This window comes from Muntiacus reevesi, chromosome X, assembly GCF_963930625.1.
Source record: "Muntiacus reevesi chromosome X, mMunRee1.1, whole genome shotgun sequence".
Classification (NCBI taxonomy): domain Eukaryota; kingdom Metazoa; phylum Chordata; class Mammalia; order Artiodactyla; family Cervidae; genus Muntiacus; species Muntiacus reevesi.
The window spans coordinates 21,990,087-22,062,175 of record NC_089271.1 but is presented as its reverse complement, the minus strand read 5'-3'; the positions used below and the strand labels follow the sequence as shown (position 1 = coordinate 22,062,175).

Below are 72,089 nucleotides of genomic sequence, written 5' to 3'. Positions count from 1 at the left end.
GAAATTAAAATTATTAACAGTAGATGTAGCATACAGAAAATAACTTAAAATTAGGTATTAATATCTGGAGAAAGATGAGAGAGGTTATCACATTCATAAAACAAGAGTTGACTGTTAAAAAACAAACCAATTAAAGACTGGAAAAAACTCCAGCTGAAGAATAAGTTTTCCTGAGTGATTTTCTTAGAACACAGTGCATTAAAAAAAAAAAAAAAAAAAGAACACAGTGCAAACAGGGAACAAAAGAGATTACAATATTAAAGAAAAGTTAAAAGAACAAGGACAGATTCAGAAGTATCAGCTTTGATCAAATGAAAGTTCTAGAGTAGCTGAAGAGAATAGAGAGGAGACTATAATAAAATAAATGAGACGGAAAATCTCAGAGGTGAAAAAAGACACAGTTTTCATATTTAAAGAGTGAAGCAAATGCTAAGGTATGACAAACTTTTAAATATTTATCTGGACCTATTGTAGTGAAATCTCAAAACACCAAGAATGAAGAAAAAAATTCTTTAAATTCCCAAAGAGGAAAAACATTGCCTTCAAAGGAACTAGAATAATATCATTTTCAGAATTCTCATCACTGCCTCAGTGTGCTATGAAAAAGGAAATAATATAGCTTCAAGTACCAAGAGTGAAAACAGAATGAAGACATAGTCAAACATGCAAAGACTCAAAAGTTTACGTTCCCAAACTATTTTCAGGAATTTAGAGCATGTGACTGTGTAATTTTTAAGCCTAGAAAGAGAAAGACATAATATTAAAGAAAGAGTACATACAACCAGGAAAATAATAAGTAGAAATAATTTGAGGATAGCAGCTGTACAGATAGACCTGGAAAGAAACCAAGCCAGCTGAAACAGGGAAAGGAGGCTTCCAGAGAAAAACTTTTGGGAATAAAATCCAAGCAACCTAATGCTGAAAAAAATAAAGAGCTCAAAAATGGCCTGCAATGGTGAAATGACTGGTGATGAATATTCTATGTATGTAAATTTAGAACTTACACTAAACAAATGGGAACTGTAATTATAAAATACAAAGAAAATTTCAGACACCTCGATGAAGGAAAGTAACCAACAAAAAAACAAAAGGTAGCTTTTCTATTTCTGGCAATAGTGGACTAACTTGTTGCATACCAACTCTCTCATCAAGTACAACTGGAAAAACTAGGTAAAATATTTTTAAAAATCTGTTTGAAGGTATCAGAGCCAATGCAATGAGGTCTTGTGAGCCAAGATAAAAGATGAGAAACACACAAAGATGAGACCAACATTCATTGCTGGCTGCTTTTCCTTCAAGGCATTTACTGATTTTTTAAAAAGCAGCTGAAAAGCTGAGAAGCTTAGCAGAAGCAATGACTCATAGTCCGAGGAGCTGAGCAGTGCTTCCAATATTCCCAAAGGGATGGGGGGAAATTAAGAGTTTAGGGTCCACCAAGGAAAAGGGACCCTGATAAATACTCCATGTTTTCAGCTAGAATCTCTGAAGGGCCGTATCTTAGGAATAAGGATGAATCAGAAATGAATAAACACTCAAAAAGACTTACTCTCTGCTTCAAATCAGTTTAATCCTTGATTACATTAAGGAGAACTGCCTCTTTCAGATGCCAGCCTGAAACTAAAGTAAAACAATTCTATAAGAAAACAAAACTTTACAGAGAATCAAATTATCTCTATAATTTTTCATATATATGTCAAACAATCCATCAAAAATTATTAGCAGAATTCTGGCCAAGATGGAATAAGAAGATTGAATTTACCCTCCCATCGGAAACAACCAAAAGATGAAAATATATATGAAACACTGGGTTACAAGACACTGGACATTAGGCGACAAATGACAGTGATGGAGAGAGCTGGAAAACGAACAAGGTGAACACTAGGAACACCCCACATTATGGCCTTGGGTGCCCAGGTCATGGGGCAGGGAAGGGGAACTCAGAAATAGCCCAGTGACCTCCCCAAGCTGAAGAGACAGAGCTGAAAATCGGAGGAGATCAAAATGGCTAGAATCTTCAGGAATGAGTTTCAGAGAGAAGAGAACTGCAGAGAGTGAAGTCCAGCTTCACTACAGAGGGCCTCCCTTGCGTATTCAGCAGAGTACTAATCAACACAGGCATGTCAGGAAACTGCCCAAGGCCAGGGAAAGGATCAAATGAAGAGATTAGAGGGAACAGGACTCAGAGTTAACACAGGGCCAAGAATACTGCGTGTTCCCACTAACCAGACTGGACAACCTCAAAATTCACAGGGAATTTGGCAGGGTACTCAGAAGAATCTGAGGTCAGTTGAGGGGATAATTAACCCTAGACTAAACACTGCTCTGATCCTGTCTAACAAATCTTAAAAACAAGACCTGAAAGGATCAAATTTTTTCCAAGGAACTATGCCACAGAATAAAGCTTAAGAATGTTTATAGGAATACAAAGTTATCCATCACTCAACAAGGTAAAATGCACAATGTCTGATGTTCAATTAAAAAAATTACTAGGCATGCAAAGGAGGAGGAAAATACAACCCAAAATGAGGGGGGGGAGATCAATCAATCAAACAAACCCCAAAATGACACAGATGTTAGAATTAGTAGACAAGACCATTAAAAAGGGTTAAAAGGTATTTCATGCCCTCAGAAGTTAAGACATGGAAGATGTGTATTTTTTTTTAATGACTCAAATTGAGCTTTAAGAAATAAAAATTATAATGTCAGACATGAAATTACACCGGACAGGATTAATAGTAATCAGTAATAGCCATAAGTTTTCCAAATATAATGGAAACTATAAACTCACAGATCTAAGAAGCTCAGTGAATCCCAAACACAAGAAACATGAAGAAAACTATACCAAGGCACATCATAATCATATCGCTCTAAGCTAGTGATAAAGAGAAAATCTTAAAAGCAGCCAGACAATTTAAAAAAATGTTACCTAACAGAAGAACATCATATTTCTCTTTGGAACAATGCAAATAGTGAAGATACATCTTTAGAATATTAAAAGAAAAAAAGTAAACTGAGAATTCTATACCAAGTGAAAATATCTCTCAAAAATGAAGGGAAATAAAGACTTTTTCAGATTTACAAAACCTGAAAGAAGTCATCACACAATGGGGAAATAACAGTCTTTTCCAATACCAATAAGTAGTATTTGGAAAACTGAATATCCACATGCAAAAGAATGAAATTGGACCTGTATCTTATACCATACACAAAAATTAACTTGAAGTGGATTAAAGATTTAAATATAAGGCCTGAAATCATGAAACTCCAAGAAGAAAACATCGGGGGAAATCTCTTTGTCATTGGTCTTTGGAATGATTTTTTGACTATAATACCAAAAGCATGGCAAAAATAAACAAGTGAGACAATGTTAAACCAAAAAGGTCCTGTACAGTAAAGAGTATCATCAACAAAATGCTGCTGCCTATGGAATAGGAGAAAATATTTGCAAATCCTGCCATATAACTGATGAGTTAATATCTAGAAATATTTCTTAATATATAAGAAATCCATACAACTCAATAGCAAAATAGCCAATAACCCAATTTAAAAGTGGATAAAAATCTGAACAGACATTTTTTTCAAAGACGACACAAATGACTAATGGATTCATGAAAAAGTGCTCAACATCACAAATCATCAGGGCAATGCAAGTCAAAGCCACAGTGAAATATCACTCACACGTTAGAATGGCTGTTACCAAAAAGATAAAATATAATAAGTGTTGGCAAGGAGAAAAGGAAGAAATGGGAACCTTTGTACTTCCCTGGTGGGAATATAAATTGGTGCAGACATTATGGAAAACAGTATAAATGTTTCTCAAAAAATGAAAGCTAGAACTACCGTATGACCCAGCTTCTGGGTATAAAACTAAAGGAAACAAAATGGATAAATGGATAAAGAATATATGTGATATGTATACATATAAAGGAATATTACTGACTTTAAAAAGAAGGAAATCCTGCCATTTACAACAATATGGGTCAACTTGGAGGACATTATGCTAAGTGAAATAAGCCAGCCACAAAAAAACAAATACTGCAAAATCTCACTTATATGTAGAATCTAAAAAACTCAAATTCATAAAAGCAGAAACCAGAATGGTAGTTGCCAAGAGCTAAGGGTAGGAGAAATAGATGTTAGTCATAGGGTAGAAAGTTTCAGTTATGCAAGACGAATAAGCTCTGAAGGTCTAATGTGTAGCATGGTGACTAAAAGTAGAGCAACCATATAATATAGCAATCCCACTCCTATCCAGAAAAGATGAAAATTATAATTAAAAAAGATACATGCACTCTATGGTCATCGCAGCACTATTTACAATAGTCAGGACATGAAAGCAACCTAAATGGTGATTGAGAGTAGAATGGATAAGAAGATGTGGTACATACATATATACAATGAAATGTTACTCAGTCATAAAAAGAATGGTATTTGCAGCAACATGGATAAACCTAGAGATTGTCATACTAAGTGAAGTAAGTCAGACAGAGTAAGAAAAATCGTTTGACATCACTCATATGTAGAATCTAAAATATGATACAAAAAAGAAACAGGCTCACAAATTTAGAAAACAAATTTATGGTTACCAACAGGGAAACTGGGGGAGGGAAGGGAAGAATTGGGTGTTTGGGATTAGCAGAGGCAAGCTAGTATAGATAGGATGGATAAATAACAAGGTCCTATTGTATTGCATGGGCTTCCCTAGTGACCCAGAGGGCAAAGTGTCTGCCTGCAATGCGGGAGACCTGGGTTTGATCCCTGGGTCGGGAAGATCCCCTGGAGAAGGAAATGGCATCCTACTCCAGTATTCTTGCCTGGAGAATCCCATGGACAGAGGAGCTTGGTAGTCTATAGTCCACGGGGTCGCAAAGAGTCGGACACGACTGAGCGACTTCACTTCACTATTGTATAGCACAGAGAACTATATTCAATATCTTGTAATAAACTACAATGGAAAAGAATCTGAAAAAGAATATATATCTGAATCACTCTGTTGTACACCAGAAACTAGCACAACAATGAACATCAATTATACTTCAATTTTTTAAAATTAGAAGAAAAAAGATATTTTAAAAATTTAATGGGCAAACTGCATTAATAGACACTAAAACAAAGAAGATATATGGATGGTAAATGAGCATATGAAAAGATGGCCAAAGTTACTAGTCATTAGGGAACTGTACATTAAAATCTCAATGAGATAGCATTACAAACTTAATAGAATGACTAAAACAAAAAAATTAAACTTACAATACCAAGTACTGACAAACTTGCAGAACAAATGGAAGTCTCACACATTGCTGATAGTTATACAAAATGGTACAGCCACTCCAGGAAATGTTTTGACAGTTTCTTATAAAGTAAAACATACACTTACCACATTACCCAGGTATCCCACTCCTAGAAAACCACCTTACATAAATGAAAACTTATGTTCACAAAAACGTGAATGTCTATAGCAACTCAAATCATAATTGCAACCCAAATGATCTTCAATGGGTGAATGAATAAACAATTGTGGTACAGCCTTATAATAGAATGCTACTGAGCAATAAGAAGGAACAAACTATTACATGGATGAGTTCCAACAGCACTATGCTGTGTGAAAGAAGGCACTTTCAAAAGTTATATATTGCATGATACCTTTTCTATGAAATTTTGGAAAAGAGATTATAAAAGATTGTTGGTTGCCATGGATTAGGGGTGTGATGAGGGTAGGATTACAAAGGGGCAGGTTGAGGGAGACTTTTAGGATGAAGGAATTTTTCTGCAGTCAGTTTGTGGCAGGGATTATAGAAACATATATATTTGTTAAAACTCATGGACTGTACACCAAAAACAAAAAAGGAATCATTTTTATTTTATGTTAATTTCTAAAGCTTATAAACTTTTATACCAGAAAGCCAATTGCACTGTGTTATTTTAAAATAAAATGAAATTTCAAAAAAGAAAAAAAATTAATATCAATACATAAGCACTAAAATGGGGACAATTTTTAAAAGAATGATCTTAAGTCTTGGTGAGGATGTGAGGCAACCAGAACTCTTAATATTGCTAGTAGAGTTTAAAATGATACAACTACATTGGAAAAAAAGTTTGTGTCTAAAATGTTAAACATAGACCATACAAACCACTCACTCCATTTACCCAAAAGAAATGAAAACTTATATCCACACAAATACATAAATGTTCATGGCAGTTTAATTTGTAACAGCCTAAAACTGCAAACAATCCAAATATCCAGCAATAGGTGAATGTATAAAAATATTGTGGTATATCAACACAATGGAATAACACTCAGCAATGAAAAGGAATGAACTATTAGTATACGTGCAATATGGAGAAAATTAAAAATAATCATGCTGAGTGAAAGAAACAAAAGAAATCAAAGAAAGAAAAGAAAAAAAAAATAGCAGGGTTAAGAGCAGACTATATGCAGCCATTGATCACTTAGGAAGGCTTTCTTATCTCTCCACGCTATTCTTTGGAACTCTACAATTCAGATGGGTATATCTTTCCTTTTCCCCTTTGCCTTTAGCTTCCCTTCTTTTCTCAGCTATTTGTAAGGGCTCCTCAAACAACCATTTTGCCTTTTTGCAATTCTTTTTCTTAGGGATGGTCTTGATCCCTGCCTCCTGTACAATGTCACCAACCTCTGTCCATAGCTCTTCAGGCACTCTGTCTATCAGATCTAATCCCTTGAATCTATTTGTCACTTCCACTGTAAGGGATTTGATTTAGGTCATACCTGAATGGTCTAGTGGTTTTCCCTACTTTCTTCAATTACTTTGCTGATAAAGATCTGTCTAGTCGAAGCTATGGTTTTTCTAATAGTCATGTATGGATGTGAGAGTTGGGCCATAAAGAAAGTTGAGTGCCAAAGAATTGATGCTTTTGAACTGTGGTGTTGGAGAAGACTCTTGAGAGTCCCTTGGACTGCAAGGAGATCAAATCAGTCGATCCTAAAGGAAATCAGTCCTGAATATTCATTGGAAGGACTGATGCTGAAGCTGAAGCTCCAGTACTTTTGCCACCTGATGGGAAGAACTGACTCATTGGAAAAGACCCTGATGCTGGGAAAGATTGAAGGCAGGAGGAGAAGGGGACGACAGAGGATGAGATGGTTGGATGACATCACTGACTCGATGGACATGAGTTTGAGTAATCTCCGGGAGTTGGTGATGGAAAGGGAGGCCTGGCGTGCTGCAGTCCGTGGGGTCGCAAAGTCGGACATGACTGAGCGACTGAACTGAACTGATATGCAGCCAATGATAGAATTACTGAACTGGAAGATAGATCAAAAGAAACTACCCAAAAATGGAGCATGGAGAGATTTAACGGATGAAAAATGCATTTTGAAAAGTATGAGACACAGGATACAGTATAGAGACCTAAAATAGATCTCACTGGACTCCCAGAAAGAGAGGAGAGACAGAATGAAGAAGCTACATTGAAAGAGAGAACAGAAGTTATTAATTTCTGGTTTCAAGAAACTCAACAAATCCTAAGCAGGAAAAATCAAAAGAAATTCACACCCAGACATATCACAGCAGATTTACAGGGGTGGGGAAAGCACACACAAGGGAAAAAACTAGTCGCTTACCAAAGATCTATAATTAGATCAATAGCTGACTTCTCAATGGGAACAATGGAATCCAGAAAACACTATAGTGAAAATAACTGCCAACATAGTATTCTAATCTAGAGTTTACAACACACCGGGAATTAAAATATATGACAACAGTCATGGGGCAACTAAGCCCATGTGCCTTAACTACTGAGTCTGTGCCCTAGAGGCCAGGAGCCACAACTACTGAGTCCACGTTCTGCAACTACTGAAAGCCATGGGCCTAGAGCCCATGATCTAGAACAAGAGAAGCCACCTCAGTGAGAAGCCCATGCACCTCAACTAGGAGTAGCCCCTGCTTGCCACAACTAGAGAAAACCTGTGCAGCAACGAAGACCCAGCACAGCCAAATAAATAAAATTATAATAAATAAATAAATGATACAAATGAACTTATTTACAAGACAGAAATTGAGTCACAGATCTAGAAAACAGACTTATGGTTACTAAGGAGGTAGGGGAGATAAACTGGGAGGCTGGAATTGACATATACAGACTTCTATATAGAAAAGATAACTAATAAGAACCTACTGTACAGCACAGGGAACTCTATTTGGTACAAAAAGCCTCTTGATGAAAGTGAAAGAGGAGAGTGAAAAAGTTGGCTTAAAGCTCAACATTCAGAAAACTAAAATCATGGCATCTGGTTCCATCACTTCATGGCAAATAGATGGGGAAACAGTGGAAACAGTGACGGACTTTATTTTTGGGGGCTCCAAGATCACTGCAGATGGTGACTGCTGCCATGAAATTAGAAGACTCCTTGGAAGGAAAGTTATGACCAACCTAGACAGCATATTAAAAAGCAGAGACATTACTTTGTCAACAAAGGTCCATCTAGTCAAAGCTATGGTTTTTCCAGTGGTCATGTATGGATGTGAGTTGGACTATAAAGAAAGCTGAGCGCCGAAGAATTGATGCTTTTGAACTGTGGTGTTGGAGAAGACTCTTGAGAGTCCCTTGGACTGCAAGGAGATCCAACCAGTCCATCCTAAAGGAGATCAGTCCTGGGTGTTCATTGGAAGGACTAATGCTGAAGCTGAAACTCCAATACTTTGGCCATCTCATGCAAAGAGTTGACTCATTGGAAAAGACCTTGATGCTGGGAGGGATTGGGGGCAGGAGAAGGGGACGACAGAGGATGAGATGGCTGGATGGCATCACTGACTCGATGGACATGAGTTTGGGTAAACTCCGGGAGTTGGTGATGGACAGGGAGGCCTGGCACGCTGCAATTCATGGGGTCGCAAAGAGTCGGACACGACTGAGCAACTGGACTGAACTGAATGATCTATATTGAAACGGAGTCTAGAAAAGAGTAGATACATGTATATGTATGGGTGATTCACTTTGCTGTACAGCAGAAACACAACACTGTAAATCAACTATAATAAAAAACCAGTTTTAAAAGAGTAAATCAAAAGTCCTCATCACAAGAAAAAAAACTGTTCTTGTAACTATATATGGTGACAGATGTTGTTAACTAGACTTGTGGTGATCATTTCACAGTAAATACAAATACTGACTCATTATGTCAAATGCCTGAAACTCATATCATATTATATGTCAACTGCATCTCAATAAAATATTTAAAAAATTTTTTCCAAAAAAACATATATATAACAACAGTAGCATTTCAGTTAGGAAGACTAATCAATAGTCCTTACATTTCCTCAGAGAAGTATAAAAGTACCAACTAACATTTGACTTTGATAAGTTAAGAAGCAATATTATAATGTACAGGGTAACAATTATTAAAACAGCAAAAGAAATTTCTTTTATTTGCAGAACAACAGAAGGAAAAAAGTGAAGCAGGAAAAAACAATAAATCCAAAATAAAGCAATTAAATAGATAAAAGGTAAATATGCATCTAAATTTACTCAACAATCACTAAAAGTGCGAAAACCAGGTCTTCTGTGTCCAAGCATGTGATGCAATATGAAGCACCAGTTATTAAGTATTCCTGCCAAAAACCTGAATATGAATCTAATCAAGGCTTCAGATCTAACTACTCATTTGCAAGAAATAAGAGCAACAGAAGAACAAGTTAAATGACATCAAGAGGAAGCAACCAGCCAAATGCAGTCTGTGAGACATTCCATAAAACAAATGACCTGATTTCTCTGAAAAATTAATTCTGTAAAAATGGGTGGCTGAGTGGGTGAAGAACTCTTAAAGAATAAAAGAGTCAATTAGTGAAATTTGGATATGGATTGGGTAATGTAAGATAAGCAATTATTGTAAATGGTGATGGCATAGTAGTTACATTTTTTAAATGCCATCTGTTTGAGAAGCATACTTGAGTATTTATCAGTGAAGCTACATGATATCTAGAATTTGCTTTAAAATACTGCAGCATAAAATGGGATGGGAGGAATAGATGAAGGAGATTGGCAAAATGTTGATAATTGTTGAATATGGATAATGGGTAAATGGGGGTCCATTATCCTATCCTGACTGCTTTTGTTTATACTTGAATTTTTATAATAAAAATATAAAAAATTTACAGGTTAGACAAATAGGAAATATTTATCACTGATTACATTAAAACAATTACAGTTAACAAGACTAAAACTGTACTGAATATTTTAAAATTTTCTTATGTACTGCTTACAAGAGATTAATTTTAAAGCATGATGACACCATAAGGCTATAAGTAAAAATATTTTTTTTAAAAGGAAAATGTTAAGAATGATACATTTGTAAGCATATAGTAAGCTCCCCAAATTTATATTATATGGTCATTGCAAAGAACCAAGAAACTCAAGACATCCTTGAAGAACAACAAAATAGGTAGACTTTCCCTAAGAAATATAAGAATTATTCTTGGTACTCCCCTGGTGGTCCAGTGGCTAAGAATCATGCTCACAATGCAGGTGGCCCAGGTTCCATCCCTGGTCAGGGAACTAGATCCCACATGCTACAACTAAGATCCCGAATGCCATTACTAAGATGTGGTACAGTCAAATAAATAATTTTTAAAAAAGAAATATAAGAATTATTCTTAAACTATAGTTAGTCATGGGACTAGTATCCAGAGTACATAAAAAACTCTTTCAACTCAATAATAGAAAGACAGACAACCCAATTTTAAATGAGCAAAGGATTTAATAGACACTTCTCCAAAGAAGGCATATGCATGACCAGTAAGCATATGAAAAAGTGTTCAACATCCTCAGTCATTAAGTGAAAGTCTCTCAGTCGTGTCCGACTCTTTGCGACCCCATGGACTATACAGTCCATAGAATTCTCCAGGCCAGAATACTGGAGTGGGTAGCCTTTCCCTTCTCCAGGGGATCTTCCCAACCCAGGGATCGAACCCAGGTCTCCCGCATTGCAGGTGGATTCTTTACCATCTGAGCCACAAGGAAGCCCAAGAATACTAGAGTGGGTAGCCTACCCCTTCTCCAGGGGCTCTTCCCAACCCAAGGATTGAATCCAGGTCTCCTGCATTGCAGGCGGATTCTTCACCAGGTGAACCACAAGAGAAGCCCAATAATGTATTAAATAAGTATGCTATTTACCCCATTAAATTTTAATAAAGTAGAATTAACCCACTGAAATAATGTTCTAACAATGAAATAATGTTCTAATGTCACAGTAAGTTAGGAATTGCATTCCTTAGTCATTAGGGAAACACAAATCAAAACCACAATGAGATAAAACTTCACATCCACTAATATAACTATAATCAAAACAACAGCCAATAACAAGTGTTGGCAAGAATGTAGAGAAATAGGCACCCTCATAATGCTACTGATGGGAATGTAAAATCATGCAACTGCTTTGGAAAATAGTCTGGCAGTTGGTCAAAATATTAAACATAGAATTATTATATGACCTAGCAATTCCACTCCTAAGTATACGTACCCAAGAGAAATGAAAATACACGTATGTGCAAAAACTTGTGCACAAAAGCTTATTGCAGCATTATTCGTAATAGCCAAAATGTAGTAAGCCAGAAAGAGAAAGAAAAATACCATATGATATACCAATACTTACATGTAGAATCTAAAATATAACGTGAATGAACAAAACAGACTCACAGACATAGAGGACAGAATTCTGGTTGCCCAGGGGGAGGCAGGGTGAGGAACAGATGGATTGAGAGTTTGGGATTAGCAGATGGAAACTGTTATATATAAGATGGATAAACAACAAGATACCACAGTATAGCACAGGGAACTATATTTAATATCCTGTGATAAATCATAATGGAAAAGAATATTAAAAAGAATATATATATGTATGTATAACTGAATCACTTTGCTATATAGCAGAAATTAACATAACATTGTAAATCAACTATACTTCAATAAAAAAAAAATAGCTAAAAAGTGGAAGAACTCAATTGTCCATTAACTGATTAATGGATAAACAGGATGTGGTATAGCCATACAATGGAATATTATTCTATCATAAAAAGAATGAATTACTGATAAATACCACAATATGGGGGGCTTCCCAGGTGACTCAGTGGGTAAAGAATCTGCCTGCAATACAGGAGACACAGGAGATATGGGTTCAATCCCTGGGTCAGGAAGATCCTCTGGAGGAGGGCATGGCAACCCACTCCAGTATTTCTGCCTGGAGAATGCCATGGACAGAGGAGTCTGGTGAGCTACAGTTCATGGGGTCACAAAGAATCAAACATGACTGAAGTGACTGAGCACACTCACATGTACTACAATATGGATGACCTTTGAAAACACTACGCTAAGTGAAAGATGCCAGTCAAAAAGAGCACATATCATATGATTCCATTTATTTGAAATTACCAGAGTAGCAAATCTATAGAGACTGAAAGTAGACCAATGGTTGCCAGAGGCTGGGAGGAGAGGGGGGACCAGGGAGTAACTGCTAGTGGGTACAAGATTCCTTTTGGGGTGATGAAATATTCTAAACTTAGATCATGGCGATGGTTGCAAAACTCTTTCATTGTACTAAAAGCACGGAATTGTGTATTTTAAATGGATGGATTTTATAGTATGCGAATTACATCTTAATAAAGATGCTTTTTAAAAAGTATAGTAATTCAAATAGGGTGGCATAATTGCAGAAAAAGACAAGTGACACATGGAACAAAACAGAACACCTAGAAACAAACTCATACACATAGGAATATTTTCAGCTGGCTCTGAAAATCAGTGAAGACAGTACTGGCTTTTCAATAAAGAGTTGAACTTGTATCCATTTGAATTTGAAAAAATTTAAATTGGATGCCTAATTCTTAGGCATATATATTCTAGAACTGACTCTGTGGATTAAAGACTTAGTTGCGATAAGTCAAAATACAAAGCTTTTGAAGAAAACATCAGAGAGTATCTTCATTAGAGTAGGGAAGGGAAGGCTTTTCTAAGACACATGAAGCACTAAACATAATGAAAATATTTCAATTTTAGTTCTTTAAAATGAAGATTTATGTTCATTAAACAAAGCAATAGGAAGAGTAAAATGGCAAGCCATAGAGGAAGAGAAGATACATGCAGAGACTGCTAAATTACATTTACCTGGCAAAGGACTAATATCAACAAAGAAAAGGTAAACAATCCAACAGAAATGGGCAAAAGAAAAAAAAAATCTATACAGGCTTTCACAGAAGAAGAAACACAAATGATCAGTAAGCGTGTGAAAAGATGCTCAGTATTATTCATATTTAGGGATATGTTAAAGCCTCAATGTAAATTTCTTTTTTTTTTTTTTACACGTACAAAGTTGGCAAGACTTAAAAGTCTGAGAATATGCTTTGGTGAGAATGGGTAGCAGTGGGACTTCTCATACACTGCTGCACTGGTCAGAGTGTAAATGGGTTCATTTTGAAACAAAGCTTGGCATTCCATGTTAAATTTAAATAATGTGAGAAAACACATTCAGAAATAACAGCTATAAATGCTCTCCTTGCTAGCTTAACAAGATTTATAATATACTAAGAAGGACATGGAGAATTCTTATCTAGCACTATCTATAGGTTAAGCATTAAGTTAAGACCTTTTCACATGCTTCTTAAAGTTGAAGCAAAAGGGGTACCCAGACTGCTGTTATTCTGACCGGAAACTTCTGGCTGAAGTTCCTTCTACCACATAAAAATAACTCAGAAGCACTGTTAGTCCATGAGGACAAGCTACACATTTACAAATATCACCACTCTCTTGCTTTGCTCTTCAAGCGACATAGGTTTCAAACATTTAAATTTTTCAGTACAATAACAATCACATGCTGGGATGTGAAATTAAAGAAATTCTTTCTTCAACTGAAGACAGACTTGACCCATCACCAAGAAAGTGTTCAACAAATAACTTACAGACATGATTAAAACAGCACATACACACACAATGTATCTTAATGAGATTTCTGAATTCCAAAGATATTTTAAAAATCATATGGACTTTAGAAAACAAAGGAAACATATAGAAAAGAGAACCAGTGAAATAACACCTACCAACGGTGAAAGGTTTATAACCTCCCAACTAAGGGACTGTGACCAAAAGTTTATACCTCCCAACTAAGACAGCATTTGTCTTAATTGGGAAGGCAAAAGTAGATATTTTGGGGTAGGCAAGGCCTCAGAAAGAATATAAGACACCCACATATCAGACATGAGGGAATAAACATTTGGTATGCATCAATCAAACGACAATTTATTCAGCACAGAGATGTCAAATGGGGAGAGATAAAATGAATAAGAAACAACAGTAGCAATAAATCTTGCAATATATGCTTACATATAAATAGAGCATGATAACATGACTGAGGATTTATAATATAAGTAAAAGAAAGGATTGCTGAAATAGAAAACACATATCGGACAAAGCAGAATTCAAGATCAAACATTAAAAAGGACAAAAACTAAAGCTCTGTACAATCATAAAGAAGATATGTCATACATCTATGTAATAGAAATGTACAGATGCCAAATACATAATGCAAAACTTGAAATACAAGGAAACTGAATAAAACACCAATATGATGGGAGATTTTAATACTTTCTCAAAAATTTAAAAATCAGGTAGTTAAAACAGTAGTAATATATATTTGAAATTATAATCAAGTCCAACTTTATCTATAAATTTATATCAGAAATGAAAAAATATACATTGTACTAATTTTCCTGTACTGTATGTTCCCTACAAAAAAATGCATTATGCCTTGCCCAAAAAGAAAACTATAAAATTCCAAAAAATGTAGAGGATATTTGGGCCACAGTATGAACCCAAACCAATAAAACTAGTGATCAACACTAGAAAGGAGATATTACCAGAAATGCAAGAGAATAAAATAACAGAATATTATGTGCATCTTTATGGCAATAAATAGAAAAATCTAGAAAAGTGGTCCTTAACCATGGCTACACATTGTCATCAATTGAGAAACTCAGAAAATTACTGATGCCTAAGTCCCTCCCAGAGAATCCAGCTTAATTGGTCTGGGGTGTTGCCCGGGCACTGGGTGGGACAAAGCCTGCCTCACGTGATTCTGATGTTTGACCAAAATTGAGAACCACTGAATTCTTAGTGGGCTTGCACCATATGGTACATGAACCAGCGTCACTATCTCCAGGGAGCATACAAGAAATGCAGACTCTTGAACCCCACATCAGGCCCACAGAATTAGAATAAGCATTTTCACAACCTCCCTCAGGTGATGTTGGATGCACATTAATGTTTGCAGAGCACTGATCTAGAAGAAATGGATGATTTCCCATGGAAATACAGATACCAAAATTCATTTAAGAAGAAAAGTTGGTGGACCAATTAAAGTAGAAGAGATCATTAAAGTAAAAACCTACCATTTTACAAAGAGGCAGCAGACCCAAATGCTTTCACGACTGAGTTCTATCGAGATTATAGAAAAGTTTCCAAGTTTATCTTATGGACTTAGCTTTACATTAACATTTAAACCTGATGACAACATTACAAAACAAGGAAACACCAAAATTATGAACACAGATACAAAAATTCTTTTAAAAAATACTAGCCAATTTTAAGTAACAATATGTTTAAAGAACAATAAAAATTTCATAAGTAGGGTACTTTTATCTTAGAAATGCAAATATGGTTTAACTTTAGGAAACCTATCAATGTAATTCAGTATACTTCATTACATCAACAAATAAAGAGAAAATCAAGTAACTGTATCAATATGTGGCTAAAAGACATTTGATAACATTAGTCATTCCTAATAAAGTCTAAGTAAAATAATAGTGGAAGGAAACTAACTTTGATAAATATGTTTTCCAAAACCAGCATTATACTAAGTGGTTAAATGCTGGACTGTTGTCATTAAAAGCAGGAGTAACACAGAAATGCCTGCTGTCATATATATATTATTCAGCATTGTTTTAGAAGTTCTAGCTAACATAAAATAGAAAATAGAAATTGACATCTTTTTGCAATATGACTGCAAACATAGAAATTCAAGACTACCAAAGCAAATTAGAATTGGGATGTCATGTGGTAAAGTAGCTAGGTCTATGAAAAATATATAAAGACCAATAGATGCTTTAATAGTATCTAACTTGACTAAACTATGGTGGGTACAATCTCCGGCAAGTTTTTCAGCTGTTAAAGAGAATGAGATAGAGCTCAGTCTATTTCCCCAAAGGGATAGATATATTATGTGACTTATAGAGATGCATAGTCTTATTTTGGTAAAAAAAAAATTTACCTTCCTCCAAATGTCCTCTTGCTCTGTTTACATATTTATCTTTGTACAGTTTCGTATGAGCATGAAGGGAAGGCATACAGTCTATTAACTGTGATTACCTCAAGAAAATTGGCTTGAAGGAAGTGTAGAGATGGCATCATTAAGCTGCCTTTATACTTATTTTGTACTGTACGGCATGTTACAATAACATGCATTTTATAACTTAAAAATGTAACAAAATTAAAGCTCAGTAAAGATTTTCTTTTCTCTGTGCTGTGTCTTCGTTGTGGCGCACAGGTTCCAGAGTGTGCAGGCTCAGTAGTTGCGCTGCACCGGCCCTAGTGCACTTCCATGGTGGCTCAGAGTAAAGAATCCGCCCGCAATGCGGGAGACCTGGGTTCGATCCCTGGGTCAGGAAGATCCCCTGGAGGAGAGCATGGCAACCCACTTGAGTATTCTTGCCTGGAGAACCCCCATGGACAGAGGAACCTGGTGGGCTACAGTCCATGGGGTTGCAGAGTCCGATGCGACTGAGAACTGGCCCTAGAGCACGCAGGTTCAGTTGCCCCCAGGACATGTGGGTGTTAGTTCCCTGACCAGGGACTGAGCCTTCATCCCCTGCATTGAACATAGATTCTTAAACACTGGACCACCAGGGAAATCTCACAGTAAAGATTGATTTAAAAGATGTTCTGGGTGGGATTTCCCAGGTGGATCAGTGTAAAGAATCTGCCTGCCAATGCAGGAGACACAGGTTCAATCCCTGTGTGGAGAAGATTCCCTGGAGAAGGATATGGCAACCCACTCCAGCATTCTTGCCTGGGAAATCCCATGGACAGAGCAGCCCGGCAGGCTACAGTCCATGGGGGTCGCAAGAGTCGGACACAATTGAAGCAACTAAACCACCACCACCAATGTTCTGGGTAATAGGATAAGAGGGAAAGGCATTTTACTTTCTTCTCTGTACCATTCTGAATTTTCCATATTCTCTCCAAAAGAATGTGCATTAAAAAAAATCTTTTAAGTCAAACAATAGTTACAGAAATACTTGATGTTTGAAAAGAAAATCACTAAACATAAAACAGAATCAATGCTGTGGTTACAAAACACAAGATTTACGCGTTATCAACTGAGATTGGAAGAAAACAAAGAACAGCCCTTTAATAAAGCAAGTGTATTGAGGGTCACATACAGTAAAAATAACTTGCAAGATATCCCTCTTTGTATAGTTTAATAAATGTTCCCCTTAAAAGCTTTTTTTTTTTTCCTGAAGAAAAATTGAAGCATACCGCCCTGGGAGAAATAGGAACTAAATCTTTGAAAGTCTGTCACAACTACCTCAAGAGCGGAAAAACCAACAGGAACATGCAAGGCCAAAAGTAAAGATCTCTGCTAGTGGGCTAATGCCAGAGGGCAACCCAGAATTGGACTAACCCTTGCTTTATGAGAATGGCTTAAGGGAACTCTTCTTTGCTTCCCCTGAGAGGGTGGGGGAAGATGGTTATTCCATTTCTCTGGTAGAGGACCAAGCCATCTCTCTATAGCTCACAGAGGGTAGGTGAACCCCACACCTTCAAGTGACTGGCTGCATTATTCAAGGCCTAGACTGGATGGAGGAAGATTCGGCCTCTGGGTCTCTCAATCCAGCTTTACAATATGAAGCCACATACCCAGTGTGGGTGGTTTCTTATGTCTATTCTCAATGTGATTAGAACCTCCCAAACTCCATCAGATAGCTTTGAAATACCTCCCCTCATTTCAGAGTTCAGGCAAAGGGAAATGGGTTCTGCATTCAAAGTCAAACACAAGCATGAAGGAAAAGCAGAAATTGGCCTCTCTTGACATCACTACAATGCCAAATCCTTTGTGTTCACCAGTATCAGCAACACAAGTAACTCGAGACCAAGGGAATAGGAAAAATCAAGGAAAGTAATTCTTGATTTTTTTTTTAATATTATTTTATTAGTTGGAGGCCAATCACTTTAATTCTTGATTTTTTTTTTACTTTGACCTCAGACTTGGTTGACTAAGAGTTTCCATCAGAGGCCATGAAAAAGATTCTGAAGTCTGAGCAGGTGCAGATGCTATATCTAGGTATAACAGTGATACTTTCATTGGGCCTAGAAGTGCTGAACTACTGAAGGAGTCACATTACTTTCAGCTTGTACTGTATTGGGGATTTATTAACTGTGTGATTTAAGCCTCGTGTCCATGTATGTGTGTGTGTAGGCCTTGTCTACAGGCAACACTCCACTAGAGTAACTTAAAAATAGGAATTTATTTACAATAGCAAAGGTGTCAAAAATAACAGGAACAATATATAACAAATCCAAGAGTTATTTTATGAAAAAGGCAAACAATACATACACAAAAGATAAAACAAAATCCAAAAGGGCAAACTTAATGTGACCTTAACAGCTGCATATGTGGCAAATGAATTACTTAAGTACTGCTGGGCCAATTCAACACATACTTTTTTCAACCTTTCTTTTTTACTTGAACCTTCCTCTGAATTCTATTTACTTTTGAGGAATGTTAACTTTGGGGAGGCCATACAAGATTTATGAAGTACATACAGGATATTTACATGTGTACTAAAAGACAGACTTACTGACAGGCTCACATTTCAAAAGGGGTATAAAGTGGTATGAAAGTGAACATATAATCTGAGTCCCATTTCACCATCACTGCTTCCTTCTAGGGCATGTGTGTGTGTTGTCTACTACACAAAATTAATGCACCAGTAATCTTTAAAGTTCCTTAAGTGCTCTAAAGCAGTGCTTCCCAAACTTGAACATGCATCAGAGTCATATGTTAAGACATGTTAAGACACAGGTCACTGACTGGATCCCACACCCAGTTTCTGATTCAGTGAATCTAGGGTGGGGCTGAGAATTTGCATCTTTAACAAAGTCCAGGTGATTATAATGCCACCACTGCTACCAGGCCACACTTTGAAAACCACTGCCCTGAACTAACACCCTTTTAAGATTTCAACTACTCATAAAGCTTTTCCTTACATGAATCCTAGAATTTGTGAGAAATAAAGGAAATTGTTAATACCGAGATTCCCAGAGAGAGCAGTACATTGTCTGTGATTGGGATCAGACGAGTAAGATGTTATCCATTAGGGGTTCTATTGTGATTAAGTTTTTCAGCAAGGCATAGTTTTGTCTTTTTTATGGCTCTAGACAGTGACATTCACCATATTTCCTTAATCATTTGCCTCAAATTTTGATTAGTGTTTCAACTATTAGAGAAACACTTGTTCCAACAGTTAAATAACTGTAAGATCTCGTCTTTAAAAATCAAAGATGACTCAAATCTGTTTTACTATTTTCTTCTGACTCCTGATAACTTTTACCTGACTTCTGATTTTTATTATAACAATGACCATTCTCTAGGATGTTAGTGTCTACTAAAGCCTTCCAACTGTGTACAAAGGGGTAACTCTAGGGCGGGGCTTCTACTGTGGAGGTGGGGACAACCCCACTGATTAAATGTGCTATCAGACTGATGCTGAAGTAAACTTTAAGTGCTCTCAAAAACCATTTTATGCGTGGGGATATTCATCTTAGGGGAATTAGAGATGCTAATAAAACAAATCCTTTATGAAGATAAAAGAAAAAAAGAATTTCAAGGACATGCTCATCAAAGGACTTCCCAATCACCTCTTAACTTCTCTGAAATGTTACTTGCAAATTTGCAGAACTGAAATATTAGTAATATTTAAATCCAAGTCACAAAATTCAAAGCGATCAAGCATTGTGCATTCTGCTGCGGCATGTAAGGAATTAAGAAATGGGGAAAGGAAAATAATCCACTGCTTTTGATGTTTATTAGGTTTACAAAAACTGTACATTTTTTTTTAAGAAAAAGCATTAACTTAGTACTGGTATCAAATAGACTAAACATTAACAGGAAAATATTCTGATTTTTATTTTTGCACGTTATTCTCAAGTACACAATTACAATAATGTCACACATCCCTATATGATTTTCTTTTTATGTATTTTGCTTTTTTTACAAAGTGTACAGAGGGAGGGACATACAATATTTAATAGGATATTTCTACAGAACAATAACTTATATTATGTCCTTGTAAAAATCTGTACCTCTTTAAAACATTTAACTGAAACATCCTTTTTTTTAGCTTTGCTAATCAAAATTGTTTTAAGAATTAAAACTAGGTTGTAACTAATGTCAGTACAGAACAGTGACTACGATTTCAGTTTCTCTTTATACAGACAAATACACTTTATCATATTCACTTGACCAAACCCTTAAATACTTTTTAAAGGTTTCAATATTGTGCTTTAAAAAGAAAAGAACGGTGTATGATTCCAGACCATGTAAGAGAAATATAAAGTGTGTAAATTGTTGTGTTCTTTATCTTTCAGTTTATTTAAAAAAATATAAATGACCAATTATATTTTCTGTATTAATTTTTACAGGATGTTTTAAAGTTAATAAATTTCCACTTTCATTTAAGTGTTTTCTTTTACACTATTTGTGGGAAAAATTAAAATAAGGGAGATTTTAAAGGTTCTCACAAAAAAACAGACAGAGCTTTCAACTGTACTGCAGGGCAATGAATCTCATAATTGTTAGTTACTTAAAAAAAAAAAGCATGTTACGGGGGGCAAAAGGGCACAGGCATTTCTATGCCTTGGCTTTTACTGGCATTCAAGGATGGTATTCATACCAGCCTAAAGCACTTGATTTAGAAATGGACTCAATCAATCTAGCACTTCAGAGGCTTGCCAAATACTATTAGATTTCTAACCCTAAAAATACAACTCTTGCAAAGAAGTATCAATGGCAAAGAGAAAGATGAAAGCTAAAAACCTAATAGCACAAAGGGGATGGAGCACCATAATGAAGTGGCAAGGCAGCTAATAAGTGGGGAAAGAATTCCAAAATCTCCCACGATGTGCCAGATACTCGTATGTCAACAGCCAATGTAAGAGACCCCAAAACCTATTTTCTGTTCTCCAAAATTCACCTTAACCAAATTCTAAGTAACCAAGTACATTCTATGTATTTATGACCCTGAATCATGTCTATTTGTTAAAAAAAGTTAACTGCTAAAGAAAAACACAACTGTGAAAGACTTGATGTTCCAAATAAGGCCTCAAAATTTTCTCATGCACTGAGAATACACCTTTACCTTCTAATCAAAGCCAACGTGTGTTACATTTTTGAAAGGCTGCTAGCTGTACGGAGAAGTAACAAGCAGTCTCAACTTGCCAAGTGGAAGTCGTAATTAGCACCCATTCTGTGGTACATGGAACCGCTGCTTCCTTAGTCCCCTCACTTGGTGACACAGAGTCCCCTCACGGGCTTCTCAGAGAGAACTGAGGGAGTATATATCTGGATACTCATCAGCTTTTCAGAAAAATATAAAGGCATGAAGCTGAAGTTATATGAAAACATTCTATGTAGAAACATCTTAAGTTCTATTTTTCAGTTACCAAAGATATTTAAAAGAAAATACCTTTACTCTTTAAAAATACTAGTGTCCTTATTTTCCTTCTAATTCTTCACCTGAGTAGTCTCTCCAAAGAGCATGATTTACAAAATGCTCTCTCATGCATCCCTGCATCTTTCATGTTATTGTAAATTTAATACTTTTCATTATTATAGATTTTAAACAACTACTAATTGGGGTTGTGTGTATAAATATGTAAAATAAGCAATACACACGATACACATGATATATGTCATATATATGTGCATATACGTAAGTCAGGGTACATTTACATATATAAAGTTGCAAAAGATCCTATGAGCCACGAATTACCTCTAGGAGATTCCAAATGCAGTCCTCATTAAGTCTCATTTGTAGCACACAACCATTCCAACACAAAGCAGCACAGACAAAATACAACAGGATCAAGCAAAATTTTTCAATAAAGTTTTCTAAAAGTTTGCTATGCTGACAAAAGGTGTAAATACTCCAAAGAAAGCACCCCCGAAAGGATATTTTGTCTGCTGAACAAAACGAAAGGTAAACCCGAACCCAGCCACTGCTCTTCACTCAGCAATGCCAGGGATACAAAAGCTCGAATGAAAACTTTCATTGTCACGTGGTCTGAAAATATTAAAGAAGAAGAGTAAATGACTTCCAAGTTAGGATAATTAGACCTGACCGTAAAATCTCCCATTTATGTTAGTAGATGTCTCTGACAATTTTATTGTGAGAAATTTATGGGAAAAAATAAGTCAACATGAGTACTTTCAGAGTTACCAATCTAAAATTACCTTAAGTTAAATGGTCTTAGAAGAGTACCATCAAGGTAAGCAAGGTAAATATTTAAATAAATATAAAACTTCTAAGATAGAAAAACTCAGTATAGAATCAGGGATTGCTTTATTAAAAGCAACTTGCTTGTTGCTGCTTTTCCCCATTTATTAAACAAACTGAATAGAATTCGGAACACACTATTGAACAAAATGTAAAAAAAAAAAGTCAACTAGAAGCAATCTATTTGTACACAGCGTAAATCAATATACAGTATTGTATGTGAACGAGACTGATTGGCTTTTAAAATGATGTTTCTGCTTCAAAGCCAACATCTCTACAAAAGTCTGCAGAAGTATTATTAGGGCAGGCCAACTTCTTTATGATGTCGCATTATGTGCTGGTTCTTTTCTGAAGGTCTTCGGAACCCTTTCTTGCAGTACTCACAACGGTGAGGGTAGTCTTTTGTATGAATGGAAATAACGTGCCGTTTAAAGCCAGAGGCATCTGTAGTGCTATACTCGCAGTACTCACACTGATACACTTTCCTGCCACTGTGTGTCTTCATATGCTTTTTAAGCTCATTCTGTTGCCTAAATCCCTTTCTACATCTCTTACACCTAAAGGGAAGATCTTTTGTATGAACTGAGAGAATATGGCGACTTAGAACAAACGGATCTGCAATCTTAAAGTCACAATGTCTACACTGGTGCATTTTTTTACCCTTGTGGGCAGCCACATGTTTCTTGAGTTCTGAAGGCCTATGAAAGCCTTTATCACACATGTCACACTTATGGGGGTAGTCCTTTGTGTGAACTGAAATTATGTGTCGTTTCAAATCACTAGAGTTCGAACTCTTGTGGTCACAATGCAAACACTGGTGTGTTTTGCTTTCTTGGTGGATAAGAGCATGTTGCTGGACCTCTTTGGTATCTGAGAAAGTCAGAAGACAAATGTCACACTTGAATGGCATCTCTTTACTATGCTTAGTTTTTACATGCGTTTTCAGGTTAGAAGAGTCTGCAGACCTATATTCGCAGTACTGGCATTGATACGGCTTCTCGCCAGTATGGATTCGCATGTGCTTTTTGAGCTCTGATGGATGACGAAAACCTTTACCACACTCCACGCATATATGAGGAAAGTTCTTGCTATGGACCGCCAAAAGGTGGCGATTCAGTAACCCTTGTTCAGCTGTCTCATATTCACAGAATTTACATTTGTGCATTTTGTTGGCTCCTTTTTCTTTATGCACCATTTTATGAGTAAACAAAGCCCCAGCATGAGAGAAATGCTTTCCGCACTCATCGCATTCAATGGCCTTCTCCGCCTTGCTGGTAAGCTTGTGGCTCTCCAGGTGGTTGTGTAAACTTATCTTCTTGTTGGTAGTGTAATCACAGTCAGTACAGCGGTACTTCTTCTTGGTAAGGTGTTCAGGATGGTTTTTCATGTGCCTTTTCAAAAAACCTCTTGACTTAAACTTTTTCCCACAAATCATGCAAGGATAGACAGTCAAGGGATGTCCATCAGGGCCAATAATTATTGCTAAGAAAGGAAAAGAAAGGAGCATGAGTGATCAAACCAAATCTGTTTTGGTTTTTTCAAGAATTTAAAGTGTGTGTTCTGAACATTATTGGGCAAGTACTCCTACTATGTTAGACTACTTGCTGCTTAACATTCCTTTTATAGTTTTTCAACGTAAGAGATTAGCAGCCTCATCATGAAGGGAACCTGGTCTGGAAACTCCACTCAGTATGACTGTACCAATCTCACTCCCTTCAGCTTGGAAAAAATAAACGAAATAAATATGTAACTTTTACCAACTAGCAACTGAACCTATACCAATTAAGAAATTGGTGGAAAATTATTGATAAAAAACTTTCATAATCACAACTGCTGTTTTGGTTATTCTTAACAACATAACTTATGTCAATTTACAGTAAAGCTTAAAGATGTCTAAAAAATTTTTGTATGCAAATCAGCATATAAGAATAGACAGGAATATGCCACATGAACTGAAGTACTTGTCCTGCTGCTCTGTAAATTATTCCTGCTTTATGCTGACATAATCAGATTCTTTAAATATGTTCATTTTTTTTAAAAAAGTTAATGCTTATAACATATCTCAGGGATTTCTTTGCATAGCCACAAAAAAATCAACCAAGTTTTGAATTTTTTAAATCTACACTTGATCCACTCACTGTTGTCGTTTTACTCCAAGGAAATCATTCATGAATATCAATAAATTCTTAAAATTATATTTTTAAATTCAATACACAAAAACTCTATGTGGTCTAGCAGCTAAAATGCCATCACAACACCTTTAAGGATACATACTAGAGTTTCATCTGAGAGCTCGCAAAGCACGCTGCGCTGTGGAACTCGTATGCCCTCACCTGTTTGGTACTGCCTGGAATCAGGTCTTCTCCTTTTCTTTGGTTTTTGTTTAGCCAGTCTGCCAAGCCCAGCAGACTCATCTATGTGCAAGAGGGCACTTGCAGTGCCATTCCGGTTTTCAATTCCATCAGAATTATTACCTAACAATGTGCATTAAAAAACAAAATTATACAGTATTATAAATTATAAAGAATTAGGGACTCTCTGTTAACTATAACAACGAAAATAAGCCATGATACTCATGAATGACGGAAATTCCCATTCTAGGTAATGGGTTTTATGACCACATCTATTATAGCAAGACTGTAAGAAATGCCTAGCTTCCATATCTAAAAAATATATGTCAGCATTTTGCCCCATGGATTCTCTTATTGTCTCCCCAAACTGTAAAATCATGGGCCACATATAATCAAGATGAAAAGTTTCAGCTTGAAAGCCTGTGTACTTCTTGCACTACTTCCTTCTACATGATATACACATGAAGGAAATTCCTCTTAAAAATAAAGACAAAAAGTAGACTTTATAATCTTCCTCTATTCTTATTCAAATCAAATAACTCTTACAGGATGCTGGTATTTCAGATTTGTGAAACCTAAGACCACAGAAACTGTTTTCTATCATGAATTCACGTTAAAGAACCAACTCAATCCCAAGAGCTGCAACAGGACTTACCGTAAGCTGCTGCCCATGCTATTGGCATGAAGGTTTTGATTTCGTTGTCATCCATCTGCTGCTCATGGGCGGCAGCGGCAGCTGCTGCAGCAGCAGCAGCATCCTCCTCTCCTACAATCACTTCCATATAAACTTCATCTGCAATTTCAGCAACATCTAAGTAGAAAATTTTAGAAACTTCTGTGACCATGTTTACAGAGATCACAGGAAAGATATTTTCACATGAATTTGGTTAATAGACAAGTAGAAAGAAGGTTCACATGTTATATACCTAGAACACAGCTTTCACATAGTAAGCACTCAATTAATATTTGTTGAATGAATCATATGTTTCTTGGCTTTTAACATAATTTGCTTTCTTTAAATTTTATTTTTCCATATTCTTTTCCATTATGGTTTATTATACGATTTTGAATACAGTTCCATAATTTGTTTTTAAAGCCATACTCTAAGCACACAGAGTAAGTCACTGATGTTTCTCTTGGAATATAGCAGAATCATAGTCTCTATAATACTGCTACTTGTTTCTTCCAGTTACTGGCCATATTTAAAAAAAAAAAAAGAGCTACAGGAACATAAAACTCTCTCCCACAAAAAGGCCACCTACTTACTTAAATCTTCATCTTCTTGTTGAGAGTCATTGACAGTCATATAAACCATCTTTTCTCTTGGCACACGAATACTGTTATTCTGATCAAGTAGTTCAACTCCATGATCATTCTCAGGCTCACTCTCCACAATGTCTACAGTCCCACCTATCAGGGAAGATGACAGCTCCAAAAATCTATGTGAAAACTTCATTTCCACTTGTTTTACTTATTACATTTGCACACTTTTCTACTGCCATATTGGAATCCTCGCTTAAAAGGTTATTTTCAGAAAAGATTACAAATATTCACTGTCTAAACCACCAAACAGTAAATAGGGTGAAGTGTTTGATCAGGATGGATACTATGCTGAAGGTCTTCTCTTACCTAAGTCATCCTCTCCAGGGTCAGCTTTAAAAATGTACACCTTGATAACTTCAGGGCAAGTGCCATCCACTTTACAAGGATCGATCTCTGACTCTGCATCCATGGTAATTCCAGAGGAACCATCATGTTCTATTTTGCCAGCATCATCCACTAAAAAAGGCAGGAAATATATAATAAATAATAACATATTTAAATAGAATGTTACCATTTTCAAACGCCCTTTTTACAAATATAATCTCTTGATTCACATAAAACTGGATGATTTTTACCTCAACAAGTGGACACGCAAAACTGACTGTTAACAGGTACTGGAAACATGGCTAACTACTAAGATAGAGCCAGGTCACGGAGGGCTTTGTACAACCAGGCAGAGGGGTTCAGACTTGACTCTGATAGGCAGGAGGTTTCACAGTCTGGTCAGGTACGACAATCTCTCAGGAAACTTAAAAACACGGGCACTGCCAAGCAGTTCTACAAAATCAGAAACTGCAGGGGTGGAGCCTGACAGATTTAGAGGTGCCCTGCCCCAGGAATTCTGATCAGCAGTTCAAGAATGTCTGCTGTAGATGGTGGAAGAGTAGATGGCCTTGAGAAAGGTGGCTTCAAAGGGATCAAGACACAAAGCAGAGATACCACTTTTGAGTCTACTGCAATAATGCAACAAGGCCTCAAAAATTAGGACAGAGGTAGGATGCATGGGGAAGAGGGCTATCCTTGAGTTGTATCTAGGATTAAAATTGCAGAACCTGAAGTCCAAATGAAAACTGAACAAATGGATCTCTTCCATTGATAAAGCAGAATCTATTTTCATTATTCAGTCTTTTACAAAAGTAGAATTCACCTTCAGATTTTCACCTTGAGAATGTGTCTACTAACTTAAACTGTGAAATTATTCTGAATACGAAATATTACAGAAGTGATTTGCTTTAAAAAGAAAACACTTTGGTGGTCCTATTAAGTACTAAAAATTTCACTGTGGTTTTAAAGATTCCATTAAAAATGAATTTCTAAAAACAGACAAAGAAGGCTTTCATAACATTGAGTCATCACACATATGATTTCTGCATAAGTGCCTCCTTCTAATGTTGTAATGAAGAACTAAAGTTTCAGAAAAGGCCTCTCCAAAACAGAAGAGCATAATTTCTGGAAATTAAGACCACTTCTAATAATAACTATCATTTGCATAGTATTTTGCAATTTCCTTAGCATTTCTATATAGTTTTATTCCATTTGATTCTTACCTTTTCCAGAAAAAGAAAGGAAAGCTCTGAAATGATATATGATTAGCCCCATCAGTAAATAAGGGGTGGGAGAGAGAGTGAGGAGGTGCCTGTCTTTAGAACTTAGACCTCTGTCCTCATCCTCAGATTTTTAAAGAAATGTGTGCTCACTACATATAATTTGGTATTTAAAAAATCACCAATAGTCTCACTAACCAGAGATTACATCATTAGTTAGTAAATTTTCTTCCTAGTTTTTTCTTTTAAAATTAATTATTTTAATTGGAGGCTAATTACTTTACAATAGTGTCAAGTCTTATGTAATAATCATCATTACATCCCATTTAGTATCTTAAACTTAAAAGCTAAAGAAAAATTTGACTTATCAACAATCTCATTAGCAAAAGCAAAACTACAGCAAAATACAAGCGTACTTTATCCTTAGGTCACATTTTCTCAGAACTTTGTAGATACTGTTCCACTGTCTTCTAGCACTGAGTATTTCTGTGTGGATGTCCCTATAACACTTTATCCTCAAAGTTCCCTAAACATCACTGTGATTATGACTTAGTAGTTTTATCATTTGGTCAATTTGAAAGAAAGATTTAATCTTTATTTCAGGAAAGTTCCTTGAAGATTCTAATCTTTATTTTGGAAAAATTTTTTCCATTGTAAGTATTTTTCTAGTTCAGTTAGTCCCTTCTTCTGGAATTTCACTTATGTGCACTTGTCTCCTTTATCTGTCTCCCATCTCTATCCATCTTCCCCATAATCATTTATATCTTCGTATTTTTAACCATTTCATTTTTGTGATTTTCTAAAGTCAGGTATCCCTCTGCCCCTGGTTATATACTGAGGCATATTTATTCTTATAGCTATTTCTATGGTGGCTTTTATCTTGATCATATTCTTACTTTTCAACTTCTATCAGTTTATTGTCTTATAATACATTTTTTGAACCTCTTCTGTATCTCTTCTCTGAGTTTTAAGAGATCACATTGTTTGCAATTTCATTGAGCCTGCAGGTCAGTGCTAACCAACAGAATTTTCTGTGATGATGAAAATGTTCTATATATCTGCACTGGCCACATTTGACTACTAAGCACTTGAAATGTGGTTGGTGCAATTTAGAAACTATGTACTTAAATTTGTCTCACAAAATATTAAATAAAATATTTCAGAGAGCTGAAGAACATGAATCTTCAAAAGGCTCACCATGCAAGACAACACATGAAAAAAGATCCACACCTAACTAAATACAACCTATGATCATATTTCAGATCAATGGGGATGAAAAGATGATCTGTAAAACTTTCAGAAGAAAAACAAATATCTACAAAGAAATGAGAATCAAAATGGCATTAGGCTCTTAAACCAAACGTTGGATGACAGTGAAACATGCCATTATAAATTCTCAGGGAAAACTCATTTCAACCTAGACTTCCATACCTAACCAAGTTATCAGTTAACTTAGAAGTTCACTTTTAGACTTTCCTCTCTTACCTTCTTCAAGAATCCTCTTTCTGGGGTTAAAATTTCAACTTAATTCTATTATATAGCCTATAAAATATTTCAAAGAATTGGTTATAATCTGATCTCCTTTAATTCTTGAAACTTTCCTAGAAAGGTTCAAAGGCTTACCTAGTCTCTGTAGACAGGATCAGAGCCATTCAAGTGCCTACCCTAAATTACAGTGACCTCCAACATGGCATCAGAGATATAATTAATGAAAAATATAGGCCAAATTACACTGAATTGGTCTAAAACACATAGTTAATTAAATCTAGTTAACCAAGAACTGCTTTCTTCACAAATTCAGGGGGAAGAGGAATGACAGCTACAATTCCACCCTATGCCTGCCTTTACCCAAAAATGCCCTGATGGGACAACAGAGAGGTTTTAAATGAAGCCAGTTCAGGGTTAGTCTTGCTAGCCCAATGGTTGTCACCAACAGAGAGATTCTGTGTGGATGATTACTATGGCTAGTAGTTACTGACAGGCATGCTTTGTGCTGAAAGCCTGGTGTGCATGACCTCTAATTCTCACAACTACACATGTCGGTCAGATAGTATTACTGCCTTTTCACAAATAAGACTTCAAAAAAGTGAAATTAGTAATTTGCTCAAATTCATACAGCTCATAGGCAGCAGGCATGGCATCCAAGTTGAAGGTTGGCTGACTCTTAAGCTACACATGCTATTTCCAAACATGCTGCTTCTCTATCATCCCTATGAAAGGACAGGTATGTTCTCTCTCCCTCTCTCCTGCCTCTCCACTAACCAACTCCCATTAATCCCATCAAGTAAGCAGAGATCTGTCCCAAGAGCAAGCTATCAGACAATTTTTGTCTAGGGCTCAAGCAGATAAATAGTAAATATGAATCACAAGCCCAATCTGAAGCTCCAACTCTATCTAAGACTTTCAAGATGTAGAACTTTTAACCCAATCTTTTTTGTGGTGGGGATAAGGAAGGACTACAACATCTTTATCTTATTTGAGCACTTTATCCCCTGGTGGCTCATGCAGAAGACCCAGATTCGATCCCTGGATCAGGAAGATTCCCTGGAGAAAGGAATGGTAACCCAATCCAGTATTCTTGCCTGGGAAATCCCATGGACAGAGGAGCCTGGCAGGCTACAGTCCATGGGGTCGCAAAGAGTAGGATGTGACTGAGTGACTAACACTTTTCATTCCTAGTACAAATCTAACTGATATCCAGACTGGACATTAAACTGAAAGCTCTTAATTCCCTATAATTTTAGTGTTGTGATTTCTAAGTAAATTTCAGAATGCCTACAGTAAAAAAGACAATAATTTTCTATGGATTAACACAAATCTTTCTGAATTTTATCAGAACAAGCATCTTCTCTATAATAGTTCAATAAATAAGACTTTTCTCACATTTCAGAAATATTCCCATGTGGATATGCATTTTTTAAATTCTGAAATTTTGCTGTGTTTTATCAAATGGTTTAAGGAAGAAAACTGATAGAGCACATATATTTTAAAAAATGGTAAGATACATACACATTCAAGAATCAGCCCGTAGAACAAATAAACAAATATTTTATCATGTCTCCTGTGCTAGTAACTCCTAGAATCAATAAACAAGTCCTTTGACTGTATTGATCCTCAGAGTTTATGCATCAAACATAAAGGCGTTTGGATTTATTTATTTAATCATTCCCCAAACAACTTTTAGTTGGATGTCTTCACTACGAAGTTGTTCTTAATCAGGAGCTAACATGAGACCAACTGGTCAAAACACCTAAACTAGAAGGCCAAGGCCACCACACCCCGCATCCTCAGGGGTGCAGTTGACACTGTGGCTGGACAGTGAACAGTGGCAGGCAGCAACTCTGTAGACAGACCCTCAGCTTATCTACATGTGCTCCACCTCCAGCAATGGTTTTGCCATTGGCCCAGTTGCACAGAAAGCTCCCTGAGAGGGCGCTTCAAACCCTCCCTCTTCCTCAACTCTAACTTTAATCCAAATCCTACTTTCTACATACGTCACAAAGCAGTTTCTGCCAAACTCTGCTGAGAGAACCTTATGTCAAACCATCATCAGCTGTTCCTCACCTGGCCTTCTACAACCTCCTCTGATAGTGTATTTTTTTTGTTTCTGATTTTACTCTTACCTTGTCTGCTCTCAACATGACCATTAAGGTTACTTTTCTAAACTGTAAATCTAGGCATGTTATTATTAATCTACTTACAACCTTCTAACAACTCCCCTCTTAGTACAAAATATTTAAGAGCCTGTATGATTTGTGCCCTTCCCTATTTTGCCACTCATTTCTCACCACTTCCTTCATTTGCCTCAGCAAACACATTATTTGTACCCCAAGCAAAAGTCTCTGAACTTCTCTTTTCCAGCTCCTTCCATTTAAGCATGCGCCATTCCTCCCTTCTCGGCTGCCTACCGAACATTTCATTCCCCTTTCAAATTAAGTTCACTACACTATTTTTTAAAGATGTGATAATGGTATTACTGTTTCATTTTTTAAAAATCCTTGTCTTTGAGAACCATATACTCAAATACTTATGAATGAAATGATAGGTGGAATTTGCTTCAAAACAATATAAGGAAAGAAGGAAATGCATAGGAGTAGAGATGAAATATGGAGAAGGAAATGGCAACCCACTCCAGTGTGCTTGCCTGGAGAATCCCAGGGATGGGGTTGCACAGAGTCGGACACAACTGAAGTGACTTAGCAGTAGCAGAGATGAAATAAATTCAGATATGTCTTCAAGCAAGTTTCCACAGAACTTGGGCTTATAACACTTCTATGGCATTTAGCTCACTCAAGTGTATCCCAAATGTCCTAACATCTTTTCACTTAGTGCTTCCAAAATACTTGGTACATCCAGTTATATACACACTCAACTGTAGTTACCTGTTTCTGTTTGTCTTCTTTCCATGACTGTGAACTTTAAAAAGTCAGAGACTTTCACTGTTTATTTCTAACAGCCAGCATGGTTCTTGGCTTATCGTGGTTTATCAATAATGTTTGTGAATAAATATATACAAAAAAAGTAAACACGGACAAGAGTAAAATAACAGTTCACATACAATTCACTTATTATAAACATATTTTGAAAAAATAACATTTTTGTGGTAGAAAAACAATGGAATAGGGCATCAGCGCTGTCTGGGTAGATTCTGCTATAATGGGTAAATAATTAAGAAAGCGTTTAGGCCCCCTCTAAATTATTTCCTAATGTAGATACTGGCAGTAATACAGTAAGTTTTAGTAAATCAATAGTTAAAATAAAAATCTTTTTACATATGGTTATATACATTAGGGGAGGGTGGTGGGAGGGGGGTTCAGGATGTGAGGACACATGTATATCTGTGGCTGATTCATGCTGATGTATGGAGAAAACCATCACAACATTGTAAAGTCATTATCCTCCAATTAAAATAAATAAACAACAAAAAAATTTTAATTAATAAATAAAGTTGCCTTTCCACAAAAATAAAAACAAAGGCTCATTGAAAGATACCAATGACCTCCTAATTGCCTAAAGAAAAAGGCCACTCCCTCTAAGAGTGACTGACACTCTTAGAAATTCTTATCTTTGATTGTGTTAAAAACACTCTAAAGATTTTTCTCTTCCTCTTTTTCCTAAACCTTCCTGATTTTCATGGGCTCTTCTCTGCCTACTTCTTAAATTCCCAAAGGATCAATACTTGACATCCTTATTTGATAAGCACTTTCTGGGGCCCACCATCCATTTCCAGACAGGATAGGATACCAGCTATACAATCTCTTGTCCCAAATTTCTTCCTCTCTAGTCACAAACTCTCTCAAAAGCACCAAATTCATATTTTTAACTTCCACAGAAACATCCACCAGATTGTTCCCAGCAAACAACCTAAACTTTAAACAGGTCCTAAATCACTTTCTTTCCATTGAATTTATTCCTCCTCCCAGGTAACAGCATAACCAGGCAGCCATCTCCCAAGGTAGAATACCTTAGGGTCCTCCTCGAATTCTTTCTCCCTTAAATCCCTACCCCTAATCTATCACCAAGTCACATTAATTTTACCTCCTAAACTCTCTTAAATTGAACCCCCTTTCTATACTCCCACTATTATGAAGGTACTCAGGATCTTCTTTGTCTCATCTAGGAACCATTTCAACTCCTCTCTACCACTAACCTCTTCTCACCTATTCTTACTCCATATTACTAACAGGATTATCTTCCTAAAATAAATTCAAGTTTCAAACAGGGTATTAATATTTTTCCTTGTCAGAATGGCAAAAGTTAAAAGGGGAAACAATGTCCTATGCTGATCAGAATGTAGGGAAATGGACATTCTCATAAGCTTAGTGGGTGGAGTTAATATTAGGCAAACTATCAAGGCAAATATAACCAGACTTGTAAATATGTGTACCCTTTGATTCATCACTACTACTTCTAGAAATGCATTCTAAGTAATTAAACAGAAAGTGCACAAAGATACAAGTACATTCTAAAGTTCCCACTATTCTCAGAAGAAGCCAAGACCTTTTTTGCCATACTATACCATTTTCCTGGAATGGCTCCCTCTCACCCATGACCTTCTGCATCTTGTTAAACTAGGAACTCATCGCTGAGTTCAAAGGTCAGCAACTCCATTCTGTCTCCACATTAATTTAGTCATACCTCTACATCATAGTATGACCTATCTTTCTCTCCCATTGTAGACTGCAAGCTCTCCAAGAACAATGGTTTTTTGTGTTTTTTTATTTAGCATATATCCATATTCTTGGGTTTCCCAGGTGATGCAGTGGTAAAGAATCCGCCTGCCAATGCAGGAGACACAAGAGATGCAGGTTTGATCCCTGGGTTGGGAAGATCCCCTGGAGAAGAAATGGCAACCCACTCCAGTAATTTTGCCTGGGAAATCCCATGCACAGAGGAGCCTGGCAGGCTATAGTCTATATTTGCACTATCCACACAAATTTCTGAAACACAGTAGAGGCACAATAAACGTGTTGGAGTGAAGGCATTTTTCTTCTTTTCACACAAACAATTCTCTGATTTCCAAAATCTTAAGAACTTTTAAAAGTTATTTCCTAAAATGCTGGTGGACTCCAACATGTTCTATTAAATTAATTGTAACAGGTATTCAAGCAAAGCAAACAGTCTCATATATTTATATGAGCAAATAGTCTGTGAGTCTTGTTTGAATTTAGTTCCTAAAGGCATGGGAATTTCCACACTGAGTCAGAACTGTGGTCTATTCAATTGTGGATTTTATCTCTGACAGAGGCACTAAGAACCAGATTGTAAGATGACACAGTTGTCCTCCCAGATGTTAGAGGTGTGTTCCAAAACAGCTAATTTTTCTTCGATAATCTAGTATGAGTCTGTCACATTTGAAATCATGTTTTAGAATCATTTGTTTAAATACTATGCCAGAGCTCTTTTCCATGCTGTTATAATAAACAGCATTTTACATACTGTATAAGTACATAAGTATTATGTAAGTAGTACTGTACATCCATATACAAGAATATAAGTAGTTTGATTACACATTTTTCTCCTTTTAAGTTTCAAGAGGGTTCCTAATTCTAATAAAGGCTCATAACAGCCTAATCACATCCTTCATGATTTCATGAAGTTCAGTTCTATTCCTTTCCATCTTTGTCTTTCTAGACGAAAGTAATTTCATCTTTCTATTGTGTCCTTAAAAAGAAATGACTCTATTCTGTATTGTTTCACTTGTCTTAATTTTGAGTTATCTTACAGGGTCCAGACTGAAACAGCAATGAAGAAAGGTCAATGAGATTTAATTTAATTTTATAGAAGTCAAGAAAATATCCTCCCAACCTAAGTTAGGAAAGACAACCTTTGAAAACACCTTTGACAATCACTGTACCACAAGACTTACAGGAAATCATAAGGTAGTCCTCACAGTTGCCTTTGTCATCCTCCTGCTGGTCCACAGGGATCCCGTTGGCATCTATGACTGCTTCTGAGGCACAATCTGCTACCAATACTTCTTCTGACACTACATCGGCTGTCAGAGGATCAGTGACAATTTCTGCCTCTACTACACTATCATGAACAATGTGTTCAACGTGTCCAATGTCAGACACATGTATGGATTCACTCGTCAAGACGTGTTCTGGCATAGACATTGAGGCTGAAGTAATATCAGAAGCTAAGACGTCATCTGGGACTGTGCAATGTGCTAAAGACACTTCTTCTGTTACATCTGAGTCCAGCACTTGCTCAGGAATGATGACTGTTTCAGATACATCTGCTTCTTCCATGATATCTGGACATTGAACATCTTCTATAACAACGTCCTCGATAACATCTTGGATTACAACTGAGTCTGGGTCATCGGGAACAAAGTTATGTACAGTTATGTCTGAATCCACAACATCTGAAACAAAAACAGTTTCTTGTACTTCCACAACAATCTGATCACCATCCATGTGTGTAGCATCAGCTCCTTAAAAAAACAAAAATTAAAATCACAAATTTCAGGTAGACCTGTATGACCACCTCAATTAATACAAATGTTACTTAAGTTCTACCAGTCTAGAGCTCCTCAGTTGTCTCAAACATTAAGACAGATTAAAGAAATTAAGAGGGAATCTATTTTTAAATCATATCAGAAATTATAAATTCTTAACACAAGAATTTTTATACTCATCCCAAATTAATTGATAAGGAAATAACAGAAAAACAAACTGAGATAGTCACACACAAAAAATATATTCATGAAAGTAATTTCCTAGGCTGACTAAGATTAAACCCATATGTATAGGTACTTAAGGGATGATTATAAAAATTAGTAAGTAAAGCAACTTCAGGAGGTAAATATACCATTTCCCTCATTATATGTTTTTCACTTCTTTCCCTTCTTGATCCATGTCTCTCTTAACTCATGTTTTTTCTCCTTTTCATCTCTCCCATGTTTTCTTACTTCCCTTCCATTTTTTCCCCTTTCTCCTGTTTTGTTTGAGGACAATATCCCACCAATATCCTCCATTTATGACTGTGGAAATTCAGAAACTATCTTCTGAATCTAGAATATAAAAAGGATTGGGCCATAAATAAAACCAGGGCTAGAAGGCCACAGTTAAAGAGGAAAGACAACTGGTTAAGGAGCCTCTGTGAAGAGGTAAGATGAATAAAAGTGGAGCTGCTCTGCAGTAGTGGAGGATAAGGTTAGTTGGAGCAGGGCCTGATCCAACCTCACCAGGGTAGTCTGCCTCCATCCAGCTTCCTCCCATCTTCCCATATCCCAATCCCCCAATTCCTCAGAATATAAGAAACCCTATTCTAATCCACTCTGCAGTTAATGAATGAAGGGAGAGGGTTGAATCATTTGAAGCCCAGTGAGATTAAATGACTTCACCAAGATCACACAGTTTGCACAGATTATGGTGCTCAGTAAATATTACTCTGAATGAATGCCACAAATGAGAATCAAAATCAGATATCCTTGCCAAAAACATAATGTAAGACAAGACAAATCCAGTATCTTGGCTCCTGATCCAGAGAAAAGCAAACAATATTTTATACAAGTCTTACCTAAAAAGCTATTCAGTCGATTAGTGCTTCTGGACGTGACTCAGACCAAGCCGAGTCCAAGCAGCTGCCTAACTCAATGACTGTTATCAATGGTCAGGCCCGCAGACACACACAGGGCTTTTTAAAAAAATTTTTTAACGAACACAAATAATCAACAAGGGCCAAAGAACCTTTAAAAATGTAAGACATCTTAAAGCCAGTTAATATTCATTTTAATTTTAATTATTCCTAGAAATAACAAAGTGTTTGCTTTAATTCCCATAGAACTTACACAGAATGTTTTATACTGTTTTCAATATTCTCAATGTAACATCAAGCAACAGAACACTGTAATCTCCATTTTGCAGGCATGAAGATGAAAGCATTTAGTGGCAAGAGTACTGGTTAAAAAATCTAAACCACAGGGCAAGATTTGGACACTTATTAGTTTTGTGACCTTGGGCAAGTCATTTAACCTCTGAGCTTCGGTTTCCTCATCAGTAAAATGAGGACAGTAGTATCTGCCATGCATACCTCACAGGACTGTTGTGATGATCAAATGGGAATATATGGGAAGTGTTCTGAAAAACTGTAATGAAAGGTTTCATTATTATTAGGACATATGGAAATGGAGGCCCTGGCAGATTAAGTGACTTGCTCAAAGATAAACAAACACCATAAGTGTTAACAATCAGGGCTAAAATGCACAGCCCTTCAATCTACCCCTCAGTCCATGATCTAGGCTTGCGTGCGGCAAGATCAAGCTAGTAAGTAGCGTGCGTTTTTCTCCAAAGAGCTTAAGTCTCTCCTTCAAGCACATTAATTATACTTCATGTTCTAAAGAAGAAAGAATCATAACTTTGCATTTATCATTATCAAGCTGAAATTACCAAAGGTGAATCAAAAGACTATCCCATATTGTTAAGAAAAATACACAAACCCCCATTAGATTTAGAGATTAAAGAAAAGTTAAAATATCATTAATATTTAATTTCCTGATAGTTAATTACTATTTCCTTAATATACTACAATAGTCATTTCAAGTCCAATGGAAAACTCATTAACATTTTATTTATAAGGGTTCCTAGTTAATGCTATATAAAACCATTTTACATTACAAAACCTAGCATAATCACTTCACTATGTTATATAATGGGAACCATGAGTAATTAAAAATTGTGAATACTTATTTTTCTTCTATTTTTAGAACTTCATAAGTTTAATTTTCCTTGAACAGTTTGGGGAGTGAGGTAAGACTCCATCTTTCTGAAGCAAATGGTTCCTTTTGTTACCTTGTGAGAGAGAGGATTTTAAAAGTAGGATGAGGTCAGAAAACAGAGTGCCTTAGGTTTATACTTTACCTTCTGGATAATGGGAAACAGAAATGACAAGATCCACATGTTATTTTATGATGAGTACTCTGATTGCTGGGCTAGGCAAAAGCGACTAAGGGGAAGGAAAAGAATTTAAAAGTTACTGAAGACTAAGAATGAGTTGGTCTATGTGGAAGAAAGTAGAATGAAGAAATATAAGCAAGGAATATCTTCAAAGGAAGAACTTTAATAGAACTTAATGCTATAACTGAACTATACACTAAGGTTTTGATCCTGTTGCTGTTACTGACAAGAATATGAGTGATGGTTAAGAGGGAGCCATATTTTTAGGCAGGGAAATAATAATGTACTCACTTTAACATCTGTAGGTTTGACAGGATAATAAGATACCTAAATGTGAATATCAACGAGAGCATCTAACAATTTGTCCACTTGACAACCAACTCCAAATCTGGTAGTTGGGAAGTGGAACAACCCAAATAGTTATACCTGTTGTATCAAAAAATGAGTTTGGTTCTTGTGGTTGTAATTCAAGTCCATCTTCATCCATGGCCTTTAATTTTCATCAGTCACAGCTCCTAAATTAGGGGAGAAAGTAAACCAAGCATTAGGTTTTTTATATCATGTATTAAAAATGTCATCATAATATTTACACTTCTGAAACACTCAAAATTATGTGACAAATGAATATCTATCAAAAATGTATCTAGGTGAAATTAAAGAGAAAAGTTAAAATTAAATTGCCAAAAACATAATGATATATGGGCATCTATATGACAAGCAAAGGTAGATAAATCAAAAAACCAACTTTGCCTAGACTTTCTGAGATACTACTTACATACATCATACATACAGCAAACATCCTGATGAATTCTGACACATGCATACACAAATTTGTGTAAGCACTACTCTACCCAGATCAAGACAGAGAACATTTCCAGCATCCCAGCACTCTTGTCTCCTCTCAGTCTGTAATACTCCTCACTCACACAAGCGCAACTGGCTTTATTAAGACTCAACTCTGTAGCTTACTGGGAGGAAATTCCTGCACAATTTTCTTATTACTTCTCTAAATTTTATGTAGTCTGCTATCTTCCAATACATTAAACAACAGTTAAAAATTCAAAGTGTGTAATTGTAGCAAACATCCTTTAGGATCTCTGCCTAACCTACAATGACCTCTTAACTAACCCTCCAGTCTAGAGAAGTAAATTCCCACAGTGAATTTATACTCTCCTGGCCATAGCTGATTGGCACTAACTATAAAACTGTACAAATAAGTTCATCTTTGAGCACAATAAAATCAAAGTCCTATTCCTAGAATTGAAACCATGAGCAAAGGTCACTCAGTCTATCATTCTCTCTCTCCTCTCCTCATGGCTGGAACATAGGAGGTGAGGAAGACTATTTACCAACTTCAGCTTAGACTAGTGAGATAAAGTTTACAAATAAAAAACAAAAAGAATCCAGTGAATGCCTTGAGAAATAGAGAAGAGGGAGCAGGGAAGGGAAGCTTACCAATAATAGCTTTTTTGGTCCTGATTCTAGATCTTTCTGAGGTCCAGCTACAGTCTGCCTTGAGTTTTGCAAGCCACCCCAATGACCTTAATGCTCCCTTTTCTACTTAAGCCAAAAATGTACAACAAAAAAATTAACCAATCAAATAATATACTACTTAATACTAATCACTGCTTCAAAAGAGCAGACATCAGGGATTAGGGCTTACTCATGTTACAAGTATTACGTAAACTTCCTCCCTCACTGGTTTCCTTATCTCTACTTTCTCACTTTCTAATCCAACCTAAAAGGTAGTATTAAACACATCTTTCTTTTTTTTTATCATCTTTTGCTGATGATAAAAGTGCCGCATGATGCTTGCTAAAATTTCAAATAACAGAAACAAGAGTCATTTTTTTTAAAGCATCAGCTAGGTGATATCAGGCCTCGGTTCAAAAAATGTTTAATGGCTCCCTGTTTCCTTCAAATAAAGTTGAAACTCCTGCCATCTTCTAAGTTCCAGCTGCAAATTATCTTTTTCTCATTATCTTCCCTAAGTCTCCCTCCTTCAAGCAACATCCCCGACCACCACATTCACACACTTCAACCAAACAAAAGTGCTCAATATCCACATAAGATCCCAATTCTATACCTGACTCAGAATTTCTTCTACCAGGAACACCTTTCCTCTATCATCTGTTGGGACCTTCCCTCAAATCCCCTTCCTCACACCCAAGAAAGAAAAAGATGAAAATAATATCCCCCCTCCTCTGAATTTCTACAGCATTTTATCCTTTTTCTGACTGTACTTGTTTGCTGTAAATTATTTATGATTATTTTCAGATGCTACACTTGCATTTACATACACATATATAATCCTTAATGAAATATCCATGAGAAATTCAATTAATATTAATAAACAGATTTTCAGCTTGTCAATTTTGAGACGTATTCTATCCATTTTCAGGAAAGTGAATGTTTCATGTTATTTATTTGAAGTTGTTCAAATTAAACGAACCAAAACCAAAAATATTTCAACTATAAAAAAATGCAAAAAAGAAAAAAATGTAAAACATACATGCTCTGAATAAATTGTCACTGCTCTCTCCCCAACAAAATCACCTCTGGCCATAGTCCATTTTCCCCTTTTAAAAAGGTTTAACTACAAAATTATAAATGTAAGCTAATTTTCTAAGCATAATGACATAGTCTTAAAACATGAAATTAAGCCAATTTAGAAGGCAATAAATGGGTCCCTTTAGGTATTAAGGTTCCTCTCCCCAATTTCCCTACATAAACCCAAACCCATCAGCTCTAAGAATTTTCCACCTGCACAGTAACTCCTTTTCTCAGCTTTTCTATTAAGAGTTTGATAGCTAATCCCCTCAACTCTGACATTATCTCCTTCCTCAGTTTAAGTGACACTCTCGTTTCTCCCCATCTTCCCAGCTTCTGTCTACTCTGCTTGCCCTCTCCCCTTACTGCAGTCCTGCCCAGGATAGGACACTTAGCCCTATTCTCTACTTTCTCTTTATTCCAGAGTTTCAATTATGATTTACACAAAGATAATTCCCCAAATCCAATACTCAGGGTAGTTTGTAACACTTCCACCAGGCTGTCTGCTGAAGATTTTCATCAGGAGAAAATCCTGCTTGCTCCCGATATGATCACTAAGGCCTTTTCCTTCTTCCCTGCTTATATTCCACCAGGTTGTCAGACTGTGTCCCTTCCTTCTCCACAGGTTCCCTGGAGTCTGTCCCTTTTTATTCCTAGTGTCACCATTCACTCTCGGTTTCATATTTCCTGATCCCCAAGGGACAAAAATAGCCTCTCAACTGGCCTTTCGCTTTCTGCCACTCCCATAACAAATGACCAGGAACCTACAAGTAAGGGCTGGTGCCAACTGCCAGGGCATTCCTGCGATCTGTGGGCAGACTAATTTTCAGAAGTACTGTTTTGTTCAAGGCACTCCCTGCTCAGAAAGCTCCAGCAGTTCCCCAAAACTCAGGATGCTCTAAAATATTAACCCGTTACCATATTAGACTTATTTGCTATTATTCCCAACATTTCACATCATATCCATTTCCTCAGATACTCTGGTCTAAATGGAGGGTGTCCACTCACCTTATTTTGACTCAGGTAAGCAGTAACTGTTTAACAGTTTTGACTGGTTATTTTTCCTTCTATTTTGTCATTATAAAAACTCAAATCAGGAAAAAACATGTTTTGAACGTCCAGGCAGAGGTGACTGTACTTCAACTTTGTAACCCCTCTGGGTTAGAAACCTCTCTGATAATCTAACTGAAACCAATGTTCTTAGAATGGGACTACTCAGGAAAGTTCTATGGATTGTGACAAAGTCGGGGTGGTAGGGGGCGCACACTGATGATGTAACTGAAAGTGCCCCTACCTTTGCTGCAAGAACCATGTCCAGGGACCAGCTGAATCTGAAGACAAATCAGCAGAATGGTTCGGAGAACCAAGAACCCAACAATTTGGGTGAACACATAGTTTTAGTCTATCAAATGCCCTCAAAATAATTCCAGGACCCCATTGTCACCTTAAGCTCAGTAAAATATTCCCTTCCTGGATGCATGATCTTAAAAATGCTATGGAAGAATTCACAGCAGAAAAACGTATCATTTTAAGAGAAATAATAGGCTGACTTAAACTCAGGAAATTAAAATAACTTTCTTCCATCCTTTAAAATAAAGCAATAAAAATACCATGCCAAGTTAATAAGTATAGCAGTGGCATTTTATCTGTCTTAAATTAGGGATAAAGAATATAATTTATTTGTTTTATATCTTTTGCTACTAGACACTTTCACAATCTTCCTCTCAGGCAAATGAACAGGGTACTTATGTATTCACTCTGCTTTTTGTCATAAGCATACAAAAATCACTTGTCTGCTTCTGGGCTTCCTGAAACTCCGTGCCTTTTAATTTTATGATGTAACTCTAGTTCCTCTCCCTAAGACATGCTCAGAGACTCAAACTGTATTATACATGTTAGATGAAACTGCTCAAGTTACAGGAAACACAAACAAAAGCAGACCCATCTGTAACAGAATTTTTCTTAAAAAGAAAATGAAACTGCTTAAAATTTACATTTAAAGCCTAATATGTTCTCTCTTAAGCTACATTTCTTTACCAATTTTTTCCCACATTCTTCAATGTGGGATATGTAGCTATCATTTCTTCAGATATCTAACTTTCAAATCTGGAATGCTATTTCATTTCTCTCACCAATTCAGCCCTGAAATTTCTCTTACAGCCAGTCACTCTTAAATTCATCATATCCTCTTTATTTTCACCACTATCACTCTAACAAGCTCTGGTGGACTTCCTCCAGAACCCAGTGGCAATCTTCCAATCAAAAGTTTGAGCCCTTTTTGAATTCATTTGAATCAGTTCTAATGAGATGGATGAAACTGGAGCCCATTATACAGAGTGAAGTAAGCCAGAAAGATAAAGAACATTACAGTATACTAACACATATATACGGAATTTAGATAGATGGTAGCAATAACCCTATATGCAAAACAGAAAAAGAGACACAGAAGTACAGAACAGACTTTTGAACTCTGGGGGAGAACGTGAGGGTGGGATGTTTTGAAAGAACAGCATGTATATTATCTATGGTGAAACAGATCACCAGCCCAGGTGGGATGCATGAGTCAAGTGCTCGGGCCTGGTGCACTGGGAGGACCCTGAGGAGTCGGGTGGAGAGGGAGGTGGGAGGGGGGATCGGGATGGAGAATACGTGTAACTCTATGGCTGATTCATGTCAATGTATGACAAAACCCACTGAAATGTTGTGAAGTGATTGGCCTCCAACTAATAAAATAATATTAAAAAAAAAAAAAAAGTTTGAGCCCTTTTTGAAGTGAAGAAATTTTCTTGTTTCTACACTTTCTTCCATTTTTTCTGTTCATTCTTACTAGAATTTCTATTATAGAATGTTAGAACTCCTAAATCTAGCCTCCACATTGCTTTAACTTTTTCTCCTGTATTTTCTATCCTTTTCTATTACATTCTCAGAATTCTTAAGCCCTTTCTTCTAACCTAGCTATCTGATCTTCACCCCATCCATTGATTTTTACTTAAAATATCATGTTTTGGGGCTTCTCTGGCAGTCCAGAGGCTAGGACTGTGCTTTCAGTGCAGGGGGCATGAGTTCAATCCCTGGTCTGGGAACTAATATTCAGCATGCCAAGTAGCATGGCCAAAAAGCTTTTTAAAAAATGTTTTAATTTCAAAATAAACTTAGTTTTCTTTTACACAGTAACCTTTTTTCAGTGGATACTGCATCTTCTCAAATATCTCTGAGGATTTATTCTGTACTCTATATTAAACTGTCTCCTCTGCTGTTTCATTATTCAGTGGGTTGAATTTTGTGCCTCTCTTTCAGACTGATGGTATTCCTCAAAAGCATTGTTCTTACAGGTTCTCCATGTATATTTGTGGATAAGGGTCTAGACTAGAGTTACATTCTGATAGCTGAGCTGTATTCTGTATTTTCTCAGCCCAAGTGAGAATCCCTGGTGGCCTAGCAATGAACCCAAGTTCTGACCAAAGGAGTCCTGTCTAGAATAAGGCCAAGGGAGAGAAAGGAACCATGTAATTAGCCAGGCTTTCCTTTATGGTGGATGAGTATCCCATCGTGCAGGTACTGGAGGTCCAATATCCTCAGGATAGCTATAAGCTACCTAAAGCACTGTCCTTAGCTTTCTCCCCACAATACTCACATTGGAATTTCCTATGGATGAATTTGCAATTCAGAAAGCCAAATTTCTGGCATTAGCTCAGGAGGACAACCACTAGCGACATCTATACTGATAAATAAATGGCTTGGCTTTCCATAACTTTATCTGGTTGTGCCCACGGCTTGCTCTTTCTCCTAGGATGTCCCCACTTATGACACTGGGGTTAACACAAAATAACAATTTGGGGATGGTCCTTCCAGTTTTTCAAACAAGGATACATGTTCACTTATCTAAGTTCTCTAGGGCTTTGTCATTGATTGATTCCCAATTGCTTTATGCAACCAGAAATTCATCATATTCTGGACTACAAGTGGCATATCCCTCAGGTTTTCTTTTTTCTTTGTATACTTCTTCCTCAATGTGATTTCAAAAAAAAGTAAAAATAAATGTGTGTTCTCTAGTCTATCTTGAAGTCATTATTAACCTGTATGTGTCAAATAAAACAGCATGGAAACATGTAAAAGCAAAAAAAAAAAAAAAAAAAAAAAACTGAGATAGAAACGGAACCAAAAAAATCAATAGTACTAAAAAGTTACAACTCTTATCAACACCTAACAGATGAAACACTCAAAAAATAAGTAAAGATATATATATAAGTAATATTGAGCTAAAAGGTTTAATTCAAATTCCACTAACAGAATATTTTAAACAACCTTCCCACCCTCTGTGTCAAGAAGAGAAAAAAAAATGCTTCCTGTTGTAAATGTCAGAACCCCTCCTTCCTTGCCCTGTCCTACTCAGAATTCTGTACGTTTTGCTCAAAAATTTAATGCCAAGTTGTTACAGACTAGTTTTTTCCATAAAACCATTTGCACCAGTCATGTCAAGGTTTTTTGGTTAAAGTCTAAGAGTTCAAACTTTCAAAATCTATTAAAATTTTGTCCTAAAACACAACACTGCATATTAACTATACTTCAGTTAAATTTTTTTTCTTTAAAAAGAGCTTTTAAACAGGAAAAAAACTAGACCTAAAAATGACAAGTCTTCCTAAAATCTTATTTTTCCAAAGCCCATATTCATGTTCAGATTAAGAGTTGCCAAAATATTAAAACCTAAATGTCCACTGACAGTTGAATGGATAAAGAAAATGTAATATATAAATACACTGGGAGAATATTCAGTCTCAAAAGCCCATCAGTCAAACTCAAGAGAAGCAGAGAGTAGAATGGTGGGTCCCCGGGGTTAAATGGAGGAGATGTTGGAGAGATAATGGTAAAGGATAGAGAGTTCTGCAAATCCTCTATATGGCATAGTATCTATAGCTAACAATACTGTAGTGTACACTTAAAATTTCCTAAAAGGGTAGATCATATGTTAAGTGTTCTTACTATGAAGGAGAAGGAGGTGAAGTGAAAAAGGAAGAACAGGAAGACACCAACAGGATTCCACTAACACGAAATGTGAAGAAAAGGCAAATCCATACAGACAGAAAGTAGACTGGCAGGGGCAGGGGGTGGAAACTGATTGCTAACTGGGTACAGGCTTTCTGAGGTGATAAAAATGTTCTAAAATTACTGGTGATAGGACGACAACCCAATCTACAAAAAATTCATTGAAGTATACAGTTTCGAAGGGTGTATTTTGCAACAGCTTTCTCTCAATAAAGTTGTTTAAAAAAACACACAAGTACATGCAAATCAAAAACTAGTTCATGTTACATTAAGTATTTTTAGATAGGAGACTGATATCAGTATCACTTTATAACAAAAAGAAATGCATTAAAACTCAGGTGAAACACTAAAAGTATTTCTTCTCAAGTCAAACTTAAGACAAGGATGCCCACTATTATTATTTAAGATTGTATGGGAACTGATAGCCAAGGCAGTAAGATAATGAAATGCAAGATATAATTATTATTTGAAAGAAATTACATTTATTTACATATGACTTACTGAGGAAATTCAAGAGAATCAACTAAAATCTTAATTTCAGAGTGAATTCACAAAGTGTGCTGATACAAAATTAATACACTTGAAGGCAAAGGTTTTTCTTTTTTAAGACAAAAGCTTTTTTATGCCATAGTTAAAAATGTAAAATACCACTCATGAGAATAACTGAAAACTCTAAGTAGAATAAAAAAAAAAACAAATACAGAGAAAAATCAACCTTGCTCTTCAATATATTGGATCAGTAATATTAATTCTCTTTGATTACTACATTCAATTAAAATCCCAACACACTTTTGTTGTAAATCAATTGACCTTATATATATGTAGGTCTACTTTCAGACTATTCCGTTCCGTTGACCAATTCGGCCTTGCACTCACTATATTAATCACTGTAACTTTATAATAAGCTTTGATATGTGGTAGTGAAAGTTTTCCAACTTACACTTTTTTCAAGACTGGCTTTGCTATTCCAGGCCCTTTGCATTTCCATATAAATCTGATTTGATCCAAAAAAAAACCCAACCTGTTGGGGTTTTGATTGGGACTTCATTGAATCTCTCTGTATGTCAAAACTGACATATTTATAATATGGACACTTATGATCCATGAACATTGTGTCTCTCTACATTTATTAGCTCATCCTTCATTTCCTCAGTAATGCTTTTTTTTTTTGAAATTTCCTCAGTAATGCTTTTTTAACTAAAGGTCTTAGTAAGTTGTGCTGGGTTTATTTCAAGGTATTGAATGCTTTCTGATCTTATTATAAATTGTACTACTGGAATTTAGAACAAAAATATGAAACAATCAATCAACTGTACTGGCTTTTAAATCTGATTTTCAAATTGTTTGTTGTTAGTACGGAAAAATACAATTAATTTTTGTGTATTAATCAACGTCCCCCAACTATAAAGTAGTAAAATCAGAAATAAATGTCACAGAGATGATAACACCCCCAAAAAAAATTCCCATAAATTTGAAAGTCTCAATAATTCAATCGGCAATAGGAAAATTAAAAAATCACAATGCATTTAGAACTAAATAACAAAAAATCAATTCATATCAAATTCACAGTATCCAGTTACAGTTCAGAATAAATTTTATAGTTTTAAAGGCATTTAACAGTAGAGATTAAAAATTAATGAGCTAAACTTCAAATTAAACTTTTAAAATGTCAGAATAAATGCAAATAAGAAAGAAATATTAACCATATGAACAGATGCAAAAAGGGTCAATAAAAAGAACTATTTTAAAAGCCTTAATATAAGCAAGTTATTGGCAGTACTCATCAAAAAAAAAGGAACAAATTAATGAAATTAGACATTTTAAAGTCTTTAGAGAAGACTATATTTTATACCAATATATTTGAAATGTTATATCTTTCTAGAATACTTTATTTTGTATAAAGAAAACTCAAGAAAAGTCAAAAGACTTACCGCCATGAAAAAAACTATTAATCAAAAAACAATTCAGAAAAAAAAAAAAAAACACCAGGCAAAGACAATTTCACTGATGAATTCTAACTTTCTAGAAACAGATCATCTCTATTAAACACAACTTGTTTCAAAAAGAAATACTCCTCAATATATCTTAAAAAGTTAGCATAAAAACAAAACTACATGGCAATAACAAAAGGACACAGATATCCAGGGACTCCAAAGATAGTTAAAAATACAAAATCTATTAATACAATTCATCACATGTATAGATGCAGCAAAAACATTAAAAAATCAACTCTTGTTCATAACGAAAACTCTAAAATGCTAGGTAAAAGAGAACATAAACTAAAAAACTAGTATGCCCCCGCTCCAAAAAAAAAACCCACCAAAATATCATTTTTAATGATAAAATGTTAGAAGCACTCCATTAAACATTAAAGTATCTAGACAATAATGCCTGTTATCAATGTTTTCATACAAGTTTGAGCTAGAGGCATTAGTCAGTGAAGCAGAAGAAAAAGAAAACAAAAAAGAAAGAGGAGGCAAAAAGGAATCAAAAGAAGAAATAAAACATCTTTATTCACATACATTTATGTATTTAGAAAATACAAACGAATTATAAACTCCCACATTTCACTGAATCCAAAAATACCACCTGTTTTAAGATGCATCCTTGTTCTACCTACAACTAAGGAAAAGACAGTCAAACTGACACTACACTTTAATATCTAGAAATTTCATTTTAGACTTATCAAGACAATTCTTTTAGACTGATTTAGATGTATTTCCATCATAGCCTGTGCATATACGGAAGAAAAAAATAGAAGCAAAAGAAATTGGTAGAGGGGTATTCCTAAAACTTCACATTCAGGGTCCTACTCTGGAATGCTCTTCTACTTAAAACCCTTCAATTTTTCCTAACAATACTGTCCTCTACCAACAAGAGTATTGGTGATACGGCATTTCGTAAAATGTTCCATTATTATCTATGGGATTTTCTTTCTGGTAAGACACTCCCTTCACAATTCCTTCTGCCTTCAGTTGTATTGCTGAGCAAGAAATTACAAAACAACAATCCACATACTCATTTAAGTGACGACGAAACGAAGAGTCCAGACCAAGTACGTGCATATAAAGATGATAACATCAAGACATGGACAACCATGATTACAGGACACTATCAACTGAAGATCCATGTGACTCTCTGAGGGGGAGAGATGTAAGATGTAATGGAGGGGGGGAATGTACTTCAGAATCTATGAAATATAGTAATATGCAAGTTCAACAAGGTTACACTATCAATACATTAAGTCCATAGTACTCCCTATATATCAGCAATAACTAGAAACAATATCTAAAAGATATTCACAATAACAAAAATTATACAAATTTTTTCTAGCAAAAAGTCTAATAAAAGCTGTGCAAGAGCTTTATGAAAAGCAGTAGAATACACCCAAGACTCAAATCCCAGATCCGCTACTTAGCATATATCTATATTTATCTATATATTATTCTGTAAATTTGATGCAAATAAAAATCCAACAGTTTTTCATACAAACCAACAAACTGACTCGAAAATAAAGGAAGAAAAACAGCTTCAAAACTCTGAAAAAGAACACTTATTAAGATTTAATTATAAAGCTATCATTGTTAAATCAGAGTGGTAGAGGTATTATAGTCAAACAGATCAATGAAATCAGAAGAAAGTAGAAACATATATATATGGAATTAGCGAGGAGGAAGGCCAAACTACTCAGCAAATTCATATTAAAAAGATAAAATAAGATCCCTACATCACACAATAGAGAAAAAATTCCAGATGAATTAATGACCTAAATATGAAAAAAGTACAGTATCATTTATAACCTTGGGGCAAGGGAAGAATTTCTCACTGATACGAGAAAACATAAGACATTAAAAAAGAAAAAACTGAGAAAACTTACTACTTTCACATTAAGAAGTCCTACACAAAAAACATTCCACAAACAAAACTAAAAGATTAGCCACAGACTAGAAAATGGTATTTTCAGTGTGTGAAACTACACATTATTAATATTCAGAATATAAAAAGAATAACTATAAACCAGTGAGGAAAAGGCAACAATCCAAAAAAAAATGGACCAAAGTTAGGCACAAGTAAATCACAGAAAACTCATACAGCCAATAAATACATGGGAAAAAAGTTCAACAACATGAGTAATCTAAGAAATGCTAAATGAAAACAGCAATGAGATACCACTTTTACCCAAAAGACTGGAGAAAACTGCAAAGTCTAATCTTTTGGCAGTGGTCTGGAGAAACAGAGAGTCATACAAAGCTGGTGGGGATGTCAAATGGAGCACAATTCGACAATTCCCAATAAAATCGACAAATGCACTGACTCTTGAATGTAGCCACTCGACTTCCACAATCTCGAGAGAGAAGAACCCCCTATTTAGGATGCTCAGGGCCACACTGTTTGAAATTGTAGAAAACTGCTAACAACCTAATGGCCCCTCCCTAAGAATAGATAAATAAACCACAGTATATTTACACATTAAAATATAAGTAAAATGAATGAAGTAGATCAGTGGTTTTCAAATTTCTTGGACTCGGGACCTCTTTACACTCTTAAAAATTGAAGACCTCAAAGAGTTTTTGTTTATGTGGGTTCTATCTAGACATGTTTATGTTAGAAATTAAATCCGAGACATCTTAAAAAGATTTATTAGTTCATATAAAATCAACCCACTGTATGTAAACATGAACAATGATTTTTAAATAACTATTTTTCAAAACAAAAAAATTGTTAAAAGAGTAGCACTGTTTTACATTTCTGCAAATCTCTTCAAAGACAGGCTTAATAGAGGACAGCTGGATTCCCATAACTGCGTCTGTGTTCCATCTATCATGACATCATGTTTCGTGGCGCCTTTGTACAGTACTTGTGCAGTGCACAAAAGAATGAGGCTGGAAGAATCTCAAGGATCCCTGGGAATTCCTGGAGCACTCTGAGAATCGCTAAACTAGATTCACATACAAGCATGAAAAAAATCTCAAAAAACACTTTGCTAAGTGAAAAAATATATATAAAATGATAAACACTGTATGATACCATATATGCAAAGTTAAAACACACAAAGCAGTACTTGATATTGTTTCTGGTACATACGTATTAGGACAGTGGTTATTCTGGCAAAGGAAAGACAGGAATGGGATAGGGAGGCACTCTTTCTGTGAGGTTTTCTTTAAATACAGAGCAAGTTATGAAACAGATACGTGTAAGATATTTAAGATCTGTTAAATCTGAGCGATACTTGATTTTTAGCAATTCTGAGATATCTCATAATTTTAAAAATTTTTTCTATCCTAATGGTTGTATTTTCAAGGTCATGTAGCTTCCTCAAAACGTACCTCCCTTTGAGTAAAATATAGTTACAAGATTCCTGGATTTTATAAAAAAAAGTTCTTTGAAAAATAATTTGACAGGAATAAGAGGAGACTGGCTATATTAATCCCAAGTTTAAGCAGTGGGGGTTACTCAGCTTATGTGGTATGTCTTACTACATACACCCCTTGGTCAAAGAACAAGGAGACTAGACAGATACTTTAATAGTTGAAAACTATCCAACTACATACAATTCTCTGCACCCAATAATTGAGATAATTGTTTTTAGGTAACTGTCTTTACTATGTGCCAGGTAATGCTCTGGGACAAGGATAAATGAGAATCTGTCTCTACAGGTTTAGAAAAGATAACAAAATTATAAATACACAGCTAAAACAAAATCGGTTAAATGCTAAATTAAAACATACCGACTGCTATATGAGACAGAATAAATCTGGAAAAATGACAGTGCCATGAAAGAAAACAAGCTAGAAGCAGAAGTTATTTTAGGGGCTCTGGGTTTAAAGAACAATTTTCCCCCCAGGAAACAGTACTGGGCTTCTTTGGTTTCAGCCATGTTAGACACCTGAATAGAGGTGGTTAATAAGCAACTGGAAATGCTAGATGAGAAACTAGAAAAGAGGGTGGGCATCTTAAAGGGCACCAAAACCATGGGAGAAGATTCAAGAAAACAGCAGAGATGACTGACCTGGAGAAAAATCCCATGCCAGAAGACAAAGAAGGCACAGAGTTTCTGAAACACAGAACACTTTTATGAGATACACCTGCTGACATGCTGTGGAAAAGTTTCCCAATTTGGGAAGTATCGGATCTAGGAAGAGTGGGATGAAAAGAAATAAAAGTGCTGGTGAAAGGAAAAATAGCTGAAGTTTTTGTAAGATGAGCAAACCCAAGAATGTTTTTAAGGACAGGGAAAGGCACCAACAGAGTTAGATGGCAGTGATGCAAGTGGCAGAACGCACACTGCCAGAGCTCCATCCTTTGGGACCAGTGGATCCCACCGGCAGAGCATCTGGGCTTGAAGGAGGCCAATTCTTCCTGCAGGCAGAGAACTGGACAGCCTAGGGAGAGACAAAGGAAGAGCCTGAAGTGGCAGGAAGGAAATTCACTTGCTTGTATCTGATCGTCCTCTATCTTTCTGACCTAAGTAAACGATTAGGTAATCTCTGCTGAGGCTGAGTGGTTTAAAGGACAGGTTGAGGAGTTAAAGAGTAAAAAAGAAAAGTCTGGAATTGCCAGTGTACACAAACACAAATGATACAAACAAGGACATCAGTGGCATTAAAAGTCTAGATGGGTTTAGAAAAGAAGCATTTACAAACAGCAATGCGAAAGAAAAGTTTTTCTTCAATGCATTATGAGCATGCTTTTTAAAAAAAGCAAACTTCCATCTATCTGAAAGATACACAAATTGAAAATCAACACCTCGTTTATCCAAGATGGCCAGTGTTCCACCAGTTTTAAACCATAGATTTCTGTCCTCTTAACTATACAACTTGAGTCCAACTCGGAATCTTATTCATCCACTCCTGCTGTACTGGAACACCCACTGCTGCTGTACTGCATGTGCAGCAACAACAATTCTCTCTTTTAGAGCTCTACGTATTTCCCAGTTGTTAAGACACAAAGCAACTGGTTCTTTCAAGTTTACGTTTACCTTTACCATCTCGACAACCACAGCCCACCTTAGTATCTTGCTCAAGAGTCAGCCTCCTACAATGCACTGTCTCAAACGTTTCTAACCCATGGCCTTTTACAAGCAACATGAGACTCTTAAAAAAAAAAAAAAAAAGGAAAAAGTGAAACAACTTTCTAATGAATATTTATGCTACCTATAAATTTACGTTATCATAAAATTCTAGGAAACACATTCCCAAAATGTGCATCTAGACTAGTTCACATATTAATCAAGACATGAGAAGGCTTAGTTTAGCAAACAGCCTTAGTTACGTTCTTAATCAAACGGTGGTTCCTCTTACCAAACAGAAAAATAGGGATTCCAAAAAAGCCATCTGAAGGTTTCTGCCTTTTTAATCATCATTAAAACTGACTTCTTTAAAAATTACCATGGGGATACTTACAGGTTCATTCCTCCTTTTGGTAAAGTAACCCACAGCACTGATCCTGTAATGTTCAACCACGGTAAATGAAAAGCTAGAAGTCCCTCCCCATTGGTTTATTACAGAAATTATAGCAACTCTTGAACAAAAGGTTACTTGAAGTGAGAAATTAGGACAGGAAAAAGGAGCAGTTATCTATGACAGATTATTTTTTAAAAGCAGCAAAATTGGCTGAACTTCCAAACATTCTTGATAATCATTCCTGTAGTGAAACACTGCTTTTCAAGGTTAACTTTGCTACTCTCATTATATCTCAACTTTGAAACTCTTCTGAGGCCAGCGGAAGGACCAAGAGACTATAATATAAGCCGGGCTCAGGTGCGTCATCACTCTTGATACTTTAGGGCTCTCTGGGCCTTTCCCATCAAGTATAAGCCTCTCTACCTGCAAAGTAAGCTCCGTCTACCTTAGCCGCCACTCCCCTACCTACACCATCTACTCCTGCCAAATTATACACACTTGCTGTTTTCTGTAAGAAGCGTTCACCCTTGAAACGCCCTTTCCCCACCCCCATCTCCGTCAAACAAAGTCCTACCCATCCTTCAGTAACCTCAAAATGTGACCTAACCTTGCTTTCCTCTGAAACCCCAATAACTGGTTGTACCTTCCCCGCACCACCTCAGTACATCTCACCTCATCTGCCTCTGAAAAACAAACTTCTTGGAGTCGCCGTCTGCACTACAAGAATCTTTTTAATCTTTCGGAGCACCAGCTGGCACTGGGCTCCGAGTTCACGGGAGAGTAGTAGAGTATGCAGTCAAAACTACTTAAAAGGTGGAACTGCACCGTAGAGTTTTTCACATCAAATAGAGAAACTGAATACCATACCGTGTACAGAACAGCATTGCATCACTTTATGCTGTCCTTCAGTAACCAGATAAAACTTCTGCCCTTTTTTACTCCTCGGGGAAAAAAAACGCTAGCAACAGATCGCTAAGAGCTTAAATATATCTTTTCTAGAAAGCTGTTGCCGAATTAATGAAATTGAAATGACTCCTTAAGATTTTTCATTCCTCCGTTTCCGTGCTGTGCAATTTGCATTTTTCCCTTATAGCATAAAAGTGGTAAGAACTTCTTACCTACCAATTTTTTTTTTTACTCCTTAATTTTTTTACTCGAGAAAACAGTGATTGTTGGAAAACGACTGCGTCTAGGGCACCCTAACAGTCACGTGTGACTTCGATGTGGTAAAAATTAAAAAATATCTTGGGGTCCCTTTAGCGTTGATGAGCCCACATGCCTGGGCGGCCATCCGTCCGGACGACCCTCAAATGACTACCAGCGCGGGGGAAGGGGCCTGAGGGACGAGACGGCCCCAGCGCCCGGGCGCCAGCTATGGCCGCCTGCGGCAGCTCAGTTAAAATACAGCGGAAGCAGGAGCCAGTCACGGGGCTGCGGGAGGCAGGGCAGGAAGGTGGCGCTACCGCCGAGAGACTGGAGCCAGAGCGCCCATCATGGCGGCGAGGGCAATGGCCGCTGTGGGGAGCGAGCACGCCCCCTCCGCACGCACACGCTGCCGTGCCGGGCCTCCGGGACCCGTCACCGGAGCCGCCGCCGCCGCCGCCCGCTCTCCGACCCCCCCTCACGGGCTGTAGCGGAATTTTCTCTTCAGACACCGCCTTCAAGATGGCGGCTCCCCCTCCCGGCAACCCCCTCAACCGTCCCCTGCAGCAGGCGCCGAGGTGCCGCCATCTTTTCCCCCGTCCCTCCCCCCCTCGTCGATATTTACATAGCGAAAATCGGCCCGGCCGGCCTGCGGCCTTCACCTCACGCCTGCAGCCTTCGCCTCCTTGCCAGGCCTCACCGCGGCGCGATGCCCCAGGCCGGCCGCGACACCGACCGGGGCCCCTCGGCCGTTTCCAGGGCCACCGGGCAACCGTCCCCCAACCCCCGCCCGTTTGTGGAGCGCGCCTCCGCCGCCGCTCGGGGCAGCCGGGCTCCTCCCCGGGCCTAACTGCGGCCTCCTTGGGGCCTGCTCGGCGCCGCGCGCCACACCGCCCGGCCTAGCGCGGAAGGGCGCCACGCGGGCCGCCAACCAGGCCGGGACCAGGCCCCTGCGCGCGGGCTAGGCCCTACGGCCGCGGCGGCGCCCGGAACTCACCGGACGGGCGTGCGGGCGGTCGGCGACGGTGGCGGGTGCTGCAGGCCGGCCTTTCTCTGGAGCACTGGGCCGGGCTCCGGCTGGTGGGGCGGGCGGAGGGAGGGAGGAGGGGCCGAGTTCGGAGCTGACAAAAAGCGGCCCAGCTCCCCGGCACGGGCCCGCCGTCAGCACGTCACGTCACCGCCCGGGAGAGAGACCCAGGAAAATGCGGAAGGATAGATAGGCCCCCTCCTTCGCCCGGTGTGTCCCCCTGGCGCCCCGGTCGGTGCGCTCACGCTCCGCGACCGGGGAGCCCAGTGGCCTCGCTGCGGCGGGGTCTCCGGCGGCCGCAGTCTCCGTGACAGCGCCCCCCTTCTTTCCACCTCCTCCGCGCTCCCGCCCGCCGCCGCCGCCGCTACACACGCGCCACTGCCGCCGTCTCGGCCGTAAAAGCCCGCGCGGGGCCGTGGTCCGCCGACCCCACGGAGAGGCAAGAGGCCCGCAACCGGCCCGGCCGCCCCCCACCATCTCCCGAGGGCCGCGGCCGGCCCCCGGGCCCTCCCCGGAGACCTACCGCCTCTCCGCGCTGGTCCTGGCCCAGGCGCCTGCTCGAGTTGTTTGCAGGCCCTCAGACCCCCGCCCGCAGTAAATGTGTTTTCTTCATCCCTGTGGCTGGAGAAGAAGATAAATTTAGCAACCCCCACTGTCCCCTGCCTTCGCTTAAAAAAAAAAAAAAAAAAAAAAAACAACTTTGAAATAAAATGAAAATAGGCTTACCAGTCTAAATGGGTGTGTGGGCAAAAGGAGGGGCAGAAGGGTTATTATAGAGCACGTACCAAAACTGTTTTTCTTTTTAATAAACGTTCAGAGAACCTAATTGGTTAGTTTACAGCGGGAAAAACAAAAAGTGTTACATTTTGAAACTTGTTTCGCACATTGTAACGAACAGGAATTTTTAACGTATATTTTCTCTATATCTGTGTTTCACGGTTGGGGAGTCTGAAATATATGTCTTGTGTGACTGTTTCATAAATAAAGAATTTTTCACATTCTTTAATAAATACAGAGGGAGCAGCAGAATGGCGATATGGGTGTTTTTTACAAACTACTTAAGCCTTTCAAAGTTTAAAGAGACTTAGAAAAATATGAGTTTGAGTAAATAAAACATTCATCAACTCCAAAAATGTGTATTTTGCAATTTCGCTACTGAAATTGTATGCTTTTTCCATAGTGAACCCAAACTATGTTTAAAACTTACTAGTTAAACGCTAAATAATATAACCTTTACATTAATTCAAATCTGATATGCTTTATTTTTTTGTTCAGTTCACTAAATGTTAAAGATACTTCTAAACAGTAAAGAACACAAAAGTTATAAAGCAAACAGCATATTAGTGTGAAATGTCTTCAAATATAGAGGCCTTCTATTTTAGTATCCCGTGATGACTTTTTAAAACTCCCAGAATGCAATTTGTTCTTTACTTTAGAACTCTTAAAACTATAAAGTTGCTTTCAAAAAGGAAAAGCAAAGTAAGAAGTACTCTGAAAATGTACTTGATGGTAAATTTCCTCTCAAGGCTTTAACCTTGATTTTTTTCAAGCAATTAAATGATAAATGACATGTCATCATTTATAGAAAATTTCGCTGGGCTGAGATACTATTCACAGAAAGGTAAATAAAACTAATATTTTTTCAAGTTTTAAAAAAAAAAGTGAAAAATAGCTTGTATACCTACACTAATATGATTTCAAAATATTGGTAACCAGCCTTTAATAGGTACTTTCCAAGGGCCTCCTTTTAATGCTATGACATGTCAAGAATGGGTCTCATCAATCATGTAACTAAGCAACATAGGACACAACCTAATGTCAATATTCTTGTTCTAGTTCTTCCATAATTACCCTCCAATACTTCTAAGTCCACCAGCACTTGAGGAAAAAGTGTCAAGGAACATAAAAAAGATGTTTGCTCAATTTAAAAAGTCAAAAGCAGTTTAGGTATAGATACTTTTAAAGAGCTTCTGCCATTACCTTTCATCCATATAAAGGCTGTTAGGGAACTTCCCTGGTGGTCCCAGTGGCTAAGACTCACTGCTCCAGATGTGGAGGAGTAGGTTCAATCCCTGGTCAGGGAACTAGATCCCACATGCCTGCAACTAAGACCTAGCACAACCAAAAATAAATACTTTTTTTAAAAGACTGTTAACTTTGATGGGAAACAAGGAAAGGATGGCCTAGTTCTATTAATTATATTTAACAAACCATTATTGAAGTCCAACAAAGATTAGTTAGTCTATGCATGATTGTACAGAAGAGGTCAGTTATAATCTTTTTCTTTTTTGGCGTTTTTTAAAAAGGTATTTCGAATCCATTTACAGAAGGTTGTGAGAAACAGTATATGATAAAAATCATTTTACTGGAAGTACATTTAATACAAAATTCTCATGTGATAAAAGTGAAGTCGCAGAGGAACTATGAACAGCAGAGACCAGAAATTGTTCAATGGTTCGATGTTGGGACTTCCCTGGTGGCCCAGTGGCTAAGACTCCATGCTCCCAATGCAGGGGGCCCAGGATCAGGGAACTAGATCCCACATGCCACAACTAAGACCCAACACAGCTGAAAAAAGAAATAAATATATTTTTTAAAAAGGAGATTGTTCCATATTGTATAAAACACAAAATATAGGTTGTGAAAATATTCACAGTAGGACCTTGAAGACACCTAAAAATCACTGAAAGCATTTGATAATCAGGCACTAAGTGATTAAGCACCTGAGACCTTGCATTTAAGGGACCTACTACAGCCTCTCTTGCATAGATACTTTTTTTTGTTGTTTTAGTATTAGGGACCTAGAGAATTCTGGGCACAGGGAGTAAAAAGATGTGGTGCTTGCCCTTAGGCAAAGCTCCTTAAACTCAGAATAAGGAGGCTGTGTATGGCTGAATACAAACATTCTTAAGTGCTTTCATTTTCTCACTTAAATAAACACACAATAAAGTGAAATTTTATTTAGGGAGATTGAGAGCAGAACGTTTCAAAGGCATATCCTGTGAATACAAACTAGATGGTTTCAAAGCAGTCAAAGGGATTTTGGTTATGTGCTAAAATTTATTTGTTCCTTCAGAGCTGTTAATGTATATCAGATAGTTAAAAGCAACTACTCAAGGTTTTGACAGTGTTTTAATAACTTAACTAAAAATCCCTGACATGTTTATGGGTCCTTGAGCCAGGAATAATACAAGGCCTTTCAATCATCTCTTCAGAAAAAGATCATTCAGAAAAGAAGCTGTTAAAAAAAGAAAAAAAGAAGCTGCTGCTTTTCATTTCTCATCACTGACTGACGGAAATCCAAATAAGAAACAATAAATTACTAGCTTATGAGAAATACAGACCTTCTTGAATAAAGTTGTAGTAATTCATTATATTATATCCCAAAGGTTAAAAAAGCATTTACTTTCCCCTAGCAAGAACCTACTTTTATTGAACTAAGCATGCCCTATAAAAATTTACCATTTATCTGGTACTTGATACTTAAGTTATACTTAACATGAACACATTGCATTATGTTGGAATTCAGCTGACTATAATTAATGCCAAGTAAGAATTTTTACTCTGAATCTTTAAACCACCCTACCCAAGGGAAATAATTTTAAAATAAACACTGACTGACAATTAGGTGGTTTTAGAACAGTATTTTTCACACAAATCATTAGTTGAATAAGACACTGTTGAATTCCTGAAAATTACTAATAGCTAAATTCTACCTCATGGATTATAAATCACAGGACAAAGCAAACAAATTAGCTCTACTGAAGAGGTAAAAATCAATACATGAGGTCTAGAAACAATAAGCAGTAATGATGAGGACCCCAGGCACCCAAACTGGGATCTCTATATATAATTTCCCACTACAGGAACCAAGGTTTCTGGGAGAAATGATTGATTCCTGGACTGGAGCAGAACAGTACAAGATGAGCCAGCAATATCTTCTCATAAAAGAAAGCAAAAAAAGAAAGTGTCAGAAGGTCTGAGGAGCCAGTTTAAAGAGGCTCCAGCTCACTAAAGATGAAAAACAATTGAATGTTAAAAGAATAATTGCTTTGGATCAAAATATATCAAATATGTCCCTGAGTATATACTGAGGCTTTTTTTTTTTTTATATACTGAGGCTTTTAAAAATGATCACCTAGTGGTGATGGTTGCACAACTTTGTGAATACACTAGAAACTAGTGAATTGTATACTTTAAAAGGGTGAATTTTATAGTATGTGAACTATATCTTGACTTTTTTTTCGTTTATTTTTATTAGTTGGAGACTAATTACTTTACAATATTGTAGTGGTTTTTGTCATACATTGACATGAATCAGCCATGGATTTACATGTATTCCCCATCCCGATCCCCCCTCCCACCTCCCTCTCTACCTTGACATTTAAAATATGATCACCTTTGGAGAATACTAGAGAACCAACCAGGCTTCCCAAGTGGCACTAGTGGTAAAGAACACACCTGCCAATGCAGAAGAAGAGACATGGGTTTGATCCCTGGGTTGGGAAGGTCCCCTGGAGGAGGGCATGGCAACCCACTCCAGTATTCTTGCCTGAAGAATCCCATGGATAGAGGAGCCTGGTGGGCTACAGTCCATAGGGTCACAAAGAGTCGGACACGACTAAAGCAACTTAGCACACATACATGCAGAGAACGAACCATTATTTTAAAAACTAGTAAAGGGAAAGATCAAGTATTTATCCTGTATGAACTATACTGAAATAGTCAGAATACTGGAGTGAGTAGCCTTTCCCTTCTCCAGGAGATTTTCCCAACCCAGGGATTGAACCCAGGTCTCCCGAATTGCAAGTGGACTCTTGACCAGCTGAGCCACAGGGAAGCCCAAGAATACTGGAGTGGGTAGACTCTCCCTTCTCCAGAGATCTTCCCAACCCAGGAATCAAACCGGGGTCTCCTAAATTGCAGGCAGATTCTTTACCAACTGAGCTATTAGGGAAGCCCTGTATGAACTATACTTCAAGTTAAAAAAAAAAGTTGATGAAGGGAATATTCTTTTTTTTGGGGGGGGGGGGAATATTCTTTTAATAGAAGTGTCCGTTCTCCAGTAGACCAGGTTAATGCAGAGTTCCAAAGAATAGCAAGGAGAGATAAGGAAGCCTTCCTCATTGATCAATGTAAAGAAATAGAAGAAAACAATAGAATGGGAAAGACTGGAGATCTCTTCAAGAAAACTAGAGATACCAAGGGAACATTTAATGCAAAGATGGGCACAATAAAGGACAGAAATGGTATGGATCTAACAGAAGATATTAAGAAGAGGTGGCAAGAATACGCAAAAGAACTATATAAAAAAGATCTTCACGACCCAGGTGAAGATCATCATGAAGATCATGATGGTGTGATCACTAACCTAGAGCCAGACATCCTGGAATGCAAAGTCTTGTGGGCCTTAGGAAGCATCACTATGAACAAAGCTAGTGGAGGTGATGGAATTCCAGTTGAGCTATTTCAAATCCTAAAAGATGATGCTGTGAAAGTGCTGCACTCAATATGCCAGCAAATTTGGAAAACTCAGCAGTGGCCACAGGACTGGAAAAGGTCAATTTTCATTTCAATCCCAAAGAAAGGCAGTGCCAAAGAATGTTCAAACTACCACACAATTGCATTCATCTCACATGCTAGCAAAGCAATGCTCAAAATTCTCCAAGTCAGGCTTCAACAGTACATGAACCGTGAACTTCCAGATGTTCAAGGTGGATATTTAGAAAAGGAAGAGGAACCAGAGGTCAATTGTCAACATCTGTTGGATCACTGAAAAAGCAAGAGAGTTCCAGAAAAACATCTACTTCTGCTTTATTGACTATGCCAAAGCCTTTGACTGTGTGGATCACAACAAACTGGTGAAAATTCTGAAAGAGATGGGAATACCAAACCACGTGACCTACCTCTTGAGAAATCTGTATGCAGGTCAGGAAGCAATAGTTAGAACTGGACATGGACCAACAGACTGGTTCCAAATCGGGAAAGGAGTACATCAAAGCTGTATATTGTCACCCTGCTTATTTAACTTATATTCAGAGTACATCATGAGAAATGCTGGGCTGGATGAAGCACAAGCTGGAATCAAGATTGACAGGAGAAATATCAATAACCTCAGATATGCAGATGACACCACCCTTATAGCAGAAAGTGAAGAAGAACTAAAGAGCCTCTTGTTGAAAGTAAAAGAGGAGAGTGAAAAAGTTGGCTTAAAACTCAACATTCAGGAAACTAAGATCATGGCTTCTTCTCCCATCACTTCATGGCAAATAGATGGGAAAATATTGGAATCGGTGACAGACTTTATTTTTGGGGCTCCAAAATCACTGCAGATGGTGACTGCAGCCATGAAATTAAAAGATGCTTGCTCCTTGGAAGAAAAGTTATGACCAACCTAGACAGCATATTAAAAAGCAGAGACTACTTTGCCAACAAAGTTCTGTCTAGTCAAACCTATGGTTTTTCTAGCAGTCATGTATGGATGTGAGAGTTGGACTACGAAGAAAGCTGAGTGCCAAAGAATTGATGCTTTTGAACTGTGGCATTGGGGAAGACTCTTGAGAATCCCTCAGACTGCAAGGAGATCCAACCAGTCCATCCTAAAGGAAATCAGTCCTAAATATTCATTGGAAGGACTGATGCTGAAGCTGAAACTCCAATACTTTGGCTACCTGATGCGAACAACTGACTCATTTGAAAAGACCCTGATGCTGGGAAAAATTGAAGGCAGGAGCAGAAACGGATGACAGAGGATGAGATGGTTGGATGGCATTACCCACTCAATGGACATGAGTTTTGAGTAAACTCCAGGAGTTGGTAAGGGACAGGGAGGCCTGGCATGCTGTAGTCCATGGGGTCACAAAGAGTTGGACATGACTGAGCGACTGAACTGAACTGAACTGAAGAAGTATCCCTACAATATATGAAGAAGACTTGATAGAATATCACCATTTTGCAACCACTAATAAATCAATGGATCTGAGCAATGATCATCAATAGCTGCTAACCAGAGTAACAACCAGACATATGCCTCATGATGGAAATACATAGTGCATTGGTGAAAAAAAATGAACCCTGAACCTAATCAACTCACTAGCTCTCTCTGCCAATTTACAGGAAATAAAAGAACAGAGAAACATACCAATGAAACAACAGGGATGTAATCAACAAAATCTAGATGGTGGGAAACACTATGGGATCTTCTTTCTTCAATAAATAAATTATAAGGCAAAAAACATTGGAGGGGAAACCAATAGATAAGAAAAGTGACAAAAGATACCTCAGTCAATTGAAGTGTATGAACTTCATCCGAAACTTAAGTAAGTATTAAAAAAATAAGACAATTAGAGAAATGTGAACACTGACTGGATTGCTATCAACACTAACCAGATAAATGCTGACATAAACAAATTATTGTTAATCTGGTTTAGGTGTAAAGATGGTGTGATCATATCTTTGAGTCCTTATCTTTTAGAGATACCATTATCAAAATATTTACAGATAAAATAATATGCTGTCAGAGATGGCCTTCAAAGAGGGTGAGTGGAAAAGAGGTTGAGGTTGAGCGGTAGACAGAATTGAAAGAAGATTGCAGTTGAGCAGACAATCGTTGAAACTGTATGATGGGCACATGGGTGCTTGATGCATTATTCTCTTTGTGTACATATTTGAAATTTTCCGTAGCAAGTTTAAAAAATAAACATATATAAACATAGAAGGAAAAAAATTACCTTCAAATTTCAAAGAATCTTTGGAGAAGGGCAAGCATTACAGATACTAGGTGCTTCTTTTCTCACTTTTCTGTGGACCATAAAATACCACTTATTTTCAAAACAATAAGAAAAAGCACTAAAAGAAATAAAATTAGACTACATATTAGGAAAACAGCAATGCCTTTCAAATTTGGAAGGGAACACATTGTTAAAGATGTGAATTCCTGGGCCTCAATTCCTAGAAATTCTTATTTTTAGTAGGTACAGTATACAGCTGAGGAATTTGCACTTTAACCAGGAGCTCAGGTGATACATAAACAAGTGGCCCACACTAATAGTACTTTAAGAAATTCTAGTACATCCTTTAATACCTTTTTGCCCACATTTATAAAAACTTTCTCTTGGAGTATCAAAGTAAAATTGCTGGATATGGCACATTTTCAGTATTACTTTCCAAGATGACTGTACTAATATACATTCCCTCCAGCAGAAGAGAATTCCCAGTTCCCCATTTCTTGGCCAACTCTTGATGTGCTTGTGCTTTTCAATTGTTGCCAAGAACATAACTATCTTACAGAATGACCTTTCAGCTAGCAACATTTGTTAAAGCAGCTCTTGAAAAATTTTCCACATTTTGAACAAAGACTTCTTTTTAATGACATAATGACTTTTCACCCCAAAACACATTCAATAAATATGCTAAAAAGAAATGATAATTCAACCTTAACCTTAGAGCAACTACAGGACATAAGAATTATTAGTCAGAGAATCTCATATGGAACAAATTTGAATTGTGCTCTGTGTTTACATAAACCACAAATGTTTTTTGATTGTTTTTGCATACAAACATCAAGCAAATAGAAACAAACAGCCCAAACTGAGAACAAAACAGGAAGAAGCATCTGGCAGAAATGTGGAAAGTTTCGTAATTCTCCAAAAGGTGAGGCGAGCCAAGGACACAGCAGGAATCTGACCTAGTAAAATTAAAGTTTCAATAAAGTGTGAATTATGCATATAAGATTCCTAGTCCTTGGCAAAAGAGCCCCCACTTTATGGTAGAGACATTAAGGGAAATTTCACATGAAGATGAAGTAAGCAGTAAAAAGAACATGACATGATGTGTTCTGGTGAGGAGTCTGGGAAGGATTTTGCTATGAAGAATGACTTGTGAGTAGATCTCCCCACTCCAAAAAAAAGGACTATGAATAAAAGGGTTAAAGTAGCCTGTGCTCTGGAGCCAAGCTTCTCAAATGGGCACACAAATTGCCTGGGAATGTTGTGAGAAAGGCTCCCCGTGACACAGTGAGTCCAGTTTGGGGCCTGAGATTCTGCGTTTCCTACTAGCGCCCAGGCTAGGCCTGCACATCAGGGGTCTGTGGAACCTGCATAGGTGCCCTCGTCCCCATAACTTTGCCTGAAGTCTGTCACTGAGAAGTAGTGTATGGCAGATACCTGCTGGTACTGCTGCTAGAAAGACAGCAACCCTGGCCCAGGGAAACAGCTGAAGCCCATTCTCCAGAACCACCCAGCATAAAGGAGCTGGCTTTATGCAAGCAGGGAGTTCTGCCGCCTGGGCCTTCTGTGGCCTGGGGAGTTGGGGGTAGAACAAGGAAGAACTCAACCGCTATTGAGATTAACACTGCCAACCATGTCCACGCCTCCAGGAACTCATCAGGCAGAGGAGGACAAAGAAAAAGATAGGCAGAACAGAGCGTCAGTCCCAGCACCCAGGGACTCGTTGTTCCCACCAAGGCATGTGATGAAAGCTCTTTGAGAAGAAGGTCTTCCTAAACTGGAGGAAGATCTGTATCTGTGGACTAAAAGAACTCACCACGGTTCACAGAAAATTAACTACCTGCCCACAGAGACATTTGGCAATGATGCTTAAGCAGGGGAGAAGCCCTGCCAGCATTCAGGGAGGAGAAACAAGTCATCATGAATGGAGGCTTGAGTTCCACACGCCACATGCTACTTTCCATGAATTCTCTCATTTAACCCTCATAGCCTTCCAATAAAATGGTGGTGGTGGCCGTTAAGTGGACTGGATTCAGCAACTCGGACCATCTTGTCAGGATCCCTCTGTCCTCCAGCTGCCTCAGCTCTGTCATTGCGCGCGGGAGCAGGCAGCCTTCCCCCAGATGCACACAGGCAGCTCTGGGCTCACAGTGTCCCAGCTCAGCTGCCCCAGAAGAAGACAGAGTCCCTCTTCTGGTTTCCCCACAGAAGGACACCGGTTGTTTATGTTCTATGCTCACCCCTGGATCCATGACGGTGGCCAAGAGGATGGAGTAAGATATTCAAGCAGGGGCTGCGGGTACTATGACTAGAAGTCCCACCAGAACTAAAAGGTTAGAGTGAGATGAAACAGACAAAGAAAAGAGAGGAAGGATGGTCTGGCTAACAGATCCAAAGGGTCCATGACAGGGAGGTCTGGGAGCTGCCCCACTTTACAGAGGACAACAGTAAGGATCAGAGAGGATCAGAGAGGTCAAGTCACTTGCCCAAGGTCGCACATCCTGGGCAAGTTAGAGCCAGGACACAAAGCGAGGCAGTCTGACAAGAGCTCTTAACCACTGTGCTCGAGGCGACAAAGTCAGTTTGGTTTCAGATTTCTCTACAACATTGGTTTTCAGAAGAAAATGGAGCAACAGCTCGACTTTTGGGGGGAAAAGACTGTAACTGAAAAGATCTGTGTGCTCTGTCAAACTGTCTTTCTCACACACACACACAAACTCACACTGTGTGACAGACACTGTTCTAAGTTCTAAGGGGACCTCTGTATTCCTCTGCTTGAGCTGAGGGAAGAGGAGGCTGGTGTCCCACTTCTCCCAGAGTGACACGTCTGCTCTGGAGGAGGGTAAGTGGGCAGGGATTATAGCCCCTCGTCTTATCATCTCGCTCTTTCTGATATGGAAACTTTGCCCTGTGAGCAGGAATGATGAAACCCAGTACTACACAGCCTGCCACACGTGTGCAGACCTTCCGTCCTATCGTGGAACCTGGGAAGGGGAAAGATCGCCAGTCCTCTGCCCTGCCCCTTCCTGGATATATACCTTCTGCAACACAGCTGACTGTGATGAGAGGTGGCGCTGGCCTGCCTCCCTGGAGTGAAACCAAAGCTCTAGACCAGGAGATGTAAGGGAATGGGGCCTCATCTTTCTGGTTCTATTTTCTAAGAGTTCTAAGAGCAAAGCCTCCATCATATTGAGCTGGGGGATGGGAAGCAGTCCTTGGCTCAAATGCTACGGACTCCCATTGTTCTTCAGTTCAGTTCAATTCAGTTGCTCAGCCGTGTCTGACTCTGCAACCCCATGGACTACAGTACACCAGGCTTCCCTGTCCATCACTAAGGTCTGTAGATTTTTTTGAATAAATGCTTCTCTATTTGCTGTATGTCCTTAAAACAAATTCCAGATACTTAAAATGATTGACTTTTAAAAATAATTTTTACCAGTTAAATGGTTATTTCACTGAGGAGAGTATCTCCCAAACTCTTTATCCCACTATTTTAAAAGTCAATTACCATAATCAGATTTTTTTTAAGGCAAAAATAAGTTTGTTTGGTAGTCTTATAAACTCATTATTCAAACATATTCAATGTGTCTCGATTCACTGCAATTTTTTTTTTTAAGCTACACTGCACCTAGGCTGCAGGATCTTAGTTCCCTGACCAGGGATTGAACCCAGGCCCACAACAGTGAGAGCTCAGAGTCCTAACCACTAGACTGCGAGGGAATTCCCTGATGCAATTATTTTTACTGATGTTCAAATTATCCCAAATTATCCTTGGCTACAAGGAACTTCTTTAAAAAGTTGCCTCCAGAGTTCTTCTGAAGTGACACTAACAGTCACGGAGAACTTTCTTGCTATTACAATACAGGGTACATGACATTCCATAGACCCAAAGAATGCTTCTGAAAAACTTAAAAGTCATAGTTACCAGGGAATTCCATGGCAGTCCAGTGGTTAGGACTCCATGGTCTCACTGTTGAGGACATACGGTTCAATCTGTGGTCAGAGAACTAAGATCTCACAAGCTACATGGTGGCACCAAAAAAAAAAAAAGTCAAGCTTACCAGTATCAAAAGGAACATATAGGCCTTCCAAAGAAACAGAGAAAATAAATGTAAAATCACAATGTAAAAATGTAAAAATCACAAAGCAAATAAAAAATGATCATGCACATGCTCAATCGTATCACTAAGTCGTATCCAACTCTTTGTGACCTCATGGACTGTAGCCTGCCAATCTCCTCTGTCCATGGGGTTTTCCAGGCAAGAATACTAGAGTGGGTTGCCATTTCCTTTTCTAGGGGATCTTTCCGACCCAGGGATCAAACTCACATCTTCTGTGTCTCATGTATTGACAGGTGGATTCTTAACCACTGTGCCACCAAAAAATGATGAGAAAACAAAGTAGCATAGAAAAATGAAATGAATAATAAAACAAATGTATTAGTGATCATCATAAATATAAATGGAATCTACTCCCTTATTAAAAATTAGTATTCACAAATTGAATTAAAGGTCAATTTTATATAATTTAAATGAAGCACAAGATGAAACAAAAAGATTAATGTAAAGGAAGAGGAAATACATAAAACAAATACAAATTAAGAGAAATCTAATATGAAAAACATTAGTAGAATTTGACATTTAAAAAATGACACTGAAATTTAAAAAGAAATTTATACATAGAAGGATAGAGAAACACTAAACAATACGATGAATATCCTGCAAACAAAAGTCCAAGACAGACAGCTTCACTGAGGAATTCTACCAAACATACAGAGAATAACTTATACCTACCTTTATCAAATGATTGCAAAATAACTGAAGAGTGGGAAACATTGCCAAATTCACATCATGAAGACAACATCACTCTGATACCAAAATCAGACAAACACACAACAAAAAAAATTACAGGCCAGTATCTTTTATGAATACAGATGCAAAAATCCTCAAAAATATTAGCAAAATGAATTCAACAATGTGATATAGCACATTAACAAAAGGAAAGACAAAAACCACATCATCATCTCAACAGATGCAGAAAAAGCAGTTGGCAAAATTGAACATCCATTCCTGATAAAAATTCTCACCAAAATGGGTATAAAGGGAACATAAGAAAAGCCATTTACAGCAAACCCACAGCCAACATAATACTCAGCAGTGAAAAGCTGAAAGCCTTCCTGCTAAGTTCAGGAACAACACAAGGATGCCCACTCTTGCCACTTCTTTTCAGCATAGTATTGGAAGTTCCAGCTACAACAACCAGGAAAGAAAAAGAAACTAAAGGTATCCAAATTGGAAGGTTAGAGGTAAAACTCACTATTTGCAGATGCCATGATATATGTAGAGAGAACCCTAAAGTCTGCACACAAAATCTATTAGAGCTAACAACTGAATTTAGCAAGAGAGCAGGATAAAAAATTAATACACAGAAATCTGCTGCATTTCTTTACACTAATAATGAAGTGTCAAAAAGAAAGTAAAAAAATCAGAATTAAAATCACATTCAAAAAAATCAAATACCTACCAATAAACTTAACCAAGGAGGTGAAAGACTTCTACACTGAAAAAGATAAAACACTGGTAAAGGAAATTGAAGATGACTCAAAGAAATGGAAAGTGACCCCACGCTCTTGGATTGGAAGAATTAATACTGTTAAAATGGCCACACTACCTCCAAGCAATCTACAGATGTAATGCAATCCATGTCAAAATACTCATGACATTTTCCAAAGAAATAGAAAAACTAAACCTTCAAGTTATATGGAACCACAAAAGGCCCAGAATTGCCTTTTTGGAGGCAATTCTGCCAAGTTGGAGGAAAAAGAACAAAGCTGAGGACTTCCCTGGCAGTCCAGTGGTTAAGACTCCACCCTTCCACTGCAGGGGGCATGGGTTCGATCCCTGATCAGGGAACTAAGATCCTGCATGCCACACTGTGCAGTGCCTGTTCCCCACTAAAACAGAACAAAGCTAGAGGCATAACCCTCACAGACTTTAGACTATATTACAAAATTACAGTAACCAAATAGTGTGGTCTTGGCAAAAAAGCTGACATATAGATCAATGGAACAGAATAGAGAGCCTAGAAATAAACCCACATCCCTACAATTAATTAATCTATGACAAAGAAGGCAAGACTATACAATGGAGAAAAGAGAACCTCTAAAACAAGTGGTGCAGAGAAAGCTGGACAGCTACATGTAAATAAAGAAATTAGAATACTCCCTTATACCATATACAAATATAAACTCAAAATGGTTTAAAAACTTACGTAAAAGACATGACCACATCAAACTCCTAGAAGAGAACATAGGCAAAACATTCTCTGACATAAATCATAGCAGTATTTTCTTAGATCTGTCTCTCAAGGCAAAAGAAACAAAAGCAAAAATAAATGGGATCTAACCAAACTTAAAAGCTTTAGCACAGCAAAGGAAACGATCAACGAAATGAAAAGACAACTTGTGGAATGGGAGAAAGTATTTGCAAATAATGTTTTTGACAAGGAGTTACTATACAAAATAAACGAATTGTTCATACAGTTCAATGTCAAAAAATCAAACAACCCAGTCAAAAAATCAGCAGACTTAAATAGACATTTCTCCAAAGACACAGAGATGGCTAACAGGCACATGAAAAGATGTTCAACATTGCTAATCATTAGAGAGATGCAAATCAAAACTACAATGAGGTATCACCTCACACCAGTCAGAATAGCCACCATCAAAAAGTCTACAAACAAATAAATGCTGGAGAGGGTGTGGAGAAAAAGGAACCTTCCTACATTGTTAGTGGGAATGTAAACTGGTGCAGTCAGTAAAAGAAAAGAGAATGGAGGTTTCTTAATAAACTAAAAATTGAGCTAGCATATGATATAGCAATCCCAGTCTTGAATATATATCTGAAAAAAATGAAAACTCTAATTCAAAAAGATACATGTACCCCAATGTTCATAGCAGCACAATTTATAATATCCAGGACATGGACACAACTCAAGTACCAATCAACAGATGATTGACTTAAGATGTGGTATATACAGACAATGGAGTATAACTCAGCCATGAAAAAGAATAAAATACTGCCATTTGCAGCAACATGGATGGATCTAGAGAATACTGTATGCAGTGAGGACAGACAGACAGAAAAAGGCAAATACTGATATCACTTATATGTAGAATATAAAAATAATACAAATGAATCTATATATGAAACAGAAACAGACTCACAGACACAGGAAATAAATTTCAGGTTACTAAAGAGGAGAGAGAGAGGGAGGGACAAAATAGAATTACGGAATTAACAGATACAAACTCAGTTCAGTTCAGTTCAGTTGCTCAGTCATGTCTGACTCTTTGTGACCCCATGGACTGCAGCACACCAGGCCTCCCTGTCCATTACCAACTCTTGGAGTTTACTCAAACTCATGTCCATTGAGTTGGTGATGCCATCCAACCATCTCGTCCTCTGTCATCCCCTTCTCCTCCTACCTTCAATCCTTCCCAGCATCAGGGTCTTTTCCAGTGAGTCAGTTCTCCATATCAGGTGGCCAAAGTATTGGAGTTTCAGTTTCAGCATCAGTCCTTCCAATGAATATTCAGGACTGATTTCCTTTAGGATGGACTGGTTGGATCTCCTTGCAGTCCAAGGGACTCTCAAGAGTCTTTTCCAATACCACAGTTCAAAAGCATCAATTCTTTGGCACTCAGCTTTCTTTATGGTCCAACTCTCACATCCATACGTGACTACTAGAAAAACCATAGCTTTGACTAGACAGAACTTTGTTGGCAAAGTAGTCTCTGCTACTTAATATGCTGTCTAGGTTGGTCATAACTTTTCTTCCAAGGAGCAAGTGTCTTTTAATTTCATGGCTGCAGTCACCATCTGCAGTGATTTTGGAGCCCAAAAAATAAAGTCTCTCGCTGTTTCCCCATCTATTTGCCATGAAGTGATGGGACCAGATGCTATGATCTTAGTTTTCTGAATGTTGAGTTTTAAGCCAACCTTTTCACTCTCCTCATTCACTTTCATCAAGAGGCTCTTTAGTTCTTCACTTTCTGCTATAAGGGTGGTGTTATCTGCATATCTGAGGTTATTGATGTTTCTCCCGGCAATCTTGATTCCAGCTTGTGCTTCATCCAGTCCGGCATTTCTCATGATGTACTCTGCATATAAGTTAAATTAGCAGGGTGACAATATACAGCCTTGACGTACTCCTTTCCTGATTTGGAACCAGTCTCTTGTCCCATGTCCAGTTCTAACTATCGCTTCAATAAAGCAGAAGTAGATGTTTTTCTGGAACTCTCTTGCTTTTTCAATGATCCAACGGATGTTGGCAATTTGATCTCTGGTTCCTCTGCCTTTTCTAAATACAGATACAAACTATTATACATAAAATAGATAAGCAACACAGATTTATGTTGGGAGGATCCCCTGGAGGAGGAAATGGCAACCCACTCCAGTATTCCTGCCTGGAAAATTCCAAGGACAGAGGAGCCTTGTAGGCTACAGTCCATGGGGCGGCATAAGAGTTGGACATGACTTAGTAACTAAACAACAGGGAATCATATTCAAAACCGTGTAATAACTTGTAATGGAATACAACCTGAAAAAAAAAACTGCATCACTTTGTGTCCTGTAATCACAGGACCCTAAAATGAGAAAAACTTACAAATGTACAGTTTATTACAGGGAAAGCACACACCATATATAGCAAGGGTATGAAAGTCAAAATATACCTCACAGGGACTTCTCTGGTGGTCCAGTGGCTAAGATTCCACACTCCCAATGCACAGGGTCCAGGTCCAATCCCTGGTCAGGGAACTAGATCCCACATGCTACAACTAACAGTTTGCATGCTACAACTAAAGATCCCAAATGCTGCAACTAAGACCTGGCACAGCCAAATAAATAAATAAAAATAAACATTAAAAAAATACATCAAAGTGTATGATTCATAGCAGGGGTCTAGAAAGAACAAGTGTAGGGTCCCATTGTTTTTT

General features: G+C 37.5%; 1 protein-coding gene across 7 annotated transcripts; it reads right to left on the bottom strand.

The window, feature by feature from the left end:
• Positions 1-18,529: 18,529 nt before the first annotated feature.
• On the bottom strand, positions 18,530-55,907 carry ZFX (zinc finger protein X-linked). 7 transcript variants are annotated; one of them, XM_065914808.1, is made up of 8 exons: positions 55,888-55,907; positions 38,625-38,713; positions 35,165-35,734; positions 26,558-26,707; positions 26,195-26,338; positions 25,584-25,739; positions 24,911-25,051; positions 18,530-24,059 (listed from the first exon to the last, which is right to left on the bottom strand). In XM_065914808.1, exons 2-8 carry the CDS (start codon positions 38,683-38,685, stop codon positions 22,876-22,878), a joined length of 2,406 nt encoding a protein of 801 aa, XP_065770880.1. In that variant the 5' UTR covers positions 38,686-38,713; positions 55,888-55,907; the 3' UTR covers positions 18,530-22,875. The 7 variants fall into 7 exon arrangements, with proteins under 7 accessions (XP_065770880.1, XP_065770879.1, XP_065770881.1 ...); XM_065914807.1 differs by lacking the exon at positions 55,888-55,907 and adding an exon at positions 55,335-55,643; XM_065914809.1 differs by lacking the exon at positions 55,888-55,907 and adding an exon at positions 54,963-54,981.
• Between the last annotated feature and the right edge of the window lie 16,182 nt (positions 55,908-72,089).

What these genes read in the sequence shown, in the direction of transcription:
- ZFX (XM_065914808.1), bottom strand. Translation starts at nt 38,685, where the DNA reads ATGGATGAAGATGGACTTGAATTACAACCACAAGAACCAAACTCATTT. An exon ending in GGACTACCTTATGATTTCCT is followed by an intron (nt 26,708 to 35,164) that starts GTAAGTCTTGTG and finishes TGCCTTTTTTAG; the next exon opens with TGGATGATGCTGGCAAAATA. An exon ending in ACAAGAAGATGAAGATTTAA is followed by an intron (nt 25,740 to 26,194) that starts GTAAGTAGGTGG and finishes TTTTCTACTTAG; the next exon opens with ATGTTGCTGAAATTGCAGAT.